The sequence below is a fragment of the Akebia trifoliata genome, chromosome 15, assembly GCF_017979445.1.
Source record: "Akebia trifoliata isolate Shusen 1 chromosome 15, ASM1797944v1, whole genome shotgun sequence".
NCBI classification, from domain to species: Eukaryota; Viridiplantae; Streptophyta; class Magnoliopsida; order Ranunculales; family Lardizabalaceae; genus Akebia; species Akebia trifoliata.
Window position 1 is genome coordinate 6,198,893 of NC_141389.1, and position 72,089 is coordinate 6,270,981.

General features: G+C 36.0%; 2 protein-coding genes and 3 long non-coding RNA genes across 12 annotated transcripts; 2 read left to right on the forward strand and 3 right to left on the reverse strand.

Moving 5' to 3' along the window:
* Positions 1 to 8,101: 8,101 nt before the first annotated feature.
* On the reverse strand, positions 8,102 to 9,397 carry LOC147384110 (UPF0481 protein At3g47200-like). The gene has a single exon (XM_086426307.1). The coding sequence runs from the start codon at positions 9,395 to 9,397 to the stop codon at positions 8,102 to 8,104; it is 1,296 nt and encodes a 431-aa protein (XP_086282433.1).
* A 10,366-nt stretch (positions 9,398 to 19,763) lies between these two features.
* On the reverse strand, positions 19,764 to 22,398 carry LOC147384111 (uncharacterized). Its single transcript, XR_015173150.1, has 4 exons — positions 21,870 to 22,398; positions 21,638 to 21,662; positions 20,420 to 20,540; positions 19,764 to 20,246 (listed from the first exon to the last, which is right to left on the reverse strand). It is a non-coding gene; the product is annotated as an uncharacterized LOC147384111 (long non-coding RNA).
* Positions 22,399 to 31,152: 8,754 nt separating this feature from the next.
* On the forward strand, positions 31,153 to 46,832 carry LOC147384112 (uncharacterized). 3 transcript variants are annotated; one of them, XR_015172882.1, is made up of 8 exons: positions 31,154 to 31,335; positions 31,644 to 31,788; positions 33,389 to 33,495; positions 33,651 to 33,703; positions 33,852 to 33,957; positions 34,197 to 34,253; positions 34,347 to 34,418; positions 46,517 to 46,832. It is a non-coding gene; the product is annotated as an uncharacterized LOC147384112 (long non-coding RNA). The 3 variants fall into 3 exon arrangements; XR_015172881.1 differs by having other exon boundaries at positions 31,154 to 31,788; XR_015172883.1 differs by lacking the exon at positions 33,651 to 33,703 and having other exon boundaries at positions 31,153 to 31,788.
* A 3,656-nt stretch (positions 46,833 to 50,488) lies between these two features.
* On the reverse strand, positions 50,489 to 51,673 carry LOC147384113 (UPF0481 protein At3g47200-like). Its single transcript, XM_086426333.1, has one exon. It carries the CDS (start codon positions 51,671 to 51,673, stop codon positions 50,489 to 50,491), a length of 1,185 nt encoding a protein of 394 aa, XP_086282459.1.
* Positions 51,674 to 51,869: 196 nt separating this feature from the next.
* On the forward strand, positions 51,870 to 59,266 carry LOC147384114 (uncharacterized). Of its 6 annotated transcripts, none has more exons than XR_015173139.1 (10): positions 51,870 to 52,021; positions 52,447 to 52,580; positions 54,506 to 54,600; positions 54,783 to 54,841; positions 56,099 to 56,184; positions 56,487 to 56,606; positions 56,729 to 56,820; positions 57,428 to 57,790; positions 57,924 to 58,028; positions 58,859 to 59,266. It is a non-coding gene; the product is annotated as an uncharacterized LOC147384114 (long non-coding RNA). The 6 variants fall into 6 exon arrangements; XR_015173138.1 differs by having other exon boundaries at positions 57,755 to 57,790; XR_015173134.1 differs by lacking the exon at positions 56,487 to 56,606 and having other exon boundaries at positions 57,428 to 57,475; positions 57,755 to 57,790.
* The last annotated feature ends 12,823 nt before the right edge of the window (positions 59,267 to 72,089 follow it).

Genomic DNA, 72,089 nt, shown 5'->3' on the forward strand with positions numbered 1-72,089 from the left:
AGAAGAAGGAGAAGAAGAAGAGAGTACCTGAGGGCATGTAGTAGTCCAAGAATCGTTATGTTGCTGCAAATTCCTTTAAGAATCAGCCACTAAACAGTAGAAGGATCGAAAGATGTTCGTCTAATCGGCTCGATTAGTTTATAGAAGAAGAAGCCTTTCTTGGACACGGTTGTGGGGCAAAGACGTGAAGAAGAAGAGGAGAAAAGAAGGTTGGAGAGAGATGAGACGATGGGAACTATCGTTACTTGCTAAAGAACAAGAGAGAGCCTCGATTCGTCGAACCCTCAAAAACGTTTTGCAGCAACGATAAAAGAGATTTTGGATTTTTAGTATGGATACAATTGAAAGCGCCCTCGATCCGCGGGGTGCACGGATCCACTTTTGACCCTTGAGATTTGGGAGTCGCCACCTAGTTATTGTGGTCTAGGAACCAAACTGACTCTAACATGGATAAAAAAAACTAATCTACCACAAAAAATCTGGATCCGGGGATCATGTTACGGGGTTGGAAGGTGTTAGGCACCAACCCCGCCCGGCCATAGCCGGTCTCTACTTATCCCAAATAAATCTACATCGCTAATGACAAACCTAGATTAAAAAAATAATAAAAATATAAAAACTTACCTTCGATCTGCAAAAGTACTATTCCCTCAGATCTGGTGAAAATGGCTCCTTATACCGTATTCCTTACTTAATTCTATCTCCGGATCTGATTTTTAATCTCCGAGGTAAGGTATCTCCTTCTTGGATCTGGGTGCTTCGAATTTGTTGTGGATTTTTGGGATGTTTTTGAGAGGTTTTTGGGTGTTTTTAGGCTAAAATCAAAGCAGGGGTGTTAGATAAGGAGTTGGGACTCCAAAATTAGGGTTTTGGAGAGGTTGTGGAGGCTTCTTCACCTACTTTTCCTAGGGTTTTTTCTTTGATACGAAAATAGGGTGTGGAGGCTCCTATTTATAAATTTTTTAGAAGCATTAGGGTTTGATTAGGGTTTCTTTTTAGGGTTTCAATTAGGGTCTAGACTTTGGTCTCATGAGATGGACTTAGTCATTAGGGTTTTGACTTAGGGTTTTGACTTTAGTCTTATGAGATTGACTTGATTAGATTAGGATTTTGATTTAGGATTTGACTTTAGTCTTATGAGATTGACTTGATTAGATTAGGATTTTGATTTAGGATTTGACTTTAGTCTTATGAGATTGACTTGATTAGTTGAGATTAAGGTTTTGATTTAGGGTTTTGACTTTAGTCTTATGAGATTGACTTTAATACTTGACTTTTAGTCTTACTTAATTAACTTTAATTTTGACTTTAGTCTTATTTGATTGACTTTAATATCTTGACTTTAGTCTTTCTTGATTGACTTTAAATTTTTGGAGAACCCCTCTCTATTATATCTTTAATTCTTTGGACCCCCAAATGGAGAGGTCCTTAAAGAAATATCTTACGAACCCTCAACAATTTTGCCTGAAAGCCTGATTGATCGATTTTTTTGTTCACATTTTAAAATTAATTTTATTAATGTTTCACTTTAATTATTTAATGTTTTATTTATTAATTTCGAATTTTTTAATTATGAAATTGTGAAATTACTGTTTTGCCCCTGGAGAGGACTTTTCACGTTTTAAGTTGGTTTTTAATGTTCTAGGATGTTTTAGAATCGATTTTTCGTAAGAAATTCAATGGAAATATTAGTTTGTGTCATTTATGAAATTTTTTGTGTGAAATGGTTGTGAACTTTATGAGGGGCATTTTCGTAATTTTGTCGAATTCTGTGAAAATTGGTTAAACGATTTATTTGGTTTCGATTTATTATTTTATGTGTTTGAATGGGTTTTCCTAAGCGTAATGTAGGCTCTAGGGTTGTTTTGATGTTAGGGGTATTTTGGTAATTTGATAGTTTTTTTAGTGATTTTTATCGTGAAGCTTCTTTTTGTCTGAAAAATGATGATTTCTATGTTTCTGGAGTCGTATTTTCCTAGCGTAGCGTGGTTTCTAAGGTTTTGTTAGTTTGAGATACCTCATCCGGATTTCTGAAACACATCTGGTAACAAAATAAAGCAATGGAATACACATCCATCATTGGGAATCATTGCGATCGGGTTGACAAGTTGATTAATCAGGCGGATGCAAAAATGGGGTGTCTACAACAACTTATATCAGTACCCCAACTTTTTACTCCTTAAAACTCTCATTTTATATCGGCACCCCAATTGTTAATTGTTGAACCTCAAAGCCGTGAGAAAATGGGTAAAACAGAAAGCAAAAAAAGGAAGATAGTAAGCTAAGCTTACTAAATTAGTAAGATTGAAATCTTACTAAGGAACCTTGGTTCACTTTCAATAAATTTGGGGCCCATTGTAAGCCCATTCAAAGTAGCCCAAATGGATACAAGACGACTAGTGTCATAAACCAATTCGAATGGACACTAAGGCAAAGATACCGTGGAGATGGTCAAACAAAAGGAGGCGAGGATGACTAATTTTTGAAAAAAAAATAATTTAAGATGGCTCCACAAAGGAGGAACGATTCACATTATGTTTCTTCTTGAAGCATCTACACTATATAGGTTGAAGGGTCAATGTTTTAAAGAAAATGAGAATATGAGTAGGTAGAGCTCGATTCCATACATCTCGAATACAAAACCCATATATGTAACATCATAATAGTGTTAAAATGGCTGGGTTCAAAAAAATGATGAGATGAGGGATTGAACCCATACATCTCAATACACCAAGACTTTATAGGCAAGGGTGTTGTTGATAAAAAAGAATGAAAAAAATGGGCGTTTAATCCCATACATCTCAAAGGTACTAGGGTGAAGTTTTGAATTAGGATATTTTAAGAGGATTGTTCCAATGCAAATCAAAAGCACAATTCCTAAAGTTTGAATATTCTAAGTGTTTATCCCATGCACCTCAGAGATACTACCTTATGAAGTTGGATGTTGTAAGGTCCATAAATCATCACTTTCGTTCTGAACTCATGGGCCGAAAAATATTGCAATCTCCAAGGCCCATACTTAAATTTACAGCAAATCTGTAAAAGATGCATGGTCACAATGTTCTTCAAATTTTGACACTCATAATTTTCAAGTTAAGTCCTATACAAAATAAAGATAATTAATAACTACAGAAGAGGACCCAAATTCTCAATGGGAAAATAGAGGCATTAAATATATCTCTATTTGTCAATAGTGGCACCCTCATCTAAAGAATCAAGGGTACATTATCGTCCGATATACTTTCGACAAAGCACCCTTGAGAGAGCATTTGTAGACATCAAAATTGAAATGGGTCCTTGTTGTTTTCTAAATTAACGGAAGTCCTTTAAATTAAAATTGGGCCCATAAATTTAAATTGGGGCCATTGATTGGGACAGGACACATATGGTTTGGATTTGTGCTTTCACAGATAAAGCCCATGACCTAAATAAAAATCAAGTGATCCACACATTAAATATTGAGCCTTATACCCAAATAAATAAGTTTGGCCCAATAATAATCCATAAAATCCTTAAATGGGATTTGGACAAATTTACCCTTTTAAATAAATTAATTAAACCTCTTTAAGTTGGGGGTATAATTGGAAAGCTAAATTATCTTTAAGTCTATAAATACAAGAACTTTTCTCATTGAGAGGGGATGGGGATCACTTTATCTCAGAAAATAGAAGCTCTCAAGCCCTTCTCGAGGTTTTTCAAAGATCCAGACTCCGACTAAAGAGAAGATCAAGTATAAAGCCCTTCTCTGGAAGCCAAGAAAACCTTATCAACTGATAAAGTACAAAGTCCAAAGAGAAGAAAATCTACATAAGCCTCTACAGAAGATTAAGCACAAAGCAAAGTCACCGTCCAAGCAACCTTCTCAGCCGATAAAGCGCGAAGCTCAGAGAGAAGAAAAGCTATATACGTGATCACCACTATTTTTATATTTGACTGTTAATCAAAGGAAATATTGAGATCTGTATTTCTTTTTCATCAAAAATCAATAAAATCATTTGTGATTATATTTCACGAATCTTGAAAAAGATCCGTTGAAATTTATTGTCGACACTCACTAATCAAACTTGATAAATATAGGAGTTAAAGAGTACACTCAAGAAGTAAAAATCAGTATTACATTATTCTCAAGAGAACATAAGAAAATAATAAACTTACTGAGAAATTCAACAATGTTCCTACATGGTCTCCTAAGGATATATTGATAGATTGCACAAAAACATATATCAAGACATAAAATCAAGGGTAATTCTCAAAGTCAAAGATTATCGGTCAAGAATGATATGGTAGAAAGCATCGACAAAGACGCTCAGACCTACAAGTGGATCTACCATGTTCTTCACTCAAAAGAGGAGAGTTTTCATTCATAAAAGAATAAAAGATTTTCTCAGAGTTTTAGAAGAGTTGAATAGTCGAATACAGAAAACTCGATCATACTCGATTTCACAAAAGAAGACTGAAGATTACTCATTCTTAAAAAAAGACTTTACTCGACAGAGCAATCTAGATATTGAATTCCTAGAACCTTGACCAAATTAATTAGTATTTCACCAAAGGAGGCCTTCTTTGGCCAAATTATTTTCCTGTTTTACCAAGAAAAAGATAACCTTTATAGCCCTTCGTAGCCTTTAAAAAATTAATAGCTTTTTTTTTAAGTCATACCAACCAACCTTTGGAGGGAAGCCTAGTATGAACTACGTTTTAACCTGATCCTAAAAGAGAAGAAATATTTGGGGTACGTAGGCAACCCGAGAAGTTACTTCAAGCCCGATCACGTAAAAAAATGTATTCTCTTAAGAAAAATGCTATGTAAAAGGAAAATTCCCTATTACAAGGTTCAAAAGAAAATAATGCCAAACTAGAGGTATTAGAAAAAAGATAATAAAAAAAATTGACAGAAAAGAAGAGAATGTCAAACTAGGGACATTAGAAAAATTTGACGGAAAAGAAAAGAATGTCAAACTAGGGGCATTAGAAAAAAAGAGTCAAAAGAATGACAAAAAAAAAAAAGAATATTAGACTAGGGTCATTTTGGGTAGTCAGGCTTTTTATCATTTCTTTCTAAACCATGTCTTAAGTCCACCTATTAAGTTCTCCTGAATGCTAATTGACTTGATTAGGGTGTAGGGAACCAAGAAACTGTCGAGTTGAATATTCAAGATCATCGAGAAGAAAAAGAAGTCCGCTACGTCGAAAATTCGAAATGACGACTTAGGCAAAAGTTAGGGCATAACCATAAAAAAGAAAACTTGGTAGGTTGAAAACCTAAAAAGACAACTTAGACAAAAATCAAGGCATCTTTAGAAAAAGAAAAGAAAAACCCGTTAGGTTAAAAATCTGAAAATACAACCTAAGCAAAAATTATGACATTATCAAATAGGAGGAAAGGTCCTATCAAGAAGAAAAATTCAGAAGAAAGCTTGTACAGAAATTAGAAAATGCAGAGCCATTCAAGCTACAACATTCGTTTTTCATTCAAGAGCTCACATCTGACGAAAATAATGTTGAAGTCGAAAAAATCAAAAGTCATCTTGAAAATTGTAAGATCTTCAAGAGTATGTTTACTTGTTCAAGTGTTCGCTAATGGAAGATGTAGAATCATCAACCACTTTGAAGAGAAAAATCTTCTATTCTAATATTTATCAAGATTTTTTAAGTCCAACTCTCGTATTTTTCAATAGAAATTCGAAAGAAAATGATCAATCCCTTATTGCACATATGATAATCTGAAGAGTCTTACATTTAAGGAAATGTCAGCTCTTCTATCTGTCATACATCAGAGTCCATATATTTCAAGCGTAATTCATTCTATCAGTCTTGTAGTCAAATTCCAGTTAAAGCCAACTTTAAAACTAGGGGCATTTTTGAAAGTCATTTAATTCCAAAGTTTTGTTCTTAATCACATGATAAAAAGGAAAATCTTACATTAAAGTCCGATAAAGTCCAATGATAATTATGAATCCAGATGCATAATAAGCCAATAAAGGCCCGATCTTTTAAACTTTGAACTCGATTTTGAATCATAGAATGAATTAATAGGATTGTTTAAGTTCCTAATAATCTATTTTTTAGTAGGTCAAGAAACCTCCCCAACCTTCCCAAAATCCTAATTTTGAAGTTATAACTCCTTACCTAACATCTATACCTCAACTTTAACTCAAAAAACACCCAAAAATCTTTTCAAAACACATTGAAATCCATAAAAAAATCAGAAAACTCATAGATCTAAGAAGAAGATACCTCAACTTGGAGATCAGAAATCAGATCCGGTGACGGCTGAATAGCAAGGAAATACATACGAGGATACTCTCTGCCAGTGTTGAGGGAATCGTTGTAATCGACGAGATAATTTTTTTATATTTATTATTATTATTATTTATTACTTTTTTTGTCTATTATGCAATGTAATCATTTTTGGGAATTAGTAGAAACCGGCATTTGCCGAGCGGATTTGGTACCTAACACCTTCCAACCCCGTAACGTGATCACCATACCCGTATTTTCTTTCGTAGATTAGTGTTATTTGCCTTTTAGAGTCAGTGTTCGATTCTTAGACCGTAATAACTAGATGGCGACTCCCAAACCTCAAAAATCAAAAGTAGATCCGCGCACCCCGCGGATTGAGGGCACTTTCAACAGGACTCCAATTCAAAGAAAATAAGAAAGAGAAACTCAAGTAACCCAAAATTCTATAAAAATCTCTCCTCAAAATCCTCTAGCCTACCAAAACTCTATCCAAATCCTTTCGCAAACACCTAGGGAACTCTAACCAAGAACAAAAGAAAAAAAAAAAAAGAAGAAGAGACCATGGTGGAGCTTAGTTGTGATTTTTCAGATTTTTCCTATGTAATCTCCTTCAAAATCTCCTTCCTCTATCTATTCTTCTTCTTTACATTTAAACAAGTTTATTTTTATGCTTTATTTGCTTATATAAATGTAGATCTTACTTTGTTTTAGTGAGACTTGAAAGTAGAAAGTAAAACCTTTTAAAGGTAATCTCCTCATTTAAGCCTTCAATAAGCTTTCAAGAGCATTATAATATTTGTTCTTTATTTTTCTTACAGGCTTTAAATTCCTAAATTAGTTGCTCTTTATTTTCCTTATAACTTTTAAATTCTTAGAGTAGTTGTTCTTTACTTACCTTACAAGTTAAAATTCATAGAATAAAGATTTTCTTAGATTCTTTCGTAATGGCTTAAAAGCTAGGGAGTAATCCCTCTTTAAAGGTAATCTTTTCTTTCTAAGTCCATTACATGCATACATTATGCACATACACATCACTATTTTTTCTTTAAAATGTCTATGGGCCAAACGTGGGGATCGATCTAAATCTACATTGAACTCTCTATCAAAAAAAAAAAGTCCCAAATAGGACACAACTCATGCATAAGATCCCTAGTTTTTTTATGATAGTATCCAACTCATTAAAACCTTTTAAAGGCTAAACCAATAAAAAAAATGCTCTCAAGTGAGCATATAACCTTTAAAAAGAACATTAGGATCCAAGAAAGTGAAATCCATGTGGATTTCTACCAAAATCCTAGGCTCATAAAAAATTCAAGCAAGGATATTCTTTTGTATTTAGCTTGCTCACTATTTTAATTTGTTTATTTTCAAGAGCTAGACTATAGTTAATTTTTCTCAACTATTCTCTATAATTTTCTTTATTTTCAAAACCCAAAAAAGAGTTTTTTAATCTTCACCTATAGTCATATATTAGTAATTATTTTAAGATGAGAGGAATAGGTTGCCTAACACCTCCTTGTCTCTAAACCGAACCTCCTTAGCTTAGAGTTCTAGGTAGACATTTTCCCCTTATCTTTTAGATATGTGATTCACTACAAACAAATAAAATAGAATTTTAAAACCTTTTATAGTATCCATTCATACAGTTATAACATGAATCAATCAATTGGGATGCAAGTTTGTAACACAAATATTAGAAAAAGTCTACTTTAATTACACACAGAGTTCCACAATATTATTTATTACATATAATGATATAAAGAAGAGAGCTTACACACCTGCGAGAACACACACTCACACAAGTTGCAACAAACAAAGCAATACTGGTCACATGACTATAGAAATAAGTTTTCTTGATTCATGGAGGAAAGACTGTGAAGAAGGTTTGGACACCGGTAAGAAAGATAATGAAACATGCAGCAATTAAAGCAATAATTTTCCATGGATTACTGCAATGAGTGTGCACAAATTCACCTATATAGACCCTTCGCTTGTCTTTACAATACTTATGAATTCCATGTATAATTTTCGAATAGGCAGAAGGATTATGACCCAATCCAATTGCCAACTGGTTGACAAGCTTAGCTACTTCCTCATCACTGCCAAGGTAATTGTAGATTATATCCGCAGAACGCAACAATTTCACGTCATCAGCATGATCAATGAGTGTATCTAGGAAACAAATGAAGGAGATGAATGCACGATCATCGAGGAAATCGGAACTCAACTCATAGGCAATTAAATTGAGAAACCTGTCTTTGGTGGAGTGGTTAATTTCTAATATAGGAAGTGATAGCTCTCCATTGAACACGTTAGATTTGAATTCAATGTCATATAAACCACCTAAATCATTTGTCTTGAATGTAATCCCCTTATCTAGAAGCTCATTAACTGGAGGGTATGATCGCCACAAACCATAACTCGTCGGCCCCAGCTTGTCATCAATGGGATTGTCACCGACTAGTTTGGTCCGAAAAAGGTCTAGGATATGATAGGGTTCACGCTTTTTACCAAAAGATGATGAAAAAATCTTAAAGTTGTCTTCCACTTCTAAGTCAACATAACCATGAATCATATTTTCACTTTGATCTTCAGGGCCTTTTTTGAAGTCCATCAACACCTTCAAAACTGGGTATGGGAGCTGGTTTTCAAGCAAGAACAAATCTCTAAATATAAAATGTATGTCATTTCCGAATGCTAACAACTCGTCATTACTGCTACCAAACATGATATGATAAATGAAATCCAAAACAAAGCAACCATCCAAAAACATCATGATTGTGAATGCTTCTTTGTTTAAAGAAGAAATGAACACCTGATCGTAGTACTTCATAGCATCATCACTTACAGATTCAACCTTACTATAGATATCTTTGTAGGCCTCATCAATGCTAGGACCACAACCACTAACAAATCGCTGAGCAGTTTTGATCTTGAGCTCTTTTATCCACGATGATTCCAAATTATTGTGGTGATAAGGTCCAATTGATACCAATGCAGGCTCAAAGCATTTCTTATTAGCTTCGTTCTTCAACCATAGTGGTACCCTAGGAATTTTAATGTTGCCATTGGTCCTTCGGTCGCTTGTGCCCTTCTTTATGCTGTCCAACAACTCGTCCTTTTGACTTCTTGGGATGGATGTAACTGTAATCATGGAACTAACACACAAATGGTATGTGAGGAGATAACTAAAACTATAAGTTGGCTTCTATCACTTTTTTTTTAAAACTATATTTAAAAATAATGAAAAAGGAAAATTTTAAACACTTTACCGCCACCATCACAAAATTCTTCAAATTCTTTCAAAAAGTACAAATTTTTTACTGCATGACGGCATGTCATCTATTTCAAAATAGGGATATCTCCAATATTTGCAAAATTGTAGAAGGGAAGGCCAGAAAGACAAAAGGGTATGTCATCGATTTTATAAATTAGTGGTATGTCAAATATTCATCAAAAATTAAGAGGGGGTGTCTAAATCACCCCAAATATTTAAGGAGGGTAAAAAAATTAAAAAATTGGTGGGGGGGGGGGGGGGGGGAAACAACTTTTGCAAAAGAGAGGGAAAAAGAGGCATGGCATCACTTTGAAAACAAGGGACATCTCAAATATAACAACATGTTATAGGGTACTACATCACTTTCAAAAAGATCAGGGTGGCTTAAAATAGGTTTTTTAATTTTTACTTTTTTATATAGAGAAAATCTATACTCTGCCTACGGTGACAACACAAGCTACACTTCACCTCTAAAAGGAAAAAAAAAAAAAAAAAAACTAAATTAAGGTCTGTTTGATTGCATGGAAACCCAATTTCTAAAGAATTTGAAATCCTTGAAAAAATGAAGGTAGAAAATATGTAGGGTGAAAATTAAAAAAGTGTATTTGATTCGAGTTTGGAAAAAAAAAATCAAGGAGAAGAGCAAGATAAAAAAGAATAGAAGAGTGAGAGGAGGAGGAGGCGGAGCAGGGTTATAGCGACTAAGGGTGCAAAAGACAAAAAGAAAGGAGAGAGAGAGGATCTTGACGATGACGGTGCCAAGTGATGGCCATGGTGACGATGATGGTGGTGGTGGTGGAAAGGTAAAGGGGAAGAATAAGATGAACTATGTTTTTTCGGGGGGTGGGCAAATTTCATTCTCCCATTGATACAGTTGGAAAATGAAATCTAAAATCTTAGTTGGATTTTTAGATTAGGGTGAATTCATTTTTCATGAAAAATATCAATCAAACACATAAAAAATGAAAATTTTTATAATAAAATAAATATAATTTTTTTATTTTTCTATTTTTAAGTAATCAAACACACCTTAAATAAATCTAAGGTACTTCTCAAATATCTCACCTGTTAAATCATTAAGAAAATGCAACCTTAACTTAAGGTAAGGAGTAAACCTAATCTTGCATTTTGCTAGGGATAAGCCTCGTATCACTAATTTAATGAGGAGCCTCAAACATGTCTTGAAGCTATTTTTTATTATAAATTATAAATTCTTTGTTACAAAATTTACTATTAGATAGAATTGAAAAAACAATCCTTCTAACAACATTTAACATTAAATATAATTGTAAAACAAAGGAGTAAAAAAATATAATAGAATAAAAATAACATACCCATCAACGTCAGATTGAGACTCGTTGGTCTTCGTAGTTGAACCCTCCTTCATGCCTGCCAAGGTGTTGCACACAATACAAAATCCTAATTTTCAGAGGTACAATGAAAGAGACTTCGGTTAGAATTTTATAGACAAAAACCAAATTAGGGTCCACATGGATTGGATTTGACATAAAGTTATGTCATTTGTCTCATTTAATTTGGGTAACGGTTGGATTTGACATAAAGCTCTGTTATTCGATTTGGGTTACAATTGTGTCTAATGATTGAATAAAGAAAAAATTTTAAATCAATATACCGTATCAAAATTTTGATGACACATTCTTCATTGGGTTACACGTGGCATTTTAAGAAGATATTTCAAAATTTTGGGAAATGTAAATGCATGAAATAAATTCAAAACACCACGTGTCATGCAATGAGGAGGTTTCTTCATAATTCTGCAGCGGCCTACCTACTTTAAATTGAGATCCAGTAGAATAAAAAAAATCATTTATTATGTTTTGCACCAAACTGTCTAACTATCCCCTATAGACATTTTGGTTCGATTCTTGATTTGATTCGAGTCTAGGACATCCCTAAATCGATAATCGAATCGAATCAATTGATTTTTTAAAATTTTAATCAGAAATTGAATCATTTGTCTATAAAATCAAACCAATCCAATCTTAAGGTTCAGTTTGATTCGATTCTCGATTTGGACCGATCCAATGTGCACCCCTAGGCATAATCTAACTTTTCTTTTCTCTCTCCTAACTTTTCAGTTCACCAAATAGATGATGACGCATATAAATATCCTATGCTACATCAATTAAATCTAACGATATCCATCCACATTTTGGAGAATTTTTTTAGAAACCTCATGTGGTATAAAATAGAAGACATGCCCCTTGACCATGGTCTTCTCTTATAGAACAACATTAAATGACATAAAAGCCCTCATCATCAACCTATAGATACAACATTATCTTTGATTTTTCTCCCAAAAGCTAATGATTTAAAGCACTTTAACCTCTATGATCATTTTTTTTAGTCATGATTTTCTAACTAGAAAATCTTCACTCAGTTAATACTTGCCTGACGTGGCAAAGACACATAACCATAGATCTTTTTTCTCGGGATAAACAACTGCACATCTTTTATGGGGATGTGCATTTGTGTATCCCGGTGAAAAACATCTATGGTTTCATGTCCTTGCCACATCATCTGAGTGCAGACTTTCTTGTTAGAAAATCATTATTCTTTTTTTTATGCTATTCAATATTTTATTCAATTCATTGTTTTCAACTTCACTTTAGCCCTTCTATAAAATAATCCTAGCATTTCCTACTTTCCCAAAAATTCTAGCTTACCATGATATTTAAAGGTTGAAATAAGGAAAAATTACTTAAATGACCCTTGTAGAAGGGTTTCTTTCTAAATAGTCCATAAGTTTTTGGCAATAGCTTGGAAGGACATTTAGTAAATTTTTTCTTTTTAAAGGGTCCCTGGACCTCATCTCCCACATTTCTCCTAATTGAATGCCCTAACCATCTAAATTTATCATTTTCATCCAAAAATTGGAGTATTGACATATCAATTGAGTTTCAAAGACTTTATTCCATCTGAAATGAATTAAGAAAGAAGAAAAATTCATTTTTAAGGATTTGTTTTCAAATATTTTGATAATGTATGTAAAAAACTTGGGTTTTTTCACTTTTTTGTAGTTTTTGAATGAAAATCAATCAAGAATGTTTCTTTTAAGTTGAAATCATTTAAACAAGTCGTTATCTCAAGTTTTTAGTTGATTTATCCATCTATTTTAGTCGAAAAAACTAGAAAATTGAAATTGGGTAGGTTTTATCAGTGTCGAGTTCACCAATTTTAAAACTTGGTGAACTCGATAATAAATAAAAAGTGTCAAGTTCGATAGTTAATAAAAAATGGTGAACTCGACAGTAAATTGTAGTGAGTTTGACAATGAAAATTATGAACTTTATAAGTGTCGAGTTCGACAGTAATAAAAAGTGGTGAACTCGACAGTAAATAAAAAATTCGTGAGTTTATTTTACATTTAAGTAAGTTTATTTTTATGCTTTCTTTGTTTGTAGCAATGTAGATCTTAATCTATTTTAGTAAGGTTTGGGCGTAAAGAGTAAAATCTCGTAGAGGTAATCACCTCCTATAATCCCTCAATAAGCTCTCAAGCGCATTATAATATTTGTTCTTTATTTTCCTTGTAAATTTTAAATTTCTAGATTAGTTGCTCTTTAATTTCTTTACAAACTTTAAATTCTTAGATTAGTTGTTCTTTACTTTCCTTACAAATTTAAATTCATAGAATATAGTTTTTCTTAGTTTCTTTTCTAATGACTTAAGAGCTACGGAGTAATTCTTCCTTAGAGGTAATCTTCTCTTTCTAAGTCCATTACATTTATACATTATGTGCATACGCATTACTATATTTTCTTTAAAATGTCTATATGTCAAAGGTGGGGTTCGATTTAGATCTACACATAACTCTTTAAGGTAAAAAAAAAAATATCTCCTAAGAGAACACAACTCATGCATAAGGTCCCTATTCTTTCCATGGTAATGTCCAATTCATTGACACATTTTAAATGATAAACCAACAAAAAGATGCTTCCAAGTAAGCATATAACCTTTAAAAAGAGCTTTGAGATCCAAGAAGGTGAAATCTATGTGGATTTTCACCAAAATCTTATACCCATAAAAAATTCCAACAAACAACTTCTTTTATTTTTAGCTTGCTCATTATCTTAATTTGTTCATTTTCCTAAAGTTGTTTTCCATTTCTTAGTCAACATAACTATAAATCATATTTTCACTTTGATCTTTTGGACCTTTTTTGAAGTCCATCAGCACCTTCAAAACTGGGTATGGAAGCTAGTTCTCAAGCAAGAACAAACCTCTAAATATAAAATGTATGTCATTTCCATGCTAACAACTCGTGGTTACTGCTACCAAATAGGATATGATAAATGAAATCTAAAACAAAGCAACCATCCAAAAACATCATGAATGTGAATGCTTCATTGTTTAAAGAAAAAATGAACTCCTTATCGTAGTACTTCATAGCTTCATCACTTACAGATTCAAACATCATAAGTTGGCTTCTATCAATATATTTTTTTTCAACTATATTTAAAAATAATTAAAAAACGGAAAATTTTGGACTCTTAACTGCCACCATCACAAAATTCTTCAAATGCTTTTAAAAAGTAGAAATTTTAGACACTTTTTTATTTTATTTAATAGTACCGTCTTTAATATTCCAAAAGCCCCATGAATTGATTTTTACTAAACGGGTCATGAAAGGTTTAATGAGCATACCTCGCCTCCACATTGGATAAAGAACGGTTCAGTGGGACCAAAACTGGTAATTTGTATAGGGTCAGGCCAGACTAATTCTCTGAATTAATTAGCAATTTGTCGAATTAATTGATGTATTGTACTATCGATTGTGCAAATTTGGTAACATATTTTCCTCACTTTTTTTAACAAACAACTATACGTTTTGATGAACTCATGCCATGATTTCAAATCTTTATCTCCAGTCAATTAATTTTGGACAAAATAAAACCTCAATTCACAATTATTTATACATACATATTTGTATAAAAATAATTAAAAATATTTTTTATGAAATAGGGAATGAAGATTAAAAGATGTTTAATCCTAAAATCATATTTAATGTAGATTATAAATACTGAAATTCTAATAAAATTAAGAGAGTTGCTATTGCCATCCTTACTTTTACCTATTACATCACAATTTCTTCAATCATTTATCTCACCCACATTAAGCTTCAAACACTCTTCAAACATTACAAGGGTTTTCTGCAAATTATAATCTCAACATTATAAACATTATAACACTCATCAGGGGTGGAGCCAATATTTTCTTGTAAGAAGAGAATTGACATTAGGGAGATAATTCAAGGGTTTTTGTTAGAAGTTGAAGAAAATGGTACTTAGATCATTTCTCGTTAATCTATGTAAGAGGAACCAATTCAAGTGTCATCAGTAAAAAAAAATAGGGTACCTCAAATATTCACCAAAATGCCTACGTGTCCCTTTGATCTGGCTCTTCTTTAATAGATTAATGCAAAATGATCTCATTAACCTCATTTTCAACCTGAAATCAAAATCCATTTGATTTTTCTTTCCAAAGTTGATTGGGTAAAATTTTAACCCTAACCTTCAACCTAGAGATTGATATACTTTAACCTTCAAGCCTAAAGAAGAAAAGATTTTTGGAGTAGAAGATGATGTGATATTTTGATAGAAAATATATTGTTTTCAACAAGTAATCAGGGTGAGGTAACGATGTATTGAACATGAAGTTAAATAACTTAAAATTAATTTACAATTTGAAGATAAATATTTTTAGGATGAAATTTCTTAGAAAAAAATTGATTAGTGATTTAATATGAGGGTATTTAGATTATTTTGTGTCAGTTTGGGAGAGAAGAACAATGTCAAAGAGTGCATGACTGCATGTCATCTATTTCAAAATAGGGGTATCTCCGATATTTGCAAAAATGTAGAGGGGAGGGCCAGAAAGACAAAAGGGTATGTCATCACTTTTATAAACTAGTGGTATGTCAAATATTCATAAAAAATTAATAGGGGTGTCTAAATCACCCCAAATATTTAAGGGGAAAAAAAAACTGAAGGATTGGTGGGGCAAACAACTTTTGGAAAAGAAAGGGAGCAAGAGGCATCGCATCACTTTGAAAACAGGGGACATCTCATTTTACAGCTAGAGAGAGAGAGATTCTATTAGCACTCCAACTTTTACTTATTCTCTACCACTCACTCTTTTTCCTTTTTTCAATTGGGGTATAATAAGTAAAAATTAGGGTGCCAATAACAGCTTTTTTTCAATGATACTCAAATATATTCTGAACTTTTTTTTATTCTCTAGCATATTTAATCCAATTGGTCTCCTCAGAATAATCCCCAAAGCCAAATTTGATTACATATTTTTCTTAATTTATTTAACAAATAACTTTACTTTTAACGAAAAATGTATAGCTTGTCATAAATTTTAACAATTTAAAATTTAGAAAAACACTTTCCTTACTATGTAAGGAAAATTTTGCAACCAATTTCCGCATGGAATCCAAAACCTTCATCAGATGTCACATAAATTTTAATAACTCTCAAAGTATTTATTTTCAAATATTTTGATGATGTATGTAAAAAACTAGGGTTTTTTTCTTGGTTTTGGGATGAAAATCGATCAAGAATGTTTCTTTTAAGTTGAAATCATCTAAACATGTCGTTATATCAAGTTATATCAAGTTTTTAGTTGATCTGTCCATCTATTTTAGTCGGAAAAACTTGAAAATTGTAAATGAGTGGATTTTACCAATGTCGAGTTCGCCAGTTTTTATTTAAAAATTGGTGAACCTGACAATAAATAAAAGTGTCAAGTTCAATAATCAATAAAAAGCGAACTCGACAGTATCTACGGCCTTGTTCATTGGTTCAAGCTATCAATGAACACAAAATATTAAGATCTGAAATTCTATCAAATATAACAAATGGGCACCTTAAAAGCATACAAATAGAAGCAAAATGGACACAAAAATAACCCATCCAAAAGTTTTATCCAAGAATGTGTTGTACGCCAAGCAATGCTAAGAAACCCCACCCGAAAGGGACCAACTCTCGAAAACTTCTCACATGGTCCTTAGAAGACAACCCGCTACTCCAAAAAGCGGGAGAGGGAGTGGGAGCAGCAACTAGGTTAGAAGGTTCCTGCAAGTCGTAGTTAATAAAAGATTGTAGTTTATATAGTTGCAAAGCATGTGCAACATATTGTTGTATTATTGGTTAGTGTGCCTATGTATGGTATTTTACAGACATACTTTTAGCAAAAAGTGACTGATTCAGCCATTTCAGCAGAGATTGTGTTGCATGAACTCTTTGCACACATGTGTCGGAACATACATTCATATTTGTGAGAGGTAGCTTTCATTATAAATTAATTTTTAGTCTATGATCCTCTCAATAAAATGCAGCGTTGAGCACAATCATCAAACATATAGAGTTCCACTTGGTCGAGTAAAAAAACTCCCCAACTTCAATTGCTTCTCTATTCTTCTACCTCAAATTAAACAACTGAACCAAATACACACAAAACCCTTTTATGGATCTTAAGAGAAAAGAAAAAAAAATCAAGATTCAAACCTCAAAACACTAAAAAAAATAAGAAATAATACACCTCTCTATCTCTAGTCTCTTCCCTTCAGTTCAGCTCTTGAAATAACAAAGCTATATATCTCTGTTTTAGTGCCTTGGGATTATTTATCAATTGTTGCCTATTGTATATTCATTGGCTCTGATACTAATCAGCACAACAAAATCAAAGCCTGAGTATCTCAATGATATAGAGAGGATGGTTATTCAAATATTGGGTTCATGGAAAGGCAAACAAAAAGTCATCTTCTGTGAAGAAGCAAGACAGGTAGATAAAACTAGAATAAATTAACATGAACCATTTACAATCTTATACAATAATTACAAACTTATGAACTCTATAAAGTTAGAATTTTCAAGTTTCTAATCTTTTTTTTTTTCCTATCTTCTTTACTTTCCAGTTCACATTCAATGTTATAGTAAAGCAGGTCCTTGGATTAACACCAAATGATCCACAAACTAAAAAAAATACTTGAAGATTTCCTTACTTTCATGAAAGGACTTACTTCTTTTCTACTTGATGAGATAATACAACTAAAAAATATGGTTTCATTCATCATAGGAAATCCCTAAACTCTACGAAACGATGAGTACCTACTTATATCCCCACAAGAAGCTAGGTAGAAAATAGATGTCAAAATGTTCCCTAGAGACCATTGTACTGAAACATATACTTAAGAAATTTATGACTTATAATCCTATGAAATTTATGAAATCATCATTCATTTCATGTATACCATTAGATATATCAAACTTGCTTACAAACCCATGGAATGTTATAGAATCAATAATTTGGGAAGGGATGTTCAGGGTTAAGTATTCAGGTAAAGGTGCAAATCATGGAAAGATATTGGCATGGGTTTAAGTAAAGTTTGGTACTTTAAATATGCCAGAATCATGAAGGATAGTATGTATTGCCAAGGTTGACGATTACCGCTTGTCAATCAGACATACCAATCTCCAAAAGAAAGAGAGTAAAAGAGACAGCTTCCCTTTTGTACTTGTGGAAGTTTGAACATTCCTATGCAGCCATGAATGATCAATGGTGTATCTTATATAGATGGCTGGAAATCTATCGTGACATACATCCACACAGGCTCCACCTTGAGACTACAACAGAATCACCTTTGAGATGCTATTCAATGATGCATGACACACCACAACGCTTTAGAACAGTGTGGAACAGATGAGAGGTCTCAATAGGACTTTGACACTAAGCAGTAGTAAAATAGTTTTACATTTTGTGCACACCAAAAAGTATTGCTGAGAAACTTTACTCTTTGTCCATCAAGGGGCACTACATCGTCTCTGATAGGGTGTCCTTGCTCCTTATTTAAGATTCCAGCAGCCCCCCCATTACAATACTAAGATGGCTCAACATCAATTCTATGTCTAAATGGAACTAAACATTAAGGAAGCAGACCTTAATTCTATGCCTAGACGACAATAACGATGGTAACCCGGTTTACATCTAAGCTTGTCATTCTTTCTTTTTTCCTTTCTCCTTGTATGATCTTTCTACCTCCCTTGTGTATGTTTTTTCTTCTGAATTTTGTAATTATCAAAAAACAGAAGAAATGGTTTTACATGTTTCCATTTAGAATCTTTCTGATACAAGGTGTGGGTGTAGGTTTGTTACACCGATCAAAGAAACTCAACAATTCTTGCAACTTCATCGATGGAAATAATCAATTAGACACATATCAGTACCAATTAACCAGCCAACCAATATTAAATCAACATTTACAATTCAGTTCTCATCTCCAATTCCAAATATAGAAGACTAAATTCTGTTGTGCTTTTGTTCTTATAAGAATAATGGGAGAAGTGATATCAGTAGCATCAGCATTTAGGCACCATGGTACTTGATGTACTTCCACTAGTTACCAATAGAGATACTTCAAATGCTAGGCCAACATTATGACTAATAGAATCCTAAACTCACAACATTCCATTCAAACAAACTTAACTGTTGCACAGTTGATAGCCAACCTTTCTCGACATGTTAGATTCGTCAACACCGTTATTCCACCCACTATTGGAGCATTTAAGACAAGATCATAGGAAGAAATGGGCAATCTTTCTTGGCAATAACGAACCAAATTGATTTTGGCAATACTAATAGTTGTAGACTATTACATTGAGACACCTAGCATTTAGGATTTTTGAAGATGCCGTGACGAACACCTTGCACCTTTGTCTTACTATGAGACATAAAGTGACAAATAGAGGCACACACTAATGTATTCCCATAAAGGAAACTAAGAAGTATTCAAGAAATTGTTGAACTTGGTATAAACATGGTTTCCAAACATTTACAAACTTAATTCTAACTAAAATATTGCAAAAGAAAACCAGAAATAACAGATGCAGCAGTCATTACCAGCAGAGACTTTAAGCAAACTAGTAAGGCATTTTCTTTTATTTCACTACAAAGGGATAGAAAATTCAAAGAAGGGTTGCAAACATGCATATTTGGACTCTTCCAACTAAAATATTTCAAAAAGAAACAGAAATCCTTCGAATAAGGTTTGAAGGATCATCTTTTTTTCTGCCTCTGTATATTGAGTGTTCAATAATAAGTCTACGTCTTGGATAGGCCATGTCCTGATCATAAATTGGACCATATCTCTAAGGTGAGGCTAACTATTGAACGATACTGAATCATCGAGATTGCATCCCATGGTATCACAAAAGGCTTGTAAAATAACATCAATTGACAAAACCCCTTCATTGATGATAAATACATATATGCTTAGTATCATGGGAAATGTTCAGCAACAAACATTTTGGCAAACATTTTGGCAAAACATTTTTCAAAACATGGGTTAGAGGTTTTGGAATGGGCTAGTATCATATGAACAAAAACTGTAATAGCTCTTACTTGCTACCCCTGTATTTGCACATAATTTTTTCCTTCTGATTTATGTCATTTTGTTATGTATATAGAAATGGCATGGTGTCATAGGCAAAGAAGGAAAAGAAGGCAGAGGTAGGTTTGGAGTTTGACTGGTGTGGCCATTACACTTGGCACTGCAGCCCTTGCATGGTCTTATCTTCCAACAGCAAAAGGATCATCCCCTACCAACCCTTCTCATGCTCCCGAGGGTGATGGTGCACACAAACCATGAGCTTCCAATCAAACAAGGATGAATTTTTTTTTTTTATCATACTGCTAAAACCTGTATTTGTAACAATAAAATTGTATTCAAGAACTAAAATGTGAATATTTATTTAAAAAATTTATACAACATCAAGGGATCTAGAAAGTTTCAGATCAAATGATTAGATCCTAAGGAAAATAAGAAAGTACCAATACCAGTCAGGAACCGAAATATGAGGAAAGGATACAAACCCGCTAGTTGTAGCTAAAGCAAGGGAAGATGATGCCTGTGCTACAGTTGGCTTGGAACTAGTAAAACTGAGTTTTGCTGCACCATCGATGGATGCACCAGCAGAGGTTGAAAAAGGAACACCTGTAAAACAAGTATTTTGCTATTTCAATTGAAAATGACGGTGTTTGAATTATTAGATGCTCAATTTTTTTTATAATTTATTACATTTGCATGTTTTTACAAGTATGTAAGAATGCAGAAACTCAAAAATGTGAAAAAAAAAAACGTTTTTTTAGTTAATTTAACTATGATATATGAACATACATACAAATATATAAATGAGCTTGAATAGTTTTAGACTTGTATTCCTGTGGATGCTAATATAGAAGGATAGTAGTGAACATGTGGTATGAGTTAAAGAAAGTATATGTGGGGTAGAAGAGTGAAAGAAACAGCTTTGAGTGGTGTAGGAATGGTGTATTTATAAATTATAAAAGAAGATAGGCTTTAATAATAAAAAATTTAGTTGATGCTCCAATGGTCTAATTTTTGGGTGTTGGATCAGTTTAATATGCGATGGCATGGTGGCCTACAGTAACATAATGGCATGTGACAACTATAGCAGGGATATAAGATTTGTCACAAGTTCATCAAACCCATCATCGATAGCTTATCCCAACAAATTTGGTGACAATAAGGGTTAGCAGATTCAATAAATATTTGTAGGATCTGTGGATCAGACACGTGGCCTCAATGTTTAACCATGGTGCTCTTGTAGTCTAGTGTAGCACTAAGGCAGGAAGGAGTACCTAAACCATACGATAGACCTTCCCCCTACTTCATATGAAATCAAGACATCCCTAAATTCCATCAATTGACAAGAGCTTTTTGTGGAATAAGTAAATGTCCCTAAATATCATAGGAACAAGTTATTTTAAGGTTGTCATTTCCCACTTCATGTATACTCTTCTTATTTGGGGTGAAGGTTGCACTATGAAACTATGGCCACTATATCGAGAACTTAATTGGAATCATCCCACTTTCATTCTATTCTTCAACTATGAAATTTATGATAAGATCCTACTGAACTCAAACTACATATTATTCAACTAAAATTGAGAAATTCATGCACCCCAGAAACATTTTTGACAATTTAATTGATCTATCAAACAGTAATGAGGAACACTCAGCAGTAATACAGAACAATTGAAGTGACAAGTACTTAAGAGATCACTAACCTTGTAACTGGTCCGAATTTTTTTACTGAAACAGAGAAAAAAGAATGAAATTAGCACTTAAATTAAAATCAGATCCAGTTAAACAATCAAAAAGGGTCTTAAACAAACGCAGTCATCAAATACTAGAACAAATCCCTAAAAAAAATTTGTTGAATCAATACGAGAAAAAGAAAGAGGTTGAGTGAACAAGGAAGATAAGTCAAAGAGAGGAATTACAGAGAAGAAACATCACCTCTCGGGATCTAAAGGTGCGAGGTGGCCATGGATGGGGGAGAAGAGATGGAGAGCTCTTTTTAGGGATTTGAAGCTCAACTTCTTTAGGGATTGTCATTCCACTGGTTTCATTTAATCAAATGAGTAGATACACACACACACACACACACACACACACAGAAGATATCTTTTCAACAAATTTTCGCCCTTAGAGGAGAAGATGCAGAGAGATTTACGCCATTAGAGGAGAAGAAGTAGAGAGAGACGTTCGTCTTCGGCGAAAATACAGAGAGAGCAGAGAGAAGATGCAGAGAGCAGAGAGAGACGATCGTCTTCAACTAATTTTTGGCACGAAGGGTTTTGGAAAATTTTCTACGGAGAAATGATTTAGTAGGTAGGGAATAGCGATGGATAAGTGAAAAATAGAAACTTTAGGGATGAGAATTTTGGCCGCGGCTAATATTTTGTCGCTAAATACCCACAATTTTGTAGTGCATCTTATCAGCTCTTAACCATTCCCTTAGACAAATACAATACTCCACAGTAGATTGATGCATCTAACTTTGATAGTCATGTCTCGCGCATATCTACCTCTACTAAAAGCTAATTCATATGCAGTTTTGGACAATGGAGTCGTTAGTAAACAAAAGAAATATGTAATAAAATATGTACAACTTAATGAAGTTGGATAATAAATTCTAGAGAGACAAATTGTTTCCTCATAACATCTCTCAAAATTGGGGTGCCAATAAATAAAAAGATTTTGATGATCTCCTCCCCCAAAATCAGCTCATTCCAAAACTTCTAATCCATGTAGGACACATCATGTATGACTAAATGTAAAATAAAATGGGGTTATTGGACCAAAGGACCAACTATCTCTATAGACCACATGTCAACGTGGCGTCAAAATACATCATCGGGTGCTACATGTAAGTAGAGTATAAAATTTTATTAATCCTAAAAAGTATAATTTAAAAAAGAGACTTTTTCCATCGTTGGATTTTGTAGACATCACATTTTGCATCCGCCTGATCTGAGAATCCATTGTCCGATTGCTTTAGATTCCTAATGATGAGCGTAAAATACATTCGAAAAGTCAAAAGCTTATGAAAGACCATCTTCCAATTTCCCTTTCATTTTCTGCCCCATCTTTGACCTCTCAATTATCTTTGAATTCATAATCTCTTTCTTTGGCGCTTTCAACATAGAGATTACGCATGTTGAGGATCTCCATTACTCTATACTCGATTTAGCAAGTATATACGCTTAGGATCACTACACATTTCGATAACATAGGGACCTTGCAACGATAGGAAATTGTGACTTAGAAATAATCACATGGGATTGAAAGAAGCCTTTCGCAAAAATTCACATAAATTGATAAAATGACCAAAATACCCTTAACATTCGATTAGCAATTAGAAAACTTTCCAGCTAGAAGAATGAGATCTCAAGATAAAACTAAGCTTTTCGCCAATAATCATGCAAATCAATAAAATTAAGAGACCCTTGACACTTAAGAACATGAAAATAACGAATTTTCATATGAAATGACGAACTTTCACATGAAATGACGAATCTTCACCTAAAATGATGATTTTCATTTACTTGGAATAACACATATCACAACAAAAAATGATGAAATTCATCGCATAAAATGACAAATTTTATTTATTGGGAAACATATTGCCATATAAAATGATGATTTCCATTTACTCAAAATGACATTTTCTCGTCATAGAAAATGACAATGAACAACTACTTAAAATAACGAGTTCCATCCCACGATATAACGCTCATCGATCACCAAATGATAAAATACGGCCCTATAATTGTGAAAGCACCTCGACATCCTTTACTAAATAATAAAGAGTATCTAATGGATAATTGGGCGATTTTTAGGGAATAGGGAGTCTCTACCTACATTAGGTCTAGGAACCAAAACAACTCCAAAATAGATCCAGATCGATCTATGGGTAAGAAAAATAGGCAAGGAGTCGAGTTATGAGTTTCGGAAGGTATTCGGCATTGAACCCGCCTGATCAAGGCTATCGATTTTTATTACGATCCAAGAAAATCTTGCTCACTCACTGTTTTGGGGGTAACATGGCATAAATATGAAATTGATTTCGTTTACTAAAGTGTTTTCAGTCAACTAATTTTTTTTCTTTTTGGTGTAATGTTACATAAAAACTCAAATTATTCAAAAATATATAATGAGTCAACTCACCTTTTTTGTGATGTTCCATTGCAAAAAATTGAATTATTTAAAGAAAATTACATTGAGTCAGGTCACTATTTTGGGGGAAATGTGGCACACATGAAATTGATTTCAATAATTTGAGTGTGAAAGCGCCCTCGATCCGCGGGGTGCGCGGATCCGCTTTTGACCCTTGAGGTTTGGGAGTCGCCACCTAGTTATTACGGTCTAGGAACCGATCAATGACTCTAAACGGATAAACTAATCTAAAACCAAAAAAACTGAATTCGGGGATCATGTTACGGGATTGGAAGGTGTTAGGCACCAACCCCGCCCGGCCAAAGCCGGTCTCTACTAAATTTCCAAGTATATTACATTGCTAAAACCTAGATAAAAATAAATAAAAATAAAAATTTACCTTTCCGATAGCAAGGACTTTGTTCCCTCAGATCTGACAAAAAGAGCTCCTTGTACCGTGCTCCTTTGCTTCATTCTGTCTCCGGATTTGACTTCGGATCTCCTAGACCGAGGTATCTTCTTGCTTTTGGATCTGAACTCTTCAAGTTTGTTGCGGATTTGGGGGTGTTTTTGGAGGGTTTTTAGGCGTTTTCTAGACTAAAATTGAAGGGGGGATGTTAGGTAAGGAGTTGGGGCTCTAAAACTAGGGTTTATGGGGGGCTTGGGGAGCTTCTAGACCTACTTCTCTTAGGGTTTATGATTTGATACGAAAATAGGGTGTGAGCACCTCTATTTATAGATGTTTTTTTAGGGGTTGATTTGGATAGAGTTAGTGTTTAATTAGAGTTGTATTTTAGTTAGACTTATTTTAGGTAGAATTGTGTTTTAATTAAAATTATTTTAGGTAGAATTATTTTTAAGTTAGAACTCTATTAGATAGAGTTATTATTTAATTAGAATTCTGTTATGACTTTTAGTCTTATTTGATTGACTTTTAATGTTTTGACTTTAGTCTTAATTGATTGACTTTTAATATCTTGACTTCAGTCTTGCTTAATTGACTTTAATTTTGACTTCAGTCTCACTTGATTGACTTTAATACCTTGACTTCCGTCTTTCTTAATTGACTTTTAATTTTTGGAGATCCCCCTCTAAAATATATTTAATTCTTTGGACCCCCAAATGGAGGGGTCCTTAAAGAAATATCCCACGAACCCTCAACAATTTTGCCTGAGAGTCCGATTGATCGATTTTTTAGGTTCAAAATTTTAAATTAATTTCATTAATTAATTTCGAATTTTTTAATTATGAAAATTGTGAAATTATCGTTTTGCCCCCGGAGAGGACTTTTCACGTTTAAGTCAGTTTTCGACGTTCTAGGATGTTTTAGAATCGATTTTTTATAAGGAATTCAATGAAAATATTAGTTTGTGTCATTTATGAAAATTTTTATGTGAAATGATTGTGAACTTTATGAGGGGCATTTTCGTAATTTTGTCAAATTCTGTTAAAATTGGTGAAATGATTTATTTGGTTCCGATTTGTCATTTTATGTGTTCGAATGGGTTTTCCTAAGCGTAACGTAGGTTCTAGGGTTATTTTGAGGATATGAGTATTTTGGTAATTTGGTAATTTTTTAATGATTTTTATCGTGAAGTTTCTTTTTGGTCTGCAAGATGATGATTTCTATGTTTCTGGAGTCATATTTTCCTAGCGTAGCGTGGTTTTTAAGGTTTTGTTAGTTTAAGATACCTCATCCGGATTTCTGAAACACATCTGGTAACAAAATAAAGTAATGGAATACACATCCATCATTGGGAATCATTGCGATCGGGTTGACGAGTTGATTAATCAGGCGAGTGCAAAAATGGGGTGTCTACAGAGTGTTAACCCATTATTTTGTGCAAAGTGACATGTTTGGTTTTGAAAAATGATTTCATTGTTTCTATCAAGTTAACCCATTGTGTTGGTATCATGACATGGAGCAAAAATCAATTTTCATGAATTAGTTTTTGTTGAGTAAACTCGATAGAAATTGAAATTGATTAAATTTCAAATTTGGGATGAATTTGTCTTTTAACTAAAATAAAATGATTAGATGATGATGATCAAAATCATTCCCCCTAAGATAGCATATTGACCTTAGTCCACTTAGGTTGACCTTAGTCTAGTCGATGGATCGTAATAAAGATCGATTCTCAAGTTGGACATAACCGATGCCTAACACCTTTCAAATTCTGTAACTTGACCCACGTACCAAGGATTTCAAAAGCAAATCGACTTGAATCCAATTCGGTGTCAATTTAGTTCCTAGACCTAAATTAGGTGGCGACTCCCAAATCGATCTCCCCAGCGGATCCTCCCTCGAGATTTTTTGCAGTACCTTCACATACGCCCCCTATGCACTCATCACAAGACCGTAGATCATTTGCCTCATGATATGCATAATCATAAATCTTCTTCTTATGTATCCCAAGGCAAATGATCTACAATTCTGTGATGGGGGCATAGAGAGGCGCATGTTAGACCTGACTGTCGAAAAAACTAAACTCAGTGCCATGTTACTCGTGTCAAAGGAAGGTCCCGACCAGCTCAGTACCTTATCAATTAAGGTAGAGCTGAACCACGTAAATCTGGACCCAAGTGGGGTCCATCTTAGTGCTATTGTACTCATAGTAGAGTAGGGGCATGACTAGCTTTTTACCCTGCCAATTACGTCAAAGCAGACCCACGTAGGCCCGAACCTAGGTGGGGTCCGTCTTTAATGCTTTATTACTCGTGTCAGAGTAAGGCCTCGACCAGCTTTATACTTAGCCAATTAATGCAGAGTAGAACCATGTAGGCCTAGACCCAGGTGGGGCCCAATTTGACTATTGTAACGTGCTAGCTAGCAGCAATCAAATGGGCTTTCTTTTATTGATAGTATCTTTTGAGGTTATAAGTATTCCACGGTCTAGGCAGCTCTTGTTCTTTTGTATTCTGGAATACTTTACGCAACACTAAGCTTCTTTCTTTTAATTGCATGTGACGGACATTTTTTTATAAAGATCAAGAACCTAGGTTGCATGCCACTAGGACCTCGTCCAAGCACAAAACATTCTAAACAACCTTGAACCGCATCCCATGACCTGGAAACTTCTCACATAGGTTAAAACTAGACAAACCATAGAAAATGATTCACTCAACCTCTAAAAATCCTGAGATTTGCGCAAATGATCAAAATTCGACAAAAATGATAATTTGAAGAGAATACGCATCAAACCATCTTTGTTCTCGATGAAACTTGACTAGCTATCACATTCTAAGACCTAGAATCCAAAAAACTTAGGCCCCATATCCAAAAACAATTAAATTGACAAAATTACAAAAGCATCCCTCAAAATATCTAAAATTCTTTTTCCACTCCCAAAACGAAGCCAAAATATTTCAAAACGATCCAAAAACATTACCTTTGCTCTCGAAATAAGACCAAAATCGTTGAAATAGATGAAATTTACAAAAAACCTCCAAAATTCGACAAACCTATGAAAATATCATAAACAATTTTTTACTCGGCTTTGAACATCTATTTTTTTTATTTTTTTTATTTATGAAAATGACTTCGAAATCAGATTCAAAATGTTGAAAAACCATAGGAACAACTGTAGGCACACCCAAAATTCAAAATCAATATTTTCTAAGAATTCCCTCAAATTTTACAAATTATCGTACAATCCAAACCAATCCAAAAATCAATTAAAAAAAAGTCAAATCGATCCAAAAGAAAATAAAAATAAAAAATATATTTCCCATGACTCACATATACACATGATCCCCACTCCATAATTTATTTTGACACGTTGACACCAAAACCAATTTTTGAAAAATCCAGAGTCCCCCATCTATCTTCAGCTGAACCACTCTTCCTGATTTTCTCTTTCAACTCCTCTATTACCCGCGTCATCATCACAACCTTCCACATCCTTTAGACTCTTTCAACTCTTCCCTCCCCTTGGACTCGATTGTGTATGGTCTCTACACATAGTTTAGATGTACTAGCATGTAGTGACAAGAAAAAGGTTGTGACTACATACCGTGCTCACTCACTGTTTTGGGGGTAACGTGGCACAAATATGAAATCGATTTCATTCACTAAAATGTTTTCAGTCGACTAATTTTTTATAATTATTATAATTATTATTTTTTTTGGTGTAATGTTACATAAAAACTCAAATTATTCAAAAATATAATGTGCCAACTCAACTTTTTTTTTTGGTTGCGATGTTTCATTGCAAAAAAAAAAAAAAAAAAGAATTATTTAAAAAAAATTACATCGAGTTGACTCACTGTTTTGAGGGAAATGTGGTGCACATGAAATTGATTTTGTTAATTTGCGAGTTAACCCATTATTTTGTGCAAAGTGGCATGTCTGATTTTGAGAAATGATGTCATTATTTCCATCAAGTTAAGCCATTGTGTTGGTATCGTGATATGGAACAAAAATCATTTTTCATGAATTAGTTTCTATTGAGTCAACTCAATAGAAATCTGGAATTAGTTAAATTTCAAATTTGGGAACTAAAATAAAATGATGAGATGTTGATGATCAAAATCATTCCCCCTAAGATAGCATATTGACCTTAGTCCACTTAGGTTGACTAAATCTAGTCGATGGATCGTAGTAGTGATTGACTCTCAAGTCGGACATAACCGATGCCTAACACCTTCCGAATTCTGTAACCTGACACATGTACTAAGGATCTCAAACGCAAGCTGACTCAAATCTGATTCGATGTCAAATTTTGGTCCTAGACCTAAACTATGTGATGACTCCCGAACCGATCTCCTAGAAGGATCTTTCCTCAAGATTTCCGCAGTGCCTTCACATACGCCCTCCTACACACTATCCACAAGATTGTTGATCATTTGCTTCATGATATGCATAATCATAAATCTTTTTCTTGTCTATCTCGAGGCAAATGTTCTACAATTCTGTGATGGGGGTGTAGAGAGGTGTATGTTAAAGGCGGGCGTCAGATTGCCACGTAGAATATTTAGGAAATACACATGTGGTTTAAATTAGAGGTGCACATTGGATCGGGCCAAATCGAGACCTAAATTGAATCGAACCAGTTAGGGTTGGTTTGATTCGATTTTATGGAGAATCGGTTTGGTTCTGGATTGACATTTTGAAAAACCAAGTGATTCGGTTCTACACACAATTCAAGGGTGTCCTAGAGCTGAACCGAACCAAATTTTATTATATTAAATATTAAATATAATATATTTATATTACAATATTTAACAATTAAATTCAACAAACCTCAGTTCTCTTCTTTCCCATCACAAGAACCTTTCAATTTTTTAGAATGAAACCCTAATCGTCGCCGTAACCCCTCACCAAAGAACCAATTCATCTCCATCGTTGGAAAAAGTACTCTTTTTTCTCTTTCTCTTTCTCTTTCCTTTTTCATGAATGAGGTTGAGAAATTTCCTCTTATTGATTCTGAATCTTCCAATTCTTAAAATTGTAGTTTAACTATTTAAAAAAAAAAAAAAAATTAGTAGAATGGATCTTTATATGAATGTTTTCTCAATGGTGTCAGATTTTCCATCACAAATTATTTGTGTTAAAAAATTATTATTATTGTTATTTTTAATAGTACTACCACCTATTTGATAATGGTTTCAGAATTATATGAATGTTTTCTCAATGGTTTCAGATTTTACACCAGAAATTTCATGTATTTGTGGTATAATTTTTTTATATTTTAACTACCACCTATCTGACAAGATTCCTCTAAGGGTATGTTGTCACTAGCCAGCAATTAAGTTTACTAAAGGAGCTAGGGGTGCCACAAATCTAATCTATGTTTTTGTGACCCAAGAATCGAATTGAATCGAACTAAGGTTGGTTTGGTTCTATGGCGTATGTGGTTCAAAATTTGTAGGACCGACTAAATTCGGTTTGGTTCCAATATTGCCCCCAACCCGAATCATGTGTGTAGAGGTCAATTTTGTAGTAAATCAATCTCGATCATGATTTCATCATTAAACCCACAAAAAAATAGAAGAAACATGGAAAAATAAAGAACACAAAGAATTTTTTACGTGGTTTGGTAAACGTGCCTACGCCCATGGACTTGAGGAGCTATTCCACTATAAATTTCACAATTACATGACTTCTTCTCCTCGGTCTCCTCTATCCTCTCGATTTTTCCTCTTCCTTTTACAATAGTCTCAAGGCCTTTAAACAGAAAAAATCTTAAAGAGAAATCCTAATCCTAGTTAAATTATAATTGGTCATTTTACCCCTATATAAATAAATTAATTACCTATTATAAAAAAATCATATTAAATTGGGATTCTTCTCTAATTACATAGAATTCTATTCAAACCTTGTCACGTGTCCATCTTGGGATGCTTATTGATCGTGCGAATAAACGGTCCAGTTGGAAGATGATTTTATCCCTCCAAAATGTGCACTCCTAATTTAAATTGGATGACATGACCCTTGAACATGGTATTCTTTTATAAAATATAATTTTAACCTTTATGATAAAATATAATTTTATTTATTTATTCTACTCAACCTTTTCAATCTCCCCTTACCCTGCTGTAGAAAATCCTTGCTTTTCTATAAAAATATATTTAAAGAGGTTGAAATAAATTGAATCTTAAGATTAAATTAAGAATGATTATTTATGAGAATTTTTTTTAAGGAGTTTTGGATACAATTTGAATATGAGGGAATTCAGATCATTGATTCCATCAAGGCCACAACGTTTCCATTCAGCTCATGCTTTTATGGGACACTAAAAAACACAAAATAGTGTCCATAATACAGGATGTGGACTCATGCTAGAATTATCATGGTGGACCTCCATCTCTCTCAAATATGGGCCCAGCCCGAAGCTCACTTGGATTCGGGCTTTGGACAGGACTTTGATGTTTGATTAAAAGAATGTTTTAATTTAAAAAGGAACTAAATAAATTATGAATATGAAATAGATCTTAAACAATCTCAAAAAAATTTGAAAGTATAAATAATTTAAAATCTTTACCGATTAGTCACAACAAAAACAATAGTTTTTAGCGACGCATTTTTAGCGGTAGCCAAAATAGCGCCACTGTACAGCACAGCCTGCGCGCGAAAACGAATAAATTTTTTTGCAAAAAACCTCTCTCCCTGTGAAAAACCTCTCTTCCTGTATCATCAGATTTTGTGAAAAATGCACACACACACACTCTCTCTCTCTCTCTCTCTCTCTCTGTATCAAGCTCATTTCATCTCCTCAACATCTAGGGTTTCAATGTTAATGGAAGAAACCTTCCCTTCTAATAGGTCTCTCTCTCTCTCTCTCTCTGTATCAATTTCGTCTATTCTCCTCTTCACATTTTCGTTTTCGTTTTGGATTGAATTTGTTTCTAGGTTTTGAGTGGCAGTCACCATTATTGACAGCTTACGAGCATCCAATTAGTTGCTCCGAGGCTCTTTTCCTCTCCGTCTCTCTTTTTGCAACTCTCATACATTTCATCTGTATTAACGCTCTTGAAACCCTAAATTCTCTTCAATGTCCCTTCCTTGCGTCGGATGTCATAGAGGTTTTCATGGAGATAATGATGTTTTTCATCTTTTTGTTCATTTCCTAGATTTTATATGAATTCGAATAAGGATTTGGAGAACCATCATAGCTTCTGTCAAGGGTTTCGCCATTGGAGCTGGTTTAAGAAGGGTTCTTACTGAATTTTCTATCTTTGTTAAATTTTGAAGTGGAAGATTCTCCGCTTCTACAAGGTGAATTGTTTGAGATTTATCTCAATTTGATTTTTTTTTCAAGGAGTGTGGTTTTGATTTCGATTTTGTCTCATTTCAGAAAGGCGGGAATGATTTTGAATTGAGATGTAATCTCTTCCTTTGTTCCTTTGTTGGCACATTTGTTTTTGTAGATGAATGTATTGCTTCTTTGGGAGGAGATCAGAGCCATGTATCTGTTCTAGTTGAATTGCTTCTTGTTTGTTTGAATCCTAAAAAATTGAAATTTTTTGATGGGAAAAGTAGGTATTGAGGAAGCATTTTTCCAATTTCCATTGTTTGGCTGCTGATATGATTAGAATACTTCTTATTCTAAATATAAATGGCATTATTGAATAACATATTAATTTTCTTTAGGAATTTAGTTGAATCATCAACTTCCAGTCTTTCTTAAACTTGTTTTTATATGACTTGTTTCTTAAACTTGTTTTTATATCAACATCCAGTCTTTCATTTGGACCAAGACTTGTGCCTTACAGGGATGTACTATATTTCTTATTTATTCTCTTTGTTTTGTAATATTACTACAAAATATTCCTCATAGTTATATGTTTTTCCTTGTTAAAACATTTAATTTTCATAGAGGTCTTTAACTTTATGATCATTTCTTTTGACTTTAATCTCTCGATTTGCAACTTGAACAGTTTGATGGATTTTCTTTAACTTCTTCCATCACTATTTTTTTCTTTCTTCTCTATTTCCATTTCTCTCTTTATGTTGAACATATGCATCCGCTTCTTATTAAAGTAGTATTTACATTCCTAAGTGTTACCTTTTGTTTGCGGGATAAAGAGTTGGAAGTATGAAACAATGGATGTGGTTCATTTTACTCTGATTTAATGAGTGTGTACTTAAGATTTGATCACAAACTTTAGAATGTGAAATTATGAATTCTCAATTGTTGTTTGATTTATTTTTTCCCTTGATTTTCTCTTTATTGGAGTTCTTTGCTATTTATTTGTATATAATTATCTATCTATCAAAAGTGCATTCTCATGAAGCTTACACCGTAGTCCTTGAGGTTTGCATGTCATAGCTTTTGTTAATGCAATGCCTCACCTCAAGCACTCAGCTACAAAACATATATATAGATGCACACAGCTAGATTGTCCATATGGGAATAGGGAATAAGGAGTTATTCTTTCTTAGTCTTACCTCTTATCTGTCTCTATTTGGTCATTCTATACATGAAGCATGGCTAGTCTAATTTTGTCTTGTAAAATTTTCCTTTCAGTTCACTTATTGCTCATTTATCACATAAAATTCAAATAAGAGAGAAAATAAATTAAATTCATTTGATATGGTTTGGGCATATACAAAGAATACTGATGACACTAGTGAGTAGATTTGGAGCAAATTTAGGGCTCTAGAAAGGGCAGGAGGCCAAACATGCCACAAATAGTAGTAAGAAAAGGAAGTACATTGCCTGACCAAAGTTTTGGCCTAGAACAGAGTGGAATTGGATTCGTGTTGTTCACCCCATTATTTAGGATAAACCGTAAGATCATGCTGTAATTTCTTTTCTGTGAGTTCTAGTGTCTCAAGGACTGATAGGTTCATTTGCATCCTCTATTCATCACAGGTAATGAGGAAGAATCTGTTAAAATATGTTCGTGCAACGGAGTTCAATCCAGAAGCGAAGTTTTGCAATCCTTGCCTGTCTTTCACCTTACCAAATGTAATTTGCAGGTAAAAGATTCTTGGGAAATTTTTATATTGTCTTTGATCAATTGAAGGAAAAAGAAAGTTGCTATTAATATTTAAAACAAATAGAACAAAGTGTAGATTTATTATAATTTCATTACTTAATCATTCTGGTGGACTGGTGGTGTTTGGGGACAAAGACATTGCGTTGGTGAGTTGGGTGGACTGGCGGTAGTTGTTGAACTCTGTTCAGGTGCACTCCAACTCTTTCTTCTAAACCAAAGCCTTTACTTCCTTCTACCTTAGTCAATTAAGCCCTCTTTTTTTTCTTTTTTTTTTTTTTTCGAGTTGAAGTGCTAACCTTTCAAAAAATTGATTAAACCACATAATTTTGTTTGCAGCTACTGCAATGACTGCAGGGACCTAGATTTATGCCGTGACTCGGCTTTACTTTCCCAAGAGTAGCGTTGTGCCATGCCCCAATGTGGGCAGCCTTATGATCGTGGGGTAATGGAGAATGCTCTTTTTCATTTCGTAGTGTCATTTTGTTCTTGTAGCGAATGCATCGTCTATTAAACATCGATGCGACGATCATGCATGCATTTGATGTGATTTTAAAATTCGAATATAAGGAAAATCAATGTCAAATCTCATCATTTATATTTTGGAAAAATCCAGGATATAATACCTTGGTTTCATATGTTACTAGGCTTATAGTGTACACTCTTTTGCTTCTCTTTGTGTAGTTGCTGTTCTAAACTCCTTGAAGGATGTATGGGAGAACGCTCCACCAAATCTAACAGGCATGTATCTCTGCCCCTCTACATCTCACAAGATCTCTTACAAAAAAGAAGGTTTCAATCTATTTTCCTGAAGTTACAAATCTTGTCATGCAGGGCCATGGAAGATACTCAACTTCGAGGAGAAGTACCACATCACCTGTTCAGTTCCCCTCAATTACAAACAGTGTGAGTATCTGCCGACTCTCAAAATAATGTGAAATAGTTCACAATGAAGCTAAGTGCAGTGCATATGTTATTACATGTTATGGGCTAGATTTTCCATGATCTTTGGCACAAGTTGGAACTTGTGCCAAAGATCTTAACAACTTGTGACAAAAATTAAATATACTCTAAAGATTACACCTCTAATAAGGCATGACATCATTGACAGAATGCGTGTAGCTTTAGATATGAGACAACGTACAACTTGGTGCAATGCTTCACTAAAATCGATCAAGTATAGATTCAAACCCGAATCCAAGTCTAATGTAATGTTGGACTCATAAAACTTACCATAGATTTCTCAGAATCAGATTTGTTATGTATCAGCAGGGGTACCAAGGTAGAAGTAGAACCCAATATGAGCTAAAATAAAATTAGCAATTTATATGATAAAGAAAACCTAGCATATATACCCTTTCCAAATTATGTGGAACAGGTTGTTTCTTGATCTCCAAGAAATGGACTTTAATTCCTAACTTTCCAGCTAATAACTTGGTGTGTTCTTCTTCTTCATTTTCCCGATTTTTTTCATATTTTATTTGATCAAAGAAAGTCTTCATAACCAGCTACCATTTTATTTATTATATTTCTAGCTCCTATGTTTTGTATCAGAGATTTTGTTAGCTAAACTTTCTATGTCATTACATATTAAAATTAGAGTAGGCCTAGCTTGACTAACCTAGTAAGGAAAGTGTTTTTGTTAACAACCTGGTGACAATGATGATCTAAATGTTCTGTTCATATAAGCATCATGTACTTGATGATCTGCAGTGTAGAAATGTATCTTTGTCTCCGACATGAGAAATGGTTGAATGGAAGTGTAAGACTATGGATGGTTGGTCATAAAACACAAACAATGATTGAACCTATATCAACTACTTTTCTTTGTAATAATTATGAGCAAAAAAGTATCCCGACTCTCAAAATCAAATGAAGATGAAGAGAATAGAATTTCTGATAACATTTAGTGGGTGGGGCATTGATGTTTTTACAGCCCTTTTGTTGTTTTTAACATAATAACTTGTGCTAATAGACAAATTCATCATTCCATGTTAGAACAATACAAGCATTTATTGTTCTATTTCCATATTTTTTTTTTGAAATCTTAGATGTAGGCCCATGCTCATATCATCTTCATGTTCATTTTGTTTGTACACCCAACACCATCACATGTACCGATTTTTTGTTTTTATAAGGTAAGCTATCTGTTATGAAGCTCTAATGTTTATTTGAATAATGAATTCAAATGCATAAGTGATTCTGATGCAACATCAATTGATTGAAGGATAAGAACACTAAATCCTAACTGCATAAAAGAAACAGGATTCAGATTATGGTTTACAGATGGTAAAAAACAGAGGGTTGTATATCAAACTTCAGAATAACTTATTTTTGTACTTATTTCTCCATCTTGCAAATTCCAATTCGAATATTTGGGGGATAGATGAAGATGTCAAAGCCTTAGAGAGGGTTACAATTTGTTTGAAGAAGCTGATAAAGGTATGAGCTACTTCTAGTTAATTTTTTATCTGCTAATATTCGCAACAAGGATCATCCATCAATTACATGCCAACTTGTGTTGTCTTCTTTATGTTTTAAGTGTCCAATAGAGACTCCTGTGGTGTGGTGTCCAATAGGGACATGGTTTTAAAGAGCTACAGCCCGTAAGATTTATGTTGTAGAAGTGCTGCTTGAATTCCTATTGGAATTCGGGTAACACTAGGAAGAATGAGATGCTGTCCAGTATGTATTTGCTTTGCATACTTCATTTTCCCCTTTAGGATGCCGGCCTAGAAATATCTCCTTTTGGACATGCATTACCTTTGTAGGGGAAAATTCTAGAGCACGGACACGCGGCTCGAATAAAGGCCAAGATTAATGATTATAAGGTCGGACAAACCGCGACTCTTGCTCGGTCTATAAACCCCGACGGATGCATGCATTCGAAGCTCGGAACTAAGCCTTCAACCGGTGGAGTGTTCCGGACAACTGCCCCGTAGGTCGGTAGGGCAGATCTGACAGATGTGCCAGCGATAGACAGACAGTCCTAACAACCCACGTCATGTCAGACCAACACTGATTTTCTCAGAAGTGATGGGGCAGTTGTAGCAACTCCTGCAGCTGACATGTCAGGGAGTAAGCTAACTACCCTAGGTCACCTCAAAGGGTGGCACAAAAAACGATCAGGTCGAATGCCTATATAAGAAAGAAAACTACCAGTAAAAGAGGTTCGAATTCTTCTTCTCTTAAAAACTACACTGAACAATTTGTCTAACTTGATCGTCGGAGTGGGCTGATTTGCAGGTCCCCCGAGCTGATAGAGAAGGAAAGTGTAGAGCTATTTCGTGCATCTACAATTTGGCGCCGTCCGTGGGAAACTTACAAGGAGAAAAACGACCAAGATGGGAAGAGCTAGAGGCGAAAATTGCGGAGAGCCATCAAACCCGCTACCAGCAGACTAGCCCCCAAACGCGCCAGACCCAATGCTTGCAATGTACAACTTACTCACGGAGATGAGAGAGGAAATGCGCAGGGGGTTAGAGAAACAAAATGATGAGATAGTGAAAATAAGAAGGGAAAACGAGGAGCTAAGGCAAAAGTTAGGCAAGCGCGCAGAGACCGAAGAAGGCCCAGGTGCAGAGCGGAGTAGCGATCATATTGTTCGAGCAGCAAGAACGGAGGTAGACTGGACCGAAGATTCAGCGGCAGCAAAAACGCAGCAAGGAAGCTCCGAAGTTAAAGAAACGATGACGATGAGGGAAGTGGAGGAAATGCTCAGGAGAAGGGATGAGGAATTCGCCCGAGGAAAGGATCCCGCACAAAAGGTGAGGAATGCAATTCGGGAACTCAAAGGGACACCATTCTCGTCGGCGATAATGAAGTCAGAGCCACCCAGATCGTTCCATATGCCAAAGTTTGAAACTTATGATGGAACACGAGATCCTATGGATCATATACTACACTACAGAAGTCAAATGGTGCTGTACCAGAACGATGATCCATTGCTCTGCAAGCTGTTTCCGTCAACCTTGAGGCTCGGGGCCATGATGTGATTCCAGGCCTTACCAGCTGGGTCTATTACGAACTTTTCCGAGCTGGAAGAAACGTTCGTTGGGCAGTTCGTGCACCTACGAAGGAAGAAGGTTGGGGTCAACACTCTATTCAACCTTCGACAGGAACCTGGGGAGAGTATTAGGTCGTTCGTAACTCGTTTTCGAACAAGAGCCCTGGACGTAGAAGGCATGGACGAGGCCACAGCATGCGCGGCGTATATCACTGCGGTGATCCCGGGAACACGGTTGCATGAGTCCTTGATCAAGTCTGATCCTACTCGTCTAGAAGATTTGTATGCGAAGGTGGAAAAGTACATCCTGGTGAAAGAATCTGTGAAGGGCAGGAGACGAAGCACCCAAACAGTGGCCAACAGTGAAGGGGGAATGGACGCTGCAAAGGTGCCGACGCACCTCGGAGGGGAAGGAAGCAAGAAAAAGCGGAGAGATTTGAACGAGCAGTCATGGTGGAAGAGAGGTCGGGTGTATACCCCGCTCAATGAGAAGCTATCCGTGATACTGAGGCACATAAAGGGGGAACCCGATTTCATTCAACCACCGCGGGGGTACAAGGGGAAGCCCGGAAAACCGTATTGCGAGTATCATGAGGCTGAGGACCATCCTACGGAGGACTGTTACAGGCTGCGCCATATAATACAGGATATGATTGAAGCAGGGAAGCTCGGTAGATATGTATCGGCGAGAAGAGGAAGAGGAGGGGAAATTTTTGAGAGAGCCGGACGAAAGCCCGAGCAAGTGAGGCCAACAAAAGGAGGGCATCGAGAGACGGAAGAGCGCAGGATAGTTCATACCATCACGGGGGTGTTGGGGGCCGAGATACCTTCTAGGCGGGAGATTCGGGAGAAGGTGAAAAAGATCCGACATGTGGTCGGAGTCAACAACGTGGCATCAAGAGTACGGGTAGCGGGGACGAAGTCCAGCGGAGCGGATCCCCGGGCGATCGTGTTCACAGAGGATGATCTGAGGGGAACGGCAAGGCCCCATCAAGACGCATTAGTGATTGTGCTCCCAGTGGGGAACGTCGAGCTCCGAAGGATACTGGTGGATTCGGGAAGCGCAGTGGATATTCTGTTCCTGAGCGCGGCTAAGAGGATGGGGGTTTCAGAAAGCTTGGAACCAACATCAACCCTCGTTTATGGCTTCAACGGTACTCCGAGCAGTCCGGTGGGAGAAATCACACTTCCGATCACAGCAGGTTCGAAGGTGGTAATGACGAGGTTCGTGGTGATAGATGCCGATTCGGCCTACAACGCGATCCTGGGGCGAAGGTGGATACACGAGATGAGAGCGGTCCCGTCGACCTATCATCAAGTTATTCGTTTCCCGGGTAAGGAAGGAATAATGGAAATTAGGGGTGACCAGGAGATGGCGCAAAGGTGTTTTCACCTGGCCTTGAAGCAAGACCAAGGCCCCGAGGCCGTCCCCTTGAAGAAGAGAAAGGTACCTCCAACTGTTAATGAAGCTTCGTAGCAATTACAGAAGCAGCTGCAGCGAGAGCAGCAGCGGGTAACAGTTGAGGAAGTCGAAGCCGTGGACCTCGGCGGCGATGGAGGACAGATAGTTAGTGTTGGTACCACGATGTTGCAGGAGGAGAAGGCAGCACTGCTCCAACTCCTGAAGGCAAACAAGGACGTGTTCGCGTGGTCATTGGAGGACATGCCGGGAATAGACCAATCGGTGGCGTGTCATAGGTTAAATGTTGATAAAAGCTTCCGACCTGTTAGACAGAAGCCGAGGAGGCTGTCTCCGCGCCTCAGGCAGGGGGTAAATGAGGAGATCGAGAAGCTTTTAAACGCCGGGTTTATCAGGGAGGTAGAGTACCCGGAATGGATAGCGAACATAGTGGCAGTACCGAAGAAGGATGGGAGGGTGAGAGTGTGCATTGACTTTATGAACCTGAATAAGGCGTGCCCAAAGGATAGCTTTCCGCTACCAAGGATCGACAGGTTGGTCGATGCCACTGCTGGTCATGAGAGAATGTCATTTATGGACGGCTATTCGGGGTATAACCAGATCCCCCTAGCAGCGGAGGACCAGGAACGAACATCATTCATCACCGAGCAAGGATTGTTTTGTTTTAAGGTTATGCCGTTCGGCTTGAGAAATGCCGGGGCAACCTACCAGAGACTCGTGACAAAAATGTTCGAAGGATTGATCGGGAAGATTGTGGAGGTATATATCGACGATTTGTTGGTAAAGAGCAAGCGAGCAGGAGACCATCTGGTAGACCTCAGGCAAACATTTGATCGGCTGAGGAGTTTCAAAATGAAGTTAAATCCGAAGAAGTGTGTCTTCGCCGTCTCCTCTGGAAAATTCCTCGGGCACATTATAACCCGGAGAGGCATCGAGGCAAACCCAGACCAGATCCGGGCGTTGGTAGAAATGCCGAGCCCCGCTAACCAGAAGCAGGTGCAGAAGTTGGCAGGGAGAATAGCTGCGCTGAACAGGTTTATCTCCAGGGTATTCGATCGATGCCGCCCGCTCTTCGCGTTATTGCAAAAGGAGAAAAATTTCGCCTGGGGTATGGAATGTGAGGCAGCTTTCAACGATCTGAAGAGGTATTTAGGGCAGCCACCGATCCTCAGTTCCCCGGAAGAGGGAGAGGAATTGGGAATTTACCTGGCAACTAGTTCGTCATCAGTGAGCTTAGTTCTCTTTAAAGTCGATATGGGGCGGGAATATCCTATCTATTACGTCAGCAAAACTTTGGGCGTATCGGAGGTTAAGTACACCAAGACGGAGAAGGTAGGATTGTCGCTCGTTTACTCGGCGCACAAACTCAGGCCTTACTTCCTCTCACACCGCATCCGAGTTGTGACGGACACCCCGCTGAAAGAGATGATGCACAGATCCGAAAAGTCGAGGAGGATGGCGAGGTGGGCTGTAATCCTCGGAGAGTACGATTTACAATTTGAATCCCGGACAGCGATAAAGGGGCAGGTATTGGCAGATTTCCTTGCGGATTTCCCGATTGAGGATCCGAACTGGGAAGAGTTGGAGAACGAAGACGAAGGGACGGAAGAAGTGGAGCTGTGGGACAAGCAGGCGGGATGGAGAATTTTCGTCGATGGGTCATCGAACTACTCAGGCTCGGGGGTTGGAATAGTAATTGTAACTCCGAGCAACGATAGGTTGGAAAAGGTAATCAAACTCGGGTATGGGGCATCGAATAATGAGGCTGAGTACGAGGCAGTCATCCACGGGCTGAGAATGGCAAGCGAGTTGAAAATAGGCCGGGTAAAGCTTTGTACCGACTCCCAACTTATAGCGAATCAGTGCAATGGGAAATTTGAAGCAAAGGACGAACGCATGGCGAGATACCTGGTCTCAGTTAAGCGGGAGATTAGGAAGTTCGATCAAGTGGAGATATGCCAGATACCCAGGGACGAGAACAGGCATGCAGACTCGCTGGCTTACATTGCCTCAATGCTGGGAGAAACAGAAGGACGGTCATTACCGATGGAATACCTGTTTAAAGCGAGTATCGAACACGAGGAAAAGGAGTGCGCACAGGCTGGAAGAACCTCGGGATGGATAGAGGAGTTCACGCGATATCTTCACTCTAAGGTTCTGCCAGCGGATAAGGGGGAAGCTAGAAAATTACTTCGACAGGTCGGCAGGTACACTCTTGTTGGGGAAGAGTTGTATAGGATGTCCTTCGGAGGACCGCTTCTTAAGTGCCTTACTAAGGAAGAATCCGAGCTCATAATGACGGAAATCCACGAGGGAATCTGCGGCAATCATTCGGGAGGACGGTCGCTCGCCAATAAGGTTATCAATCAGGGCTACTTCTGGCCAAGGATGCAGGAAGACTGTAAGAGGTATGTGAGGACCTGTGATCAATGCCAAAAACATGCTCCCATGCATCTGCAGCCAGCCAGTGAACTCCATCCTATGAAATCACCCTGGCCGTTCTCGATATGGGGAATGGACATTGTGGGACCTCTACCTCGGGGAAAAGGGGGCAAGCTATTTATCCTAGTAGCTACAGATTATTTTACTAAATGGGTGGAAACTGTTCCCCTTACACGGATTCGGGAGGAAGAAGTTATCAAATTCACATGGGAGCACATCATAACGAGATTCGGGATCCCTTATGCGTTGATCTCTGACAATGGAACTCAGTTCAAGGGCAACCGCGTGCAATCGTACTTCAAAGAATACAGAATCCGTTCTCTGCAATCGTTGCCAAGATATCCACAAGGAAATGGCCAAGCTGAAGTATCGAACAAGACAATCCTGGCGAACTTGAAGAAGAAGCTGGCGAAACATAAGGGAAGATGGGTAGACGAGCTACATAGCGTCCTATGGGCGTATCGAACCACGGCAAGAAGGGCGACAGGTTTCACTCCGTTCGCGCTAGCCTATGGTACGGAAGCTGTTATTCCAACCGAGATACAGGTTCCTACTACGAGGTCACAAGTGGCAGAGACGGAGGTCAATGATGAAATGATGGCTCGGAATTTGGATTGGTTGGATGAAACAAGGGAAAGAGTCATAGAGAGATTGGCACGGTACCAGCAGGTGTTGAAGAGGTCTTATGACCGGAAGGTACGTCGCAGGGAGTTCAGAGTCGGCGATATGGTGTTACGAAAAGTATTTTCTAATACCAAGGAAATTAATAGTGGGGAGCTCGGCAGTAACTGGGAAGGACCGTATGTTGTGCGAAAAGTCGGGGAAACCGGCGCTTACTACTTGGAGACTTCGACCGGGGATGAAATTCAATCACCGTGGAATGTATTCAATTTAAAGAAATATTATCAATAAAGTCATCTTTGCTCCACAGCCCTGCTACCTAAGGAAAAGCCTTGGTCCCACCACGGGGACCAAGCCCAACTGAGGAGTTGGTCTAAGGAAAAGCCTCGGCCCCTCCATAGGAGCCGAGCCCAACTGAGGAGTTGGTTTGAAGGAAAAGCCTTGGTCCCACCACGGGGACCAAGCCCAACTGAGGAGTTGGTCTAAGGAAAAGCCTTGGTCCCACCACGGGGACCAAGCCCAACTGAGGAGTTGGTCTAAGGAAAAGTCTCGGCCCCTCCATAGGAGCCGAGCCCAACTGAGGAGTTGGTTTGAAGGAAAAGCCTTGGTCCCACCACGGGGACCAAGCCCAACTGAGGAGTTGGTCTAAGGAAAAGCCTTGGTCCCACCACGGGGACCAAGCCCAACTGAGGAGTTGGTCTAAGGAAAAGCCTCGGCCCCTCCATAGGAGAAAAGCCTCGGCCCCTCCATAGGAGTCGAGCCCAACTGAGGAGTTGGTTTGAAGGAAAAGCCTTGGTCTCACAACGGGGACCAAGCCCAACTGAGGAGTTGGTCTAAGGAAAAGCCTCGGCCCCTCCATAGGAGCCGAGCCCAACTGAGGAGTTGGTCTGAAGGAAAAGCCTTGGTCCCACCACGGGGACCAAGCCCAGCTGAGGAGTTGGTCTAAGGAAAAACCTCGGCTCTCCATAGGAGCCGAGCCCAACTGAGGAGATTGGTCCAAGGACGAAGCCTCAACTCCTCAACAAATAGCCAAGCCTAGCTGAGGAGTTCGTCTGAAACTAAAAACTTGGTCCGAAATAAGGAGTCTGATTTAGAGTCAGAACCCCGGATCTTCGCTGGCATCAAGCCCATGCCAAAATGCCACGATCAAGAAACGACTTCTGTCTTGGACAGATGATGAGCCTAAGGAGCTAGGTATAGTTAATTATTTCGTTTGTTTCTTAAGCAATAAACCTCAACATGGCAAACAGAAAAGAGAATGCAAAAAAGCAAAGGACACAAGAATTTCAGAAAAATATCTATTTATATATATTTTCGTTGATTACATATGGGATTACAAAAATGGGTCACAAAAAAAAAGGTAAAGGAAAAATCTATACATCTGCTTCGATCACAACCGCGGCATCATCGGGGGCCTGGTCTTCAACTGGGGCAACTGGGGCTTCAAGATTAGGCTCGGGAGGAGCGGTTTGAGTGGCTTCTGGGATCACTTCCGGCCTCTTTGCAGCGGCCTCAGCTCTCCGTAGCTTCGCCTGTAGCTTGTTGTAAGCTGCCTCCCAGGCTTCCTCTGAAGAATCCAGTTGGGCTTGGAGGGAGTTAAGCTGATCTTGAAGTGCTCTCTCCTGCTCCGCCTCCTTTGCCTTCACCAGCACTTCCAGGGAAGAGATCTTCCCCTCTGCCAGAGCCAGCTTATCTTTATTCTGCTCCAGCTCGGATAGTGCGCTATCCAAGCTAGATTGGAGCTTCTGGGAATTGGCCGCAGCCGCATCCCTTTCAGCCTGTAGCTGAAGAAGGCGACCTTCCGCGGACCGAAGGCTGTCCACGGAAGCATCGCGGGATTCCACGAGCTTGGCCATGGCGTGTTGAGCTTGAACAGGAAGGAAGGAACTGCGTTAGCGGGATGAAAGAGCCAAAATATATATATATATATATATATATATGTAGCAGATTAGAAGAAAAGAATTAAGTAACTTACCACGGCCAGGGCTCGGAACGCGTCGCGGGAGAATTTCGCCGAATCAGCAGCAAAACTTCGGCGAACCTTCTCGACGTCACGCGGGAGCGCGGACGCATCAAACACTGCCCGGGTTATTTCCGGGTCGGATAAGGCAGAGTCCTTATCAGACACCGGCCTCCCCCGGATCGTGGGTTGCACCACCCATGGAGAGGGAGGGGGCAGGCTCCCCCTTTGGGCCGATCCAGCCGAGGACGCCTGTGATGGCTCGGCTGGATGGTTGAATTCCTCGGGTGCGGGAGGTGGTGGAAGCTGGGGTATCGGGGCCGGAGAACGAGGCCCCCTCCTTAACCTCTTGAGAAGAGGTTGACGGTCTTCTTCTTCTTCTTCTTCTTCGTCGACCAGGGCGGCGCGCCCCACCACAGTAGCCCCGGAAGGAAGGGCGGGGGGAGCCTCGGCAATCTCGTCCTCGGAATCTAAGCCGAGGATCGGTGGAGGGCGCTTGGATCGGAGCGCCATGTCGGATTGGCGTATGGTTGGGGGAAGAAGAGCTGTCACTCGGTTGTAGAGTTCGGGGTTTGCAAGAAGATGTGTGATCACCACCGACTCCCCCGGGAACTTATCCTTGCTCGGATCTGCAGTATCGTTCAACCAACTGATCAAAAAATCGCAGAAAGAGGGCATGACAAGAATCAGGACGGGAACAATTAGTAAAGCTCACCTTGAGGGTTGAAGGATGAGAAGGCGAGAGGGGGAAGCTCGTCCCCTTGAGCGTTTTCCCATTGCCCGGCCATCTGGATCGGGAACAAGAACCATTCCTTGTCCGAGTCCGGCAGCTCGACCAAGGACGGCTTCCCTCTCCTCTTTGACAAGTAAAAGAAGCCCGGCCTGTTCGGGCACTTCTTTAGGGAAAACTGGGCCCTGATGTCCCAGAGTCCGAGTTGGAGGCCCTCCTCCAAACCACTGTTCATGTGCTCAAAAGCACTGATGAGACGGAAGAAGTTTCCGCTCATTTGGCCAGGGGCCCTCCTATAAAAATTTAGGACCTCCCGAGTCAGCCTACTTAGAAGGACTCTGAGGCCCGCTTTTAGTTGCCCCCAGTGCACCACTGTGGTATCGGGGGCACTACCTCTGAGCAGCGTGGCATCATCCACATAGGACATGCCCACGCTGTCAGGGACACCAAAGGTGTCCCTAACTAGCTCAAGGGGAGGGCAGGCGGGGGAATAAGATTTCCCCCTGGCCATGAATAGAGTGAGAAGGAAGAGGGCAGAGGCAGAGGAGAGGGAGAGACCTTGTTTTGGTTACCTTATTCACTCCTCCAGAGGACCCAGAGGCCTTGGGTGATCGATCGGCTGGTGGCGCGAAGGAGCTGGGAGGACGCAGCAGCGGCGCGGCGAAGGCAGGGGCAGGTGCACGAGAAAGGGCAAGGAAGACACGTGAGAGGGCAAATGGGCAGCGTAACAGCAAGGAGGACAAGAGTGAAAATGCAGAAGGGAGATGATGGGGATATTTATAGACAGGGAGGACCTCGAGAAGCGCGCTTAGGATCAACGGACAGGGTTTTCTCAGGTCAATAATGAGACATTAAACGCTGAGAAACCCAATATGACCGTTCGCCCCTTCGCACGCGAATCGAGCCATTCCCCGGGCGCCACGTGTACTCTATGCCATAATTGCGCCGTTTGAACCAACAGACAGGACGCACACTACGATAACAGCCCAACCAACCGCCGCCCTCGAAAAGTGAAAGGGCTGAGTAACGATTAGCCATAAAGAAATCATTAATCTTAGCTGAGACCCAATGAGAGGTACCCACGTGTCAGTTTCCTAATTTATTATTAATATTCTCGAGTGCCCGATCATTCCGACCGAGCTCCCGAGAGGGGGTATTGTAGGAGAAAATTCTAGAGCACGGACACGCGGCTCGAATAAAGGCCAAGATTAATGATTATAAGGTCGGACAAACCGCGACTCTTGCTCGGTCTATAAACCCCGACGGATGCATGCATTCGAAGCTCGGAACTAAGCCTTCAACCGGTGGAGAGTTCCGGACAACTGCCCCGTAGGTCGGTAGGGCAGATCTGACAGATGTGCCAGCGATAGACAGACAGTCCTAACAACCCACGTCATGTCAGACCAACACTGATTTTCTCAGAAGTGATGGGGCAGTTGTAGCAACTCCTGCAGCTGACATGTCAGGGAGTAAGCTAACTACCCTAGGTCACCTCAAAGGGTGGCACAAAAAATGATCAGGTCGAACGCCTATATAAGAAAGAAAACTACCAGTAAAAGAGGTTCGAATTCTTCTTCTCTTAAAAACTACACTGAACAATTTGTCTAACTTGATCGTCGGAGTGGGCTGATTTGCAGGTCCCCCGAGCTGATAGAGAAGGAAAGTGTAGAGCTATTTCGTGCATCTACAACCTTCATAGCAGATGCTTATCAATTTGTTCATCATGCTTCATTTTGGCCTTTAAGATGCTAGTGTCAATAGATGATACATTGGAAAAGATTAAACAAAGCATAATTTATTTTTCTGTTGCACTTTACATTTGCAGATGGAACCTGGACAAAGTTCATCTGGTGAGAGGACAAAGTCGAAGAGAAAAGGAGGCCGTACTCGATGCCTCTCATTATAGAATCTAAAGCCAGGAGAAAGGTTTGAAATAGTGCGAGACAGCCATGGACAGCCTGTGGGGAAGCATGTGGCTAAGCTCCAAAGATACTTAGGTATATTAATTTGATTAATGTATATGAATTGTAGGTTAATGAGCAGCACAATCAACCCGACAATGATCAGTGTTTACAACAACCATGATAGATAGTTTTTATTTTTTGAGTCATAAACATGGATTTATAAGCATTGACTCTTAATTCAATTGACTTATTATTTTGTTATACTTGTCTCTTAACTAATTTGATTTACTAAGTAATTGTGTTTAATTGATAGGTTGTATAAAAATAGGTATTTAATTATAAATAATTTTAAAATAAAAGAAATTAAAAAATAAAAGAGAAATCTTATTAGTGGTGATCGTTACTGCCACTATAGGCATTCAAAATTGTATTTATAGCTACGGTAAAAACCTAATTAGCGGCAGTTTTTAACCACCACCAAAGATCTCTCGTATCTATGTTGACAGTAATACACTATTAGCGGCGGTTTCTGACCGTCACTATAGGACTCACGCATATCTCAAGCGACGGTAATATGCTATTAGCGGCGGTTTTTGACCGTCACTATAGGACTCACTCATGTCTATAGCGACGGTAGTACAATCTATTAGCTACGGTTATTGACCGCCACTATAGGGCTCCATATGGCCTTTAGCGGCGGTTTTTTTATATTTGGGACGGTTTTTGACCCCCGCTAAAAACCTAAAATTTTGTAGTGACTATTATAATGATTCCAAAATTTGAAGAACAAAAAAGGCTCGTGCATTTAAATTTAGAGAGTTACTATTGCCACACCAACTTTTACTAATGCCACATCAAAAAAGGCTCTCACATTGAAGAACAAAATAACCATTACAATATAAAATTACAATCCAACAACCCTTCAAACGATGTCAGTTTGTTGTCTAAAATTACCAAAATATTCTTTCACAATTACTTTACCAAATATTTTATATAACAAAAAGACCCTAACAACAATATAATATACAATTAGATTATCTATTTGAATTTTTTTTAAATAATTCTTAAAACCAATTACAGAAAATTGATCAACAAATCCTAACTTTGGTGATACTTGTGCTGTGCATTTGCACATGCCACCTACTAGTAAATATAAAACTTAACATGAAAAAAACAAAACATTATACTTTATAGAATTTAAAATTTAACAATTTTTACATTACAAAGCATAAATATAATTAAAACATTACTACAAAATTAAGAGTGCACAATTCTATCCAAAAATAAAAAATTACAATTTGATAAATACAATTACAATGTGAATATATATGGGTCCGGTTCGACACCCAACATTTTGCCCAACATGTTTTGTCCTACATGGGTTAGAAGTTTTGGAATAGGCTGATTTTTGGTGAGGATGATCTCTATGATGAGGAGATCATCCTCACCAAAAATCAGCTCAATCCAAAACTTCTAACCCCATCACAAATGGTTTACAAAAAATGGACTGTCCATGATTTTTCAACTTGTAAACATGGGGTTAGAAGTTTTGAATGAGCTGATTTTTGGTGAGGATGATCTCCTCACCATAGAGATCATCCTCAGCAAAAATCAGCCCATTCCAAAACTTCTAACCCATGTAGGACAAAACATGTTGGGCAAATTGTTGGGCAAAATGTTGGGTGCTGAACATTTCCCTATATATATTTAGGGAGCGGTTCGGTAGCCCTAAAGTTTGCTATACATTGTGCTAAACATTTTTTGTAAATTACTTTTGATAGGGTTAGAAGTTTTGGAATAGGCTGACTTTTTGTGAGGATGATCTCTACGGTGAAGAAATCATCCTCACCAAAAATCAGCTCATTTTGAAACTTCTGAACCCTAGTTTACTAGTTGAAGAATTGTGGACCGTCCAATTTTTGTAAATCACTTTTGATGATGTTAGAAGTTTTGGAATAGGCTGATTTTTGGTGAGGATGATCTCCTCATTATAGAGATCATCCTCACAAAAAATCAGCTCATTCCAAAGCTTCTAACCCATGTTTAGAAAAATGTTTCGCAAACTTTAGGGCTGCTGAAGCTCCCCCATATATATAGAGGGCGGTTCATGGGACATATGTAAAAACAATGGTTTTTCAAAATATGGGTTAGAGGTTTTGGATTGAGCTGATTTTTTTCTAGGATGGTCACTACGATGAGAAGATCATCCTCACAAAAAATCAGTTCAATCTGAAACTTTTAAATCCATCAAAAGTAATTTACAAATTATTGGCAAAAATTGACAAAAAATCGATGATCCACATTCTAAATCACATTTAATGGGGTTAGAAGTTTCAGATTGGACTGATGTTTTTTTTCGAATGATCTTCTCATCATAGAAATCATCCTAAAAAAAATCAGCTCAATCCAGAACTTCTAACCCATATTTTGAGAATTTATTAATGTTACATTGTTTTTACATATGTTTTTTCACATGTCCCTTGTATATATATATCAATCAAGCAAGGGGATTAGTGGTTAATAGGGGTGAAGATTGGTTTAACGGGATTTGAACCTAGGTTCACGGGATCAACTCTCCTCAAGCTCCATTTCATATATAATTTCTTTCTCAACAAGTAGAAACAGTTGTAGAGAATGGGATCATGGCAGAAAGAATATGATGTCTCTATATTACTACCAAAGTATCAAAACCATCAAATTATCATTGCATGCATTATTACCAAAGTTAGTTTGATATTTTATTAAAATGTTCAATTATTTTTGTTTTAATTTCATTTATGTTACATTGTCCAACTTAATAATCATTTTAATTAATAATTTCTATTGTAATTTTTAGCCTTTTATTTTAATACGTAGAATCTAAAGTAGTTTCTGTCCAAAAATGTAATGGAATTTCTACCCAATTATTATTTTTTCCATTTGGGGAACAACTTTCCACACATCTTACCATTTAGTTAAGTGCCATTTCTTACTTTATTAATTTTTTTTACTTAAATAATTTTTTAAAATTCTTGATATCTAGATTTTGAACTACCAATGTAAACTAATTATAAAACTAAATAGATAAATAAATAACTATCAATGTAAAGTATTGCATTCCTAATTGGTTCTAAACAAGTTTGTACAATTAAATTAATTATGTGACAACAATATATGTGGATTACTTTTTCATTTATAGAAAATTGTATTATTTGACTAACAAAATTATATAATGTGTCATTGGAAAAAGCATTATCTAAACTAATTAAAATTATTTTATCTTGTGTTCCCAAACTATGTATTTCATCATCTATTTTAGTTGCCAATCAAAATCTAAATGTGGCGGGCTCCCTAATTAAGAAAACAAAATAATGTGGTATTTTACATAAATACCAAAACCTTAGTTTGGGGTCCATAAATCTTAAGTGAAACTAATTTTTCCAGGAATTTGTTTAAATATATTAAGTGGCGTGTAATATTAATTTATTGATTTAGTGTGCTACAAGTAAAAGTTGATTTGGCAATGTAAGTTCTCTTAAATGTACTAAATATTCTAAAATTTGTAATTATGTTTTAAAAAAAATTTATATATAACATATAACTCATAGAGTTCAAGTCAATTGGGTTAAAAAAAGGTTTCAGTAACGAAGTCTAGTCATCTCAACTGCAAGTTTACAATATTGGTTTAATAAGTGTGCATGAATTCACCTACGTTGTTATAACAAAGATCAATCAATTGGGTAGCAAGCTAGTTTGCAGTACAAACATTAGATGAAAACTACTTTAATTAGACACACAGTTGCACAGTATTATTTATTACATGTGAGGATAAAAAGTGGAGAGCATACATACACACAACTTGGAACAAAGAAAGTGATATTGATATGAAGATTGCAAAATAAGTTTGCTTGATTTCACCGGGGAAAGACTGTGAAGAAGGTTTGGATGGAAGTTAGCAAGATAACATAACCTGCAGCAATTAAAGCGATAGACGTCCATGGGCTACGAAAATAAGTGTGCATGAATTCATCTATGTAGACCCTCCTCTTTTTCTGAAGATGGGATTGAATTTTATCTACAACTTCCGAATAGGCAAAAGGATCATGAATCAACCCTGTTGCCAATTGGTTAACGAGATTAGCCACTTCCTCGTCACTGCCAAGGTAATTGAAAATTATGCCCTCAAAGCACAACACTTTCACGTCATCAGCATGATCAATAAGTGGATCTTGGAAACAAATGAAGGCAATGAATGGGTGATTTTTACGATCACAACAACTTAATTCATAGGCAATTAAATTGAGAAACCTGTCTTTGGTGTAATGGTTGATTTCTATTTGAGGAAGTAATAGCTCTCCACTTAGCAAATGAGTTTGGAATTCAACGTCACATAAACAAATTGAATTCTTTCTCTTGAATGTAATCCCCTTAGCTAGAAGCTCCTTGACTGGAGGGTATGATTGCTTCGGCCCTACCTGGTGATGAAAATTAGGTTTGTCACCGACTAGTTTGGCACGGAAAAGGTCTATGATGTGAAAGGGATCACGAATTTGACTAGCAGATGGTGATGAACACATCCCGTAGGTTTTGCCAATTTCCGAGTCTATATAGCTGTGAACCATAATGTTAAAGCCACGGCGTCGATAACAGTTCATCAACTCCTTCAAAATTAGGTACGGGAGTTGGTTCTCAAGCAAGAACAAATCTCTACATATCAAAGGTATGTCATTTCCTAATGTCATGAGCATGTTCCATCCTCTACCAAGTTGAATAAAATTCAAAATAAAGCAACCATCCAAAAGCATCATGACTATGAATGCTTCATTGTCGAAATTAGCCATGACGGAATCATTGTAGTACATCTTAGCCTGACCAGTTAAAGATTCAAGCTTACTGTAGATATCATACACGCTAGACTTACAGTCAGTGACAAATTGTTGAGCAGATATGATCTTGAACTCTTCTATCCTCGCTAACTTAGATTTTCCATGGTGATAAGGTCCAATTGATACCACTGCAGGATCAAAGCATTTACTGTAAGCTTTGTACTCCCGCAGCCGTAGTGGTACTCTAAGAATATGAATGTTGTGACATTTCATTTTTTCGTTTGTGGTGTCCGTTTCTATGCTGAACAACCACTACAGGAAAAATGATCTATAGCAACGACTTGTAACGATGGTTAATTAGAATCTGTGGCTATAAACCATTTACTTGCACCCAAAACTTAAGTTGTTATTGAAATACCCTGTCACTCCCACTCCCACTCCCACTCCCACTCCCACTAGCACTCTTTCTCTCTCTCTCTCTCTCTCTCTCTCTTCGATCTGTTATGTTTCTCGAATTCCCTTTGTATTCATCTTTCATTAAATAAACAAGCTCTCTCTCTCTCTCTCTCTCTCTCTCTCAACTCAACATGTTCATGCTGGATCCATAGCGTCGTTCGTTAGGTTTGTTTTGTTTTTCCACTCTTGAACTATTTTAGGGTTTGAGCTATCGGTCTCACTCAGTAATTTTGATTTTTTTCTTAATTTCTTCAGATCTGTGAGTTTGAGCTCTCAAATTTTATCTTTCTGTATAATCTTCAGTGGCTTTGGTAATAAGTTTTCAATCTGATATCGAAACTTTAATCAGGTTCGATGGTCTGGTTTTGGTTCAATTTCAGATCAAAATCCTTATTTCTTTAGTGTTGGTTCAATTTTTGGTTCGATTCCAAATCAAAATCCTAATTTCTATAGTTTTGATTCTATTTTTAGTTCATTTTCAAACCAAAACCCTAATTTCTCGTTTTATAGCTAAGATTTTAATCAAAAAAACTGGTACTTTTGATTACAGTGTAGCAATCGATCCCTAAACCCTAGATTTCATTTTCTAGGTTTGTAATATCAAGAGGAGATCAACTCAGTTGAGTTTCCGCATCGACAATCAAGTTTTTAAAGCTTTTATTGCTTGATATTTTGGTACTTCAACTCTGGTCTCAATCACATTTTGGGAGAAATCAGATTTCAGGTGAGTTTATGGTTTAATTTCAGTTTAAAATACTTAGATTTATGGATTCACTTTGATTTTTTTTTTTTTTTAAAGAATTAAACCTTGATTTCGGTATAATCATTTATTTCAATCGGTCTGGACTCTTGCTTGCCTCTCTCTCTCTCTTTTGATTGAGTCTTCAATTGGATTAACCAAGTAAGTAAAAAAAAAGAAAAATTACCTTTGAAATCGCTGATCGAGAGATAAACAGTGAGCTTTGGTACCATTATGATCATTTTCTTATCTATTTTTTGAATATGGTTTTGATTTATACCATTTGTTAATGCTATTTAATAAATGTTAATCTGTCTGTTTTGACAGTTCAATTTCCCCTCCAATTAAAGTCAATATGGTTTTGATTATCCCTTCTGTAATGGGCTAGAATAGAAGTAGCACAACCTAAGCTCAGAACTTGAATGATGAATCAAAGGTATATCCATTTGATTTGCTCATTTTTCCTTTCTTTGATCAATGGGTGGGACCTAAAATTATATATGCAAGTGACATGGGTAGGCTTTTCAAGATAGTTGCAGCAGCAGCAACTATGGTGGGTGTGGATAGTAGCAACTAGAAACTAGCAACAACAACTCAATAGGAATCAAAATTTGTTTATTGGCAATATGTCAACCAATTGAGCTATGTTTTGACACTTACTAGCATATTGCCAACATGTATTCAACAACAAAAAAAAACCCCTACGCATCTATAACAATTTAACTGCCACTAAATGTTGACATTTATTCCTTCTAGAGAAATGCCTGGTTATTTTGTTACATATGAGATTGGGATTCAATTTCTGATGTGGACCCAATGATAGACTCAGTAGTAGTAAGAGAAAAAGGCACTTTATTCATGATGCATTCACCTTTTTGTGTTTAAATCAGTTTAACTCTAAGCATTCATTTGTAGTGTTTTGTCTTTCAATATTCTCAAGATCCATTGTCAACTTGAAAAGGTAAGGTAGCTATGATGTTATTTTTCTTAACTGCTTCATGTTTAGCTTCCTTTTATGCCCATATAATCTAGGGAAAGTTTCAGTTTAGTTGAACCTTAATCTAGGAAACTCTGATGGTTTGGGAGCTAATTCTATTCTGTTAAAAAATTGCATCATTTCTAATAGAATTTCTCATCTATCATTGTGAGCACATCAAGGTCTACAAGCTCTTAAATAGATGACACTAATTTAATTTTTTTATAGTGGAATAACAATTGTATTTATACACTCTATTTTTGGAACTCAATATGGATGCCATCTTAAGGTCATTGCTAGATTGATGTCTTGAAACTATTGTGAATGGTAATCCCTTGCAACTATTGAGACCGAGTTAAGTTATATGACTTTCTGATAATACGTTGTTCGTGTCTCCTATGTAAAAAAGGATTCTGTTCATATGTTTCAAATTATAGGTCAAGATAATGAAAGGAAAAGACTTAAGAGAGAACAAAGTCTATGCATTTGTGTCCTTTAGAACAAAAAAATTGGCTGCTAAGGTTATTCAACTTCCCAATAATATTGAATTCAAGGTAAATGCACCTTATCAGGGGCGGAGCCAGGATTTTGCTCATGTGCGAGCAACCAAGGGTAAAATTTTTTTATGGGGGACAACTAAGAGTGAAAAAAAATAGTTGTGGGGGCAACTAAGAGTGGAAAAAAAATTTGTGGGGGCAATAGTGGCAATTTTTTTTATCCCCCGCTAAAATCTGTTGCAATGGTTCACTAATCGATATACTTTGAAAATTCTTGTGGGGGCAAGTGCCCCCACTATGCTTTTCTATTTTTGTCATTGGAATATTTTTCTTACTAAGGCAGCTGTAAGTCCCTTTAATGCTTTGCTATGTGCAAGTTTGCAATTTGTTTAATCTCATAATGGATTGGGTTACCAAACTTACTGTGGGTTATGCAGGGCTATTCTGAAATAAAGAGTATGCCGCTTCTCACTTCTATGGAGAATTGTGTTATGGTACGTCTTGAGGCTGGAAAACCCATGTATACGCCATCGTGAGTATTGGAAATTATTATAATGTTATTTTTTCACAAACTATAAGACATGAGCATAGATGTGTGAACTGGGCTTTGCAACTATGTTATATAGTATCTTTGCATTTATCTTTTTTTATATTAAATTTTTTTTATCACAATCTTTGGATGTTATAGATTCTCATATGCATTTGCTAATGCAGCCACTGATAATACACAACAGATGATGCAAATGACTTGATTTGGATTTGATCCTTCAAAGGTATGTCTATTTGATGACTCTTTCTATTCTAATTGTCCTTGTATATTTGATCTAAGAAGTTCCTATAATATTAGTTCTAGCTATCGAAGGAAATGAATTGAGTTTCCTTTAAATCTATTTCACTTTGCACTTAGCTTTCTAGTAACAAAACCACTTAGCATGGTTAATATATATTTTATGTTCTTTTACCATTAAGTGGTCCTATTGTTTGTTTTAAGGCTGATTGAGACATTATGTTAAGGTCAGTTACATATTGTCACTAATATTCTATGATCATAGTGTTGTGTTGTTGCTGGTGAAGGTCACATGGTAGATTTGGGATTAATTGTTAATCGTTCAGTACTTTAGTGTTATTTGTCTAAGTTTTTATTTTTATCTTTTACATGATAATTAATCATGATCATTCAAGGTCTTTGTGTAGAAACACAATATGTATGGTCCATGGCTTGGGGAATTATCTGGGGTGTTTATTCATTCAATGAACTCATAATTCTCGCATTATGTTCAAAATCATAAGAGTTTGGCGCTCTTTCGTTTTCTGTTTCTCCACCGCTATAGAAATGTAGTCACTTGAGAACACATCTAGCCTCACATGCTTTGGACCCTAGCTCATATATTGTGTCAACAAGCCACAGATGATCTGCATTCAGTTCTTTAAATCTGATGGATTCATAGAATCTTGGCTTTCCTCACCTTTCTAGGAATTGTCCCCATAGCATATGTACTTGACAACAAGTTTTTCAGCTTCTTTTGCTCAAGTATCCCTATTCTTAATGTGATTTGTCTAATATTTGAAAATATGAATCTATTTAACGTTTGAAAATTCAAAATGTATACTCTGTCTTATAAAAAAACGTTATAATATTTATTTTTTCTCATTTGAAAGAATATTTATTCCTGCATGTTTTCCAGTTGTATTCGCATTTTTATGCAGAACATGCGAGGTAAAAAATTATTATGGCCAATCTTTTGTCAACCGCCCGAAAAACCATGTGTGGTAATAGTTATTACTAGTTATTGATTTGAAACCTTTACATTTGAGCAATTCTCATGTTCTTTCTTGAAAACCATTAAATTCCAATTAACACATATATGTGATTCTTCTTCTATATGATGAGGTCAATAATGTACTAGGTCTTTTTCGTTTCCCAAGCTGTTGCATTTAGGACGTCGGAAGATCTTTTGTGCTTTTCTTGAATTAAACTTGTCAAGTTGAACTCATCTTCTAACACTAACTTTTTTCTGATCATGAAATAGATGATTGAGAGATTAAATTGGATGGCTGATAAATCAGAAAAAGGCCTTCGTCAAAGCAGAGGTATCATGGTAAATTATATTTATAGGTAAATCTTCTGCCCAAAACTTTCATCTTCTCTTTTTTTTTTCTTTTTTTTTTTTTTTTTAAATTTATGCCCTATTTTCACTGAAAGGGAAGAAAGGTGGGGTCCCCATTTGCTAGATCGTAAGGAAAATCTACAATGTACGCTTCGAGTGCTTAGTTTTCTTTGCCTTTTGAATTGTTATTACCTTCCATAGAAAGAAACTACAAGTTAATAGTTTTCCTAAGCTGAGTACAAGTGCTTGATGTCTCTGTTCTACCATGTTCTCGAGGGGAACATAGTTTTATGACCTTCCTTATTTTTAGGTATTAGATTTTTTCAATAGCCGCATGGATGCCTAGATAATGGATGTTGAATGGTCTGTGGAGGAAGTCCTCCAAATCATAATCATCAATCGCCGATCTTGGCGAGGTGAAAGGATGAAGGTAAAATGTTATTGGTCTATTTGGCATTAGAAATTGTAGTTCAATTATTTTTTGGGAAAAATTATTTTCATGAAAAATAACGTGCCTTTAACTTGTATTTTGGAAATATTGAATCCGAGCAGATGTTTACTCAATTACGGTTCACATATGAGCAAGAAAATCATCCTGAGGAGTTCTTCAATCCATATGTGTGACAGCTGGTACTGTCTCGCAGGTATTGTTCCGCCTCTTATGGCTCCTTACGCTACAAATTTTTTATGTTTTCCAATCAACAAGTTTCAAACCCAAGAATAAGCATACAAGCATTGGCATTCTGTATCTAACTCCTTTGGTGCCAAAAACCATTCTAGTGTTTCATTTATTGCTTGGCCATTTTTGCCATACTCTGAAACAATAAAGACTTTTCTACTTATTTTGAACTCATCACACAACTTTTACTTCTGTATTAAAATCGAAGATCTGTATTCAATTAGTTGCTTATATATGTTACGTCCCATTAATCTATTCCCAGCCAGTCTGCCTGTAGAGGTAAAGTACTTGAAGTTACTTGCTACCTATAATAATAATAATTTTATGTGTTATTATGGAGGAAATAGGACTGTTTTATACATATTATACTCTTTTAGTTGCAAGTCGTGCTTCTTAATATCAATAAACTTTGGTCATGTAGAAAGGTCATTTAGTTGGGAATAAAGTTCAATAAGACTGCCAATATATGTCTTATATTGAAAAGAAATTAATGCAATTTGTCAACAAAAAAAAAATCAGATAAAAAATAACTAAATAGTAGACATACTTAAACTAATGTGGTGTAATTGCAGTTTTGGCCTCCAGTTGGCTGGGTGAACTACCAATATATGCCACAGCAGGTTCATGTCGTGTTTCACAGCTTTGTTGCCACATGTTGCTAAAAACACTTCTCACTTCCTTTTGTTTCTCTCTCTTGAATCTTTCAATTACATATCCCTTCCAATACATGTGCATGCGTAATACATTTGAAAAATTGTATTTGAGGTAGATGTATGTGGATGGCTGTGCTAGTAATGATAACAAGTATGAAGTAGGGAAGATCCTTGTCTACGGTATCTAACAAGTTGAAAATGTGAAAAATTGCTAACATATCTTTTCTTCAACTTATTTTGTTTCAGGGACGTCCCATTCCAATTGTTCATTGTGTCATTGAGGTTGTTATTCTGGCCAAACCTTTTTCGTATTCATTTATTTACGTGGAATAATAGAAGCAAACTTAGAATTTCACTGGTATGACTAACATGCTTAATAAATATGAACATGATCCAAAGCTTTGTGTGTGTGCAGGTGTTAAGCATGTGTGTTCAACCCCTATAATGGTTCCCATACCATTACATACAACATACATTTGCAGTTATGGCCTCATCAGTCATTTTCAAATATGATTATAAGGTATTACTGTCTAATAGTACGTACTGATAAGAGAGAATTTTTTTAATTATTAATTATTTATTTGTTTGATAGTGTGATGAGATCTATTCTCTATGTTTTTCTTTTATTATTGTTTTGTTTTGCCATACCTAGATTTAATCATCTTTATTACACTTACATGTATCTTCAAACCAAGGAAGGGGAGTGGGTTTTAAAATTTGAATACTTCTTCAAGGGTTTTTGTAGTTCTATAGTTATGGTTTTATCAGTATTTGCATTTTTTTTTTCATGTTTGTGATCATTGGGACATCAATTGGTGGTTGAAGCGTGTGAATATCCCTTTGAGTCCATTGACTCTAGCCGATGTGAATGTCCTTAGGAATCAACAGGAAGTGATTAACAGGTCAGACCCATTAGAAACTCAGCCAGCTCAAATGGCTTAAGGCGTTTTAATGTCACAAACAATCATTCATGTGTAAATCACCAATGACTAACACATATTTAGGGTGGTGTTAGCAAAATTTGTGTGGCAATAGAAGCTCTCTTTAACTATCTATAAAATTATCACAGTGGTGTAATTTCTACACCATTATAGCATTAATGTCTTGGTATATTGGTTTGATTTGTATCATTTTAGCCTATCTAAGGGTGTTAATAGGCCAAGTTTGGACTAGATGTAAGGCCATTCTAGCCCATCCAATAAGGGTCAGAGTTTGACCTTTTTGTTGTTAATTCTAAAGACCAATCTTGGCCCATTTATCTAAACAGCCTAAAAATTTAGCTCAAGAGGGTATGACCTCAATCTTTTGAATTTAATTTATATGCATAAATTGACTGGACTATGATCACAGGGCGTATTCATGGGAGATTGTGGCAAAGAACTAGATCATGGGGTGGCGATCAAGTATTGGATAGTGAAGAACTCATGGGGACGGTTACATAAGAATGCAACGCGGCATAGTCGATAAAGAGGGAATATGTGGTATAGCCACGGATGCTTCATATCCTATCAAGACCTCAGTAAAGGCAACTAATTAGTTATAATTACTCCATGTCCATTCATTTTTGTAATATAAAAGTAAAATTAGTAGCTCATCTTGTATCATAATTTGGTAATAATAACACAATGAGCTCTAGTAGAGTGTGCATTTGGGTCTTTTCATATTGATAATTGGGGTCATGGTCATGAATTTCAAAACGTAGGGGTATCTCCAATATTCTACAATACATGAGGGGGCTGGTGTAATTAAAATTTTTTTTTCTTTAGAAACCTCTACAGCGACGGCCAAAAGCGCATTTAAAGAGTAAATTTTTTTTTTTTAAAACGATACCCTATAGCGACGGCCAATAGCGGCTGTCGCTATAAGTCATGTATATAACGACGTTTGTGAATAGTTGGCCGTCGATATAGCATATAGCGATGGGACTATTAGCAACGACTAACGACGGCCTGCCTGGCCGTCGCTACATGTGTTTTGCGACGGTATTTTCCCCTATAGCGACGGTCACGGCCGTCGCTATAGCCCTATTTTACTGTAGTGAACTTGTCCTTCAGACCTCGTAGCCGGTGGATAGATTCTTCTGTGATCATGGAACTAGAGTTCAAATGGCATGTGAGGAGACAATTAAAACTAAAAATTGTTTTCTATCACTCTTTTTCTTTCTTTTTTTCTTTGTTTTTTTCAAACAAAATAAAAATAACGAAAAAAGGGAAATTTTGGACACTTAACCACCACTATCACAACATTCTTCAAATTCTTTCAAAAATTAAGAAATTAGGAGAACAAGTAATCGCCTCCTTGATAACTCCAACAACCGAGGTTTCTTATAGTATTGTCTTTAATATTCCAACAGTCCCATGAATTGGTTATTCCTAAATGAGTTATGAAAGCTGTCATGAACATACCTTGTCTCCACATTGGATCAAGAACATGTCAAACTGGTAATTCCTATAGGGCCTGACTAAATTAATTGGCAATTCGTTGAATTAATTGATGAATGTTTTAATCAATTGTCCAAATTTACAGAAAACATGCAGCTTGTCGTTAATTTAAACTGCAACTTAGAACCATCATTTGTTAATAGAAAATCTCAATTCTTTCTACAGACAGTCTAGGCTACGTATCACCTCTAAAATTTGAAAAAGGGGCGGAAAATTATTTACAATTTTCAGTGGGGCACAAAATGGGCATGTGAGAAAACACAAATAAAACTAAAAATTGATTTCTTTCAGTTATTTTTTCTATTTCTAAAGAAAATTTAATAGTAGGTGAAAAGGTCAATTCGTTCTAGTTGTGGTTATATTCTGTGTCAGCCTACAAGGAATGGAGATTTATTATTCACAATATAAAACTGTGTATCAGAAGTAACGATTACACCATCAAAAAGAAATATTGTCTTAGTTCATGGGTGATGATGAATAAATAAATAAAAATAAAATTCAGCATTTAAATGGTAGAATAAAGTTGTTATGATTTTATAACCCATTAAAAAAAGATGAAATTTCCCATGTGACAAAAGAGCAGCTTTCCATTGTTTTAACAACTTAGCATAATAAAGAATATCAATGACAATCCGCAAAGGTTGGTGAGATGGCCAAGACCGTGCTTTAGGAAGCCGAGGTATTTGAGTTCAATTTGGGACAACCCCCAGAGAATCGTCATTCTCATTGGTCCATGTATGTGGAAGGCATCTCAATGTGGGTAAAATATGGGTATTTTGTAAATTCAGATACCCTTCAATACACATGGACTAATAGAAATGTGGGGTCTCTAAAATGTGGGATTCCAAAAATAAACTTGAGGTATTGAGTTCGAATCCCCTTGATTTAGGAGCCACCATCAAGAATTTATCCCAGAAATTATATGGTGCGTGTGGGTGGAGGGAACAAATTGCACATACCTCTAGGATTAGTAGGGTGCTTTAAGAAGCCGAGGTATTAAATCTGCAGTTGCAACAGTGTACGCTACACTTCACAAAGAAACTTTTTGCTAATGGAAAAGTTGATTCGAGATTTGACAGAATCCTGATCGACCAATCGCGCGATGCCAAAGTGTGTAGTTTTGTAAATTGGGAACACGCTCAATTCATGCAGCTTTGTGTGATTGGTCGACATGGGATTCTATTAAATCTCTGGATGACTTGACTACGAGTGAATTTTTTTTTTTATTTAACCCCTAAATTTTTATTTGTTTTCAAAGAAAAAAATGACCAACGAGATGATAAAAAAAGTTTCCAAGGACCACTTTCCCAAGGGAAGTGAGACATATTAGACTTTAAAAAATAAAATAATATTTTGTCGGAAATAATTCATAATTTATGGTGCCTCAAACGGCATTTGAGGCTCTCCATTAAACAAACCTTAATAAATATCTTGCAAGTAAGAAATACAAGTAAACCAAATATAAAAACAAAACAAAACAAAAAAGAGGGAAAAAAAGAAGAAAGAAAGTTACATAATTAAGATAAATTACTTACCTATGAACAGGTGTAGGTTCTTTGTTGTTTGGGTGTGAATTCCCCTCATTTAAATGCTCCATTTCCACTTGAATTTTTCTGGTTCACAAATAGGAACAAAGATATGTGCTGAAAAAGCCAAGATAGCAAACACAAAAGATAATAAATAGAACAAAAATAAACGAGTAATAACACAAGATTTGCGTGGTTCAACAAGATTGCCTATGCCCATGACTACAAAGAGAATCCTTGTGACAATGAAAAAACCGATTACAATCTCTCTCCTTCCTTTGAGAAACCGAGCCACTCATTCTAACCCGATTTGGGTTTCACGATAAGAGTGTATATAAAAAAAAAAAACATAAGTAACCTTAAGAAAAATATTATGTATTTTCCCTTTCCGTAAACCTTAAATTTTTGGTCATGGGGACTCCGTCCTAGAGCCCATGAGCAAGGGTGCGTTGCCCCCTACATCCCCAACCAGGGAGCATTGCTCCCTGCACCTCCGCAATTCAATGGACTCGGTATCCATATCATACCCCCAACAGAATACAAGCACATGCACAACAATATGAAACCCTATTCTTCAATGGAGATATGTGGTTGGGACACACTAGAGGTGAGAGTAATTGATTGTGGCATAAGAACATGGGATTAAATCTCCAAATTGAAAAAATCTCAAAAAAAAAATGACATTTTGAGAGAGAACTAATTCTTGGACAGTGGGATTGAGGCAATTATAATCCTTATGCATTAGGTTGTACCAAAAAAAAGTAATAAATCAACAGATTGATATTAGATTTAAGAGAATGGTAAGAGAGACTGGGAAAGCAGGCACAACCAATTTTTTTATTATAGAAAATGCTAGTCTACTTTGGTTCAAAGAAGTGTTTTCAAGAGGATTAAAGCTTGGAAGAGATTGTTTCAACTTTCAAAAGTGAAATGGAACTTAATGCATGTGCCATTAAGGCAAAACTCCTATCAACAGAAGAAAGAAGTATAGATGCTACAAAATTCATCAAACTCTTTCAACAATTAGATTTTTTTTTTTTTTTTTTTTTTGTAAGAATAAGAAATCCCCCAATTAATTCATTGAATTAATTAGAAATTCGTGGAATGAATAAATGAATTTTTCAATCATTTTCTTTAATTAAATCAGCCCTAATGTTGACCATTCTCCATCTCTTGACATCATAACTCATGTACTTATTTTGTTGGCTACAACATCATTTATTTTTGACTGGTGATAATCTGACTATCCCATGTTCCAAATTCAATTGACTACTCCAGCGTGACAAGTTTGGAAACCGTAGATCTGCGCTCCTTGGGATACACGGTTCCATCGAGATACACTTTTTATGGGGAAGTGCAGCCGTGTATCCTGAGGAGCGCAGATCTGCGGTTCCCGAACTTGCCACGTCATGGTAGTCGATTGAATTTGCCATGTGGGTAGTCAGATTATCACGATATCTATAAATTTTTTTTTATGATCCTCAAATTTATTCTAAATCCAACTGATCTCCTCCAAATAATCCCCAAAGCCAAATTTGATTGTATACTTTTCTCATATTTTGTTTTAAAAAACATCTCAAGAGCCGCTATCAACATCCTAATGTTTACTTATTACACCCAAATTTCTTAAATTATTTATCACGCCCTAATTAAAGATTAAAACACATTATCCAAACATTACAACCTGTTTTGGTTCAAGTTATTATCTCAACATTACAAAACATTATAACTCTCATTCAAACAATTTCAGTAGTTGTTTTAGTTTACAATTAGGATTAGACCCATATTAAATTCAAAACCTAATAATAGATCTCCAACAAAAAAAATAAAATGGGAGAGCTTCGAATGGCACCCCAACTTTTACTTATTCTCAACCATTCATTTATTTTTTAATTAGGGTGTAATGAGTAAAAGTTGGGGTACCAGTAACAGCTCTCAACAACTGTATGTAGAATCCAAAAAACCATGATCGGATGACACACTTACGGAGATCACGAAATAAATTTTACTAACTTTCAAAAAAAACAAATTATATATTAAAATTAATTTCACCGTTGATTTTTATTTTAATTTTGTGGCCATCCATATTCAAAACCTTCCATCAAGCTAAAAAATCAAAATCATATTTTTGATTTTTTGATTTTTTGATTTTTTGTTTTTTCAGAAATCTTAACTCTGCGTAGAGTGACAGTATAAACTACATTTCAAGACTTTTTATTAAAGCTATGCCCCATTTAGCTGGAATAGCTTACCACATTAATAATCCAACATCACAGCCCTCTAAATTTCATCAGAAAACGTAGATCTAAAAAAAACCAAAAAATCAAAACAATATTTTGGGGGATTGATCTATGGTTTTAAAAATAGATGGACTCCAAAATTTAAAATCAAAATTCAACAGTGAAAAAATAACTTTGTTTGGAATTTATTTTTCAGAGTTGATAAAATTTAATTCTCTACAACCCTGAAGCATTGGATCATGTATTTTTGTATCATAAGATGAGTCCAAGGACCCTTAGGAAGGGTAAAATCCTTACTAACTTAGTAAGGCTATATTATAGAATTATAGAAAAGCTTACGAATCTCCCGGTAGAGGCTCAGTGGTCATTGTGTGCGAGCTTCCTTCCATGCCTGCCTCTCTCTCTCTCTCTCTCTGGACAACACACAAACCTTAATTTTCAGATCTAAAAAAAAAACGAATGAAAGGGAGGGAATTTGGTGACGAAAACCTTTGGTGCATATATGGCATGCACTCTTTGATTTCACCCTTCACTTAAAGACCAGTGGCCAAACTACCCTCTGGTCTTCTTCCACATGCAATCACGTGAATCCATGTATTCTCACTCCTATAAAAATATAATTAAATTAGTAAAATGATTAATATTAGATTAGAAAATACATGCTAAGATTTGACTTATTCCCTAAAAACATTAATTTTCAGACTTGAAAAAGAAAAAAGAAAAGAAAAAAAAAAAGGGAATTTGGTGATGAAAAACTTTTGGTACATTGAGTCGTGCTGGGGTGACATAACTGGAGACACAAAGGTGACAAAAACTCGTGGTGGTGCGTACAATACCATAGATGCTTTTCCACGAGATACAAGTAAAAAGCATCTATGGTTATGTGCGCGTCACCACATCATTTTTGTCACAATTGTGTCTCCGTTTGTGTCACTCTGATGGCATGCACACTTTGACTTCACTCTTCACTTAAAGCCTAATGGCCAAAACTACCCTCTGATCTTCCACATGCAATCACGTGAATCAATGCACAATTCTCACTCCTATAAAAATATATTTAAATTAATAAAATGATGAATATTAGATCAGAAAATACATGTTAAGATTTGACTTATTCTCTAAAAATATTAGAGGAATTTTGAAATCAATTTTGATTAGACAAAAAAAGAAATTGAGTTGACTTGTTCAAGCCACTTTTTCTTGGATGAGTGAACCATTTAAACCGACTTATTATTATTTTTTCTAAACATATATTGGTTAAATTTGTTGTAAGGAGTTATTTATTTATTTATTTATTATTAATATATGTTTTTCCATAAAATCTAGAAAATTGTGGTGTTGGATTTCCAATGTGATAATCCATGTGGGCCAAATGACCGATAGTAAGATTTTAGTAAGTTAGCTTGGTTCAAAATCAAATTTATTTTTAAACTTCGAAAATAAAAAGAGGGTAATTTTGTCTTTTTAAGTTTATGCCTTGGAGTGAGAATCGTACATCAATTCACGTAGTGCAAATTGAAGACCAGAGGAAAGTTTTGTCTTTTTGAAAGGGATTTTCATTTCAAATGTTCGTCTTTAAGGGAAGACTGAAGTCAAACTTTGCATCTATTCAGATTGAAAACAGAGGGGATATCTCTAATATGCACCAAATGTAGGGGTCATCTCTTATAGACTAATGCTAAATGACATAAAAGCCCTCATTTTCAACTTTTAGAGAAAAAAAAAACATAACCCTTGATATAAATAGCGATCAGCAGATGCGAACTTGAGCTCTTCTATCCTCGCTAACTTTGATTTGCCATGGTGATAAGGTCCAATTGATACCACTGCAGGATCAAAGCATTCACTGTAAGCTTTGTACTCCGGCATCCATGGTGGTATCCTAGGAATATGACTGTTGTTACGTACCATTATTTCTTCTAACTTGTCTGAACCTTCGCTAAACAAGTCCTTCAGACCTCGTAGCCAGTTAATGGAGTCTTCTGTGATCATGTAACTAGGATACAAATGGCATGTGAGGAGACAATTAAAACTAAAAGTTGTTTTCTATTACTCTGTTTTTTGTTTTTTTCAAACAATATAAAAATAACGAAAAAAGGAAAATTTTGGACACTTAACCACCACTATCACAAAATCCTTCAAATTCTTTCAAAAATTATAAAAGAGTAGGAGAACAAGGAATCGCCTCCTTCCTAACTCCAACTACCGAGATTTCTTATAGTATTGTATTTAATATTCCAACAGTCCCATGAATTGGTTATTCCTAAAGGAGTTATGAAAGCTGTCACGAACATACTTTGTCTCCACATTGGATCAAGAACATGTCAGAGAGATCAAAAACTGGTAATTCGTATAGGGCCTGCACCAGGTGAAAACTAAAAAATTTTAACAGGAAAATTTGACGGGCCAAGGTCTATGAATTTTAGAAACCAAAATATGATGGCCAAGGATCATTGTAACTTGTAAAAATGCGGCATTTAAATAATAGAATATATTTGCTATGATTTCATAACCCATTAAAAAGAGATGAAATTTCCCATGTGACAAAAGTGCAGCTTTCCATTGTTTTAACAGCTTAGCATAATAAAGAATATCAATGTCAATCCGCAAAGGTTGGTGAGATGGCCAAGACCATGCCTCAGGAAGTTGAGGTATTTGAGTTCGATTTCGGACACTCACCGGAGAATCGTCATTCTCATTGGTCCATGTATGTGGAAAGCATCAGATATCCTTAAATACATGTGGACTAATAGAAATGTGGGGTCTCCAAAATGCAGGATTCCAAAACCAAACTCAAGGTATTGAGTTCGAATCCCTTTAATTTAGGAGTCAACCTCAAGAATTTATCCAGAAATTATATGGCGCATGTGGGTGGAGGGAACAAATTGCAAATACCTCTAGATTAGTTGGGTGCTCTAAGAAGCCAAGGTATTAAATCTGCAGTTGCAACAGTGTACGCTACACCTCACAAAGAAACTTTTTGCTCATGGAAAAGTCGATTTGAGATTTGACAGAATCATGATCGACCAATCGCACGATGCCAAAGTGTGAAGTTTTGTAAATTGGGAACACTCTCAATACACGCGGCTTTGTGTGATTGGTCAACATGGGATTCTATTAAATCTCTGAATGACTTGAGTATGAGTCAAAAAAATTTCATTTCACCCTTAAATTTTTATTTGTTTTGGATAAAAAAAGTTTCCAAAGACCACTTTCCCAAGAGAAGTGGGACACACTAGACTTTTAAAAATAAAATAATATTTTGTCATAAATAATTCATAATTTATGGTGTCTCAAACCACATCTGAGGCTTTCCATTAAACAAACCTTACTAAATATCTTGCAAGTAAGAAATACAACTAAACTGAAAAAACATGGAAAAAAAAGAAAGAAAGGTACATACTTAAGATAAATAGCTTACCTATGAACATGTGTAGGCTCGTTGTTGTTTGGGTGTGAATTCCCCTCATTTAAATGCTTCATTTCCTCTTGAATTATTCTGGTTCACAAAAAGGAACAATGATATGTGTTGAAAAAGCCAAGATAGCAAACACAAAAGTTAATAAATAGAACAAAAGTAAATAAGCAAGAACACAATCTTTGCGTGGTTGGACAAGATTACCTATGTCCATGACTGCAAAGAGAATCCTTTTGACTATAAAAAAAAATAAGTGTGTATATCCGAAAAAATAATATAAGTAACCTTAGGAAAAATATTACGTATTTGCCCTTTCCGTAAACCCTAAATTTTTTGGATGTTGCCCCCTACATCTGCAATTCAACTATCTCAATTTCTATGTCATACCCCCAACAGAATACAAGGCACATGCACAACAATATGAAACCCTATTCTTCAATGAAGATATGTGGTTGGGACACACTAGAGGTGAGAGTACTTGATTGTAGGCATAAGAACATGGGATTGAATCTCCAAATTGAAAAAATCGCACAAAAAAAAATTGACATTTTGAGAGAGAACTATTTCTTGGACAGTGGATTTAAGAGAATGGTAGTCTACACTGTTTTTATGAGGAAGTGCAGCTGTCTATCCTGAGGAGCGCAGATCTACGATTCTCAAACTTGTCACGTCAGGGTAGTCGATTGAATTTGCCATGTGCGTAGTCAGATTATCATGATATCTATAAATTTTTTTTCATGATCCTCAAATATATTCTAAATCCAACTGATCCCATCCAAATAATCCCCAATGCGAAATTTGATTGTATATTTTCTCATGTTTTGTTTTAAGAAACATCCCAAGAACTGCTATTAGCTTCCCAACTTTTACTTATTACACCCAAATTTCTTAATTTATTTATCACACCCTAATTACAGATTAAAACACACTATCCAAACATTACAACCCGTTTTAGTTCAAGTTATTATCTCAACATTACAAAACATTATAACTCCCATTCAAACAATTTCAGTAGTTGTTTTAGTTTACAATTAGGATTAGACCCATATTAAATTCAAAACCTAAAAATAGATCTCAACAAGTAGAGACAGTTGTAAAGAATGGGGTCATGGCAGAAGTTATATGATGCCTCTATATTACTACCAAAGTTTCAAAACCATCAAATTATCATTGCATGCATTATTACTGAAGTTAGTTTGATATTTATTAAAACGTTCAATTATTTTTATTTTTATTTCATTCATATTACATTGTCCAACTTAATAATCATTTTAATTAATAATTTCTATTGTAATTTTTAACCTTTCATTTTAATATGTAGAATCTAAAGTAGTTTCTATAAAAAAAAAAATGTAATGGAATTTCTACCCAATTATTATTTTTTCCATTTAACACTAAAAAAAAAAAATGGAGTAAATTCGATGCCAAGGTCGATCAAATTTGGCTAAATCTTAAGTAAAGTGGGAACAACTTTGCACACATCTTACCACTTAGTTAAGTGGCACTTCTTATTTTACTATTTTATTTTTTTTACTTAAATAATTTTTTGAAATTTTTGATATCTAGATTTTGAACTACCAATGTAAACTAATTATAAAACTAAATAAATAAAAAATGTAAAGTATTTCATTCCTAATTCGTTCTAAACAAGTTTGTACAATTAAATTAATTATGTGAGAACAACATATTGTGAATATTTTTTCATTTATAAGAAATTGTATTATTTGATTAAAAAAATTACATAATGTATCATTCGAAGAAACATTATCTAAACTAATTGAAATTATTTTATCTTGTGTTCCCCAACTATGTATTTCATCATCTATTTTAGTTGCTATTACAAAACCTAAATGTGGAAGGCTCCCTAATAAAGAAAAAGAAATAATGTGGTAGTTTACAAAAATACCCAAAACCCTAGTTTGGGGTCCATAAATCTGAAGTTAAACTAATTTTTTCAGGAATTTGTTTAAATATATTAAGTGGCGTGTAATATTAATTTATTGATTTAGTGTGCTACAAGTAAAAGTTGATTTGGCAATGTAAGTTCTCTTAAATGTATTAAATATTCTAAAATTAGTAATTATGTTTAAAAAAAAATATTATATATAACATGTAACTCAGAGAGTTCAAAGCCAGACTTCAATTTCCAAATCCATCTGTTATAGTTTCAAGTCAATTGGGTTAAAAAAACCGTTTTAGTAATGAAGTCTAGTCATCTCAACTGCAAGTTTACAAAATTGGTTTAATTTATGGAGGAAAAGAATGTACCTATCTCTTTGAAATTAGTTTTTGCCAAACATTACATAACAATCTATGTACTTGCTCAGTTGTTATAACAGAAATCAAACATTAGATAAAAACTACTTTAATTAGACACAGAGTTGCACAGTATTAATTATTACATACATCCACACAACTTGGAACAAAGAAAGTGATATTGGTCTAAAGATTACTAAATAAGTTTGCTTGATTTCACCGGGGAAAAATAAGTGTGCATTAATTCACCTATGTGCACCTTCCACTTTTTCTGAATATGAGATTGAATTTCATGTACAACTTCCGAATAGGTACCAGGATCATGAATCAATCATGTTGCCAATTGGTTAACGAGATTAGCCACTTCCTCATCACTGCCAAGGTAATTGCTAATTATGCCCTCAGAGCGCAACACTTTCACGTCATCAGCATGATCAATGAGTGTATCTGGGAAACAAATGAAGTTGATGAATGCACGCTTGGGAATGGAAAATGGGCACTCAACATAACTCTTTTCAGGGATATCATAACGCAATTCATAGGCAATTAAATTGAGAAACCTGTCTTTGGTGTAGTGGTTAATTTCTATCGGGGAAGTAATAGTTCTCCACTTAGCAAATGAGTTCGGAATTCAACATCACATAAACAAATTGAATTCTTTCTCTTGAAAGTAATCCCCATAGCTGGAAGCTCCTTGACTGGAGGGTATGACTGCTTTGATCGCTCCCATTGCTCCCCTCGCGCTTGTAGACACCCCATATTTGCATCCGCCAGATTAATCAAGTCGTCAACCCGATCGCAAAGGTTCCCAATGATGGATGTCTATTCCAATGCTTTATTTTGTTACCAGATATGTTTCAGAAATCCGGATGAGGTATCTCGAACTGACAAAACTTAGAAACCACGCTACGTTAGGAAAACATGACCCCAGAAATATACAAATCATCATCTTGCAAACCAAAAAGAAGCTTCACGATAAAAATCACTAAAAATGACTAAATTACCAAAATACCCCTAACATCAAAACAACCCTAGAGCCTGCATTACGCTTAGGAAAACCCACTCAAACACATAAAACAACAAATCGAAACCAAGTAAACCACTTCGCCAATTTTCACAAAATTTGACAAAATTTCGAAAATACCCCTCATAAAGTTCACGACCATTTTATATAAAAACTTCATAAATGACAAAAACCAACATTCCCATTGAATTCCTTACGAAAAACTGATTCCAAAATATCCTGGAACATTGAAAAATGACTTAAAACGTAAAAAATCCTCTCCAAGGGCAAAATGATAATTTCACAATTTTAATAATTAAAAATTTTGAAATTAATAAATAAATCATTAAATAATGTAAAGTGAAACATTAATAAAATTAATTATAAAATTTAAACCAAAAAAATTGATCAATCAGACTTTCAAGAAAAATTGTTGATGGTTCGCAAGATATTTCTTTAAGGACCCCTCCATTTGGGGGTCCAAAGAATCAAAGATATAATAGAGAGGGGTTCTCCAAAACTTTAAAGTCAATCAAGAAAAGACAAAAGTCAAGATATTAAAGTCAATCAAATAAGACTAAAGTCAAAATTAATGTCAATTAAGTAAGACTAAAGTCAAGTATTAAAGTCAATCGCATAAGACTAAAGTCAAAACCTTAAATCAAAATCCTAATCTAAACTAATCAAGTCAATCTCATAAGACTAAAGTCAAAACCCTAAATCAAAACCCTAATCTAAACTAATCAAGTCAATCTCATAAGACTAAAGTCAAAAACCTAAGTCAAAACCCTTAAGACAAAGTACATCTCATGAGACCAAAGTCTAAACTCTAATTGAAACCCTAATCAAACCCTAATGCTTCTAAAAACTTGATAAATAGGAGCCTCCACACCCTATTTTCGTATCAAAGAAAAAATCCTAGAAAAAGTAGGTGAAGAAGCCTCCACAACCTCCCCAAAACCCTAATTTTGGAGCCCCAACTCCTTACCTAACACCCATGCTTTGATTTTAGCCTAAAAAACACCCAAAAACCTCTCAAAAACATCCCAAAAATCCACAACAAATTTGAAACACCCAGATCCAAGAAGGAGATACCTTACCTCGGAGATCAGAAATTAGATCCGGAGATAGAACAAAGTAAGGAATACGGTACAAGGAGCCGTTTTCACCAGATCTGAGGGAATAACACTTTTGCAGATCAAAGGTAAGCTTTTTTTTCATTATTTTTAAATCTAGGTTTGTCATTAGCGACGTAGATTTATTTGGGATAAGTAGAGACCGACAATGATCGGGCGGGGTTGGGTGCCTAACACCTTCCAACCTCGTAACATGATCCCCGAATTCAGATTTTCTGTGGTAGATTAGTTCATTATCCGTTTTAGAGTCAGTTTGATTCCTAGACCATAATAACTAGGTGGCGACTCCCAAACCTCAAGGGTCAAAAGCGGATCCGCGCACCCCGCGGATCGAGGGCACTTTTAGTGACGACTCCACTGGGGACTATTGAGGATCAAACTTGAAAAACCCCAAGTATGGGAGCATGACCTAATTTTTTTTATTATTTAGTTCGATTTATTTTATTTATTTTTCCTATTTATTTATTTTTATGACTTGATTGTAGATGATTTTGGGCATTACATTTTTTTTCCAATTAAGGATCACTTTTTGATGACCCCTAAATAATGAAATATTCAAAT

What these genes read in the sequence shown, in the direction of transcription:
- LOC147384113 (XM_086426333.1), bottom strand. Translation starts at nt 51,673, where the DNA reads ATGAAATGTCACAACATTCATATTCTTAGAGTACCACTACGGCTGCGG.
- LOC147384110 (XM_086426307.1), bottom strand. Translation starts at nt 9,397, where the DNA reads ATGATTACAGTTACATCCATCCCAAGAAGTCAAAAGGACGAGTTGTTG.